Below are 72,089 nucleotides of genomic sequence, written 5' to 3' on the forward strand. Positions count from 1 at the left end.
GTTGCACTGTTAATGTTAGGTCGGGGTTGTGAGGACTGTAAGCTAGTGGGAGAAAGAGAGTGTAAACAAAGGGATGATGGGATATCAGAGGGGGTGTACTTCTGCGCCAAATGCCCTGCCAAAAACACAGATGCGAATTACTGATGAACTGCTATTCTGCAGAAGCTTTGTCTTAAAAAACGACAGGTTTTTTGATGTTGGCTAAAAACTGCATAATTATATCCAAAAGACCACTGGGAACATTTTTACAATAGATAAAAACATAGTTGGAGAGGGACTTTATCGCCTTTACTAGTTATGGGAGCACCTGTTGTTTCTATGTTACACTAATGCTGTTAATGGGGGTAAGATGACAGTTTTATTTATTTATTATCAAAAGATGTGTCTCACTATGAAAAACCTTTCTAATGAAAGATACTTTAAATTCATTTCAATGATGACTCAGGCCTGAGCTGGTGTTGATTCTCTGGATATGATCACTAATGGGATGGCCATGTATTCATCCAGCTGAGGACACCAGTTCACATTTTTATACAAATACTTATCATGATGTAATCACTCATAATAAAAAATGGCATTCACTTTGGTTAATGTAGGTTACACAATGATTTAGAGTCCAATATCAAAGTGTCAACCATTAATTAAAACTCTCAGAATGCTATAATTTAGAGAAAGACAGTCTGTCTGCCAGACAAAAAAAAAATAGAAATCTTCTTAAAAGGTACTTCATAATATTTGTTATTGCTAGTAAAATATCCATGGTTACATAGTTTTGGTAACCTGAAACTCTCCCAGTTACCAGAATAATGAATAAAGGGAAGGCTGTGTTTGGGTCAACCTGTAGATCCAGCTTTGTGCAATGTCCCCCTCAAGTCTTCCATCCAAAGAACCAGTATATTCAACTGAAATGTTTAGAAACACATCCTTAGGCTTTCTGAGGAAATGTAAAAACAGTTTTTACTGGCACTATTTTCACAAAACTTCATTTGAATCTTTGTACCTGATCACCCTCCAAGGATTGATGTTACATCTGTGTTTTTGCTTAATTATTTAGTTCCACCTATCCTCAATTTTTTTTTTTTTCAGGAGTCAAGACAAAACAGATGAACAACCAAAACACAAAAAATTAAATTCTTCTGCCATGACAGGTCAAACGGAATATAAGTGCTGAGAAGGACCTTTGGAGCTATTGCTGCAGACCACTTTAACGATTATGTGTATGCATGGCTCATTAGAAACAACGCATATTTAAGGTAAAAAAAAATATATATCTTTTGAAGAGTTTGTCGGTGAAATGGGGACCCTTTTTAATGGCTGATAACGTAAAAAATAGATTTAAATTATTTTGACACTTAATCCTTCACTCACTGCACTGCAAAGACTGAATCTTAAGAAAGTAAAACGACCATTAGCTGCGGTTACATGCGCAAAATATCTTTGATTGGATCAAAAATCAGATTACAATTGAACTGTGTGCATGGGCCCAGAAAAACTTTATCCGATTAAAACAAACGTTTACATACGCCACACTTTTGGTCGGAATAAATCCTTTTGACATGAGCAGAACTATATAAAATACTGGAATGTAGAAGAAGAAAAAGCGAGTTCTGTGGAAACAAACAAAGCTACAGCATAGAGCGAGAAGATCTTCTATGTGCTTTTATTATTGTTGTGGTTATTATTAGGTGCTTTTTCTCTCATAACTTTTTTAATCTGTGCGGCAAGTACTTTCTTCTTGGCGAAATGGAGCCGGAAGAAGGGTTAGGGTTAGACTAATACGTGCCAACAACAAAATTTAGCGTGGATGTAGTTAAAAAATCCGTGCGGGCAATGCCGCAATGTGCAACTTGGCCGAATGTAAATATGTTGCAATATCATCAGCCTTTATTTTGTCTGTACCTGATTGGAAACATAAATTCACATGATTGTTTACATGATTGTTTGTGGCATTTCTGCTTTGAAAAGCCGCCTCCGTTAGCTCACACACCGTCTTAAAGCCGCTCCTCTGCTCAGAGACAAGGTTCTCCTGAGTCTTGCAGCTCACTCGCGCAGAGCAGCCGGACAGACTGCGGTCTGAAGCCTCCTCCAAGCTCACACCATAACAAAGCACCCTCCCGTGCTCACAAACACGAAGCCACGAGTCCGGCTGCTCTGCTCAGAGACATGGTTTGCTTGCGTGGAGCAGCAGGCCGGACCTGTTTGCGCTCCAACACATGACCTAAACCAGCGATCGGAATAAACTGTTTCTATGCACCAAGATCGGATCAACAATCGGAATAACCCACCTATCTTGATTGGAAAGAAATTTTCATCCGAATGACTTTGATCGGGGCAGAGTATTTCCGAACTGCATGTTTACATGACGCATTTTTATTCTGATCAAGCGTTCATTCTGATCCCTTTTGACCATGTAAACGCAGCTGTTGTTTTGAAAAAGTTTTCTTATTTTCTGTTTTGCAAGTAAAATAATCTTGTTAAGATACTTTTTCAATAGAAAAACAATAATTTTAGTTTAACATATTATCTCTTAGTGACAACTAGAATTGTTTTCTGAAAATAGGAATTTTCAGTAAGACCATTTTGTTACCCCATTTCTCTATTTAAATATATATCTTTTAATTTTAAGAATGTTTTACTTATCTCCAGGGAGGCTGTTTTTGCAGTGTGAACACATCGCAGTTCTGAAATGTTTACAGATGTAATTTAACTATAATTGTCCCTCATGAGGTTACTGAGGCCAGAAAAGACCCAAAGCCGCTGTTTCATTTTGTATTTGTGTTACTTAATTACTGTTTTGGACCATTAGATATGAAGACGTTAGGCAAATCTGTTTTCAAAAATGGATGAGAAAACGTCTGATCTGTGAAAATGATTCTGGGTGAACCAGTAATAAGGTTGATAACAGTGTTCAGTACAACAGACCTTTTATTACTTCTGTAACCAGCATGTGGCAGACGGAGAGTCTGCACTGTCAGTTATTTGTGTCCCAATGCCCTCGTCCTGTCTTTATGACTTCTTTGTGTTTGATGTTTTACAACCCTCTGTTCATGTGGTACAAGCAGATAGTCTTGCAGTGAGGGTTCATTCTATTTTTGGACTCACTTCACGAGTTATCTGCTGAACTGTTAACTTGCTGTTTTGTTCATTACATTTTTTTTTACAAAAGTTTGGCACAGATGACAGCAGAAAAAAATGATAGTTTAATTTTAACACCTCTTTTGTACAAAACAACAATTAATTTGGGATAATACACTGTAAAACACTGTGATTTTTAGAAGTGCAAGGTGCTAAATTGATAAAAGTTACTTTCTTGGTAATGACGTAACTGCAGAATCCACCATAGTTTGTGCTTTTTTTTAGTTTTTAATCATTTTTATGGTGCATGTCATTGGCACCGATTGCATGCTGGGACACTGATGCCTGTCAAAAACGGATTTCATTGAAATGAGGAGGGAAGAATGCTGTGAGGTAAGTCACTGCTGCAGCAGCTGAAAATGTGGCAGGGCGCATCACCCTAGAAGTTTGTGATTTTCCAAATAACATAGTCAGGAATAATATCTAAAAGTCAGATGCAAAGATAGAGAAGCAATCAAAATTGCTTGAAAAACTGTTCAAAGTTAGGTATTACAACAACAACAACAAAAATGGATGATTTCCAATGTTGCTAATTGCATGATGGAACACTTAAAGGTTGTCCTGTTCGCTTTACATGGTTGTGGCAAACAGGTCACTCGTCTTCTAATATGCAGTTATCACCAAAAACAATTCTAAAAGGTATCAAATCCTTTGGAGAAACAATAGCTGACAGGATCCAGTGGTTTTTTGGATTTAAAGCACATTTTCCTGGAAGATCAAACCAAATACATGATCAAAACTCTTCTTTAAGTTTCTCAAAGCTGTTAAAACAGAGCTTGACACTTGAATTTCATTCCAGCTAAAAAAAAATCACCTATCTTTTTGCTATCTAGTAGATTCTAACTTAAGGTAATTTGGGAGCAGAAGTGGTTCAATGCATATTGTATCATCTGTGTTAAGGCATTAAATTTGAGGCTACTGAGAAAAACTTTGAAAGAAAACATTAACTATGAATTCTACATTATAAAAAAGCTATAACTTAAGAATTCTTGGTTGAAAAAGATAACTTTTTTAAAAGTTAACACCAGAAAAATCCTTAGTGACTGGTGTCCAAAACACTTTTTTCTTTTTTCTATGTTCTCTGAGCTCAATGACACATATTCTGAACCAGAGAACCATTTTTCTTCTTGTTTCAATTTGTAAGTTTTGAAACTCGAAAAACTTTGCCAGCTCAGACTGACTCAAAGCTGTTTGTTATATTTATATCTTTAGTTGTGTTTTGAACTTTAGTTTTCTGTATTTATCCGGCTTTGTGCTTTGTTTACTCCCACAGGTTTCTCTATGTGTAGCAGAACAAGGCGCATAAATGCTGGCAGCAATCTTTTGCTTTTCTCTGAGATTGCTCCTCAACTGAGCAGGTTTTCCCCGCAATTTTGATCATTATATAAGTTCGCTTCCTTCCACTCCCTTTCAAGTAATTTTTATTAATGTCTAATTATCCTAAGTATGATTAGTTACTGTATGAATGTATAACTGATGTTTATATTGCTGTTGTGTATTATTTCTACTTAATTGCTTGAAATAAACCATTTCCAAAAAAAAAAAAAAAAAAAAAATTTATTTTAATTATAAAACAAAGATAAGCAAAATAACAAAGAAAACGAATCAGTCTCATACACAGTGTATAAAACAGCTTGGCAGCCAAAAGTTTTTTTCAGGCCTCTGCTGAGAAACTGTCCACATCACTTACTGAGTCCTGGCTCGCCACTGAATGACTTTTCATTTGAGGCTGCAGGATCCACTGCTGTCACCTCCTGGATTTGTTATGGAGAGCCAGAAGGGTTTAGGGGTGAGACTGGAGAAAAACCAACAATGACATGACGCCACCCAGTATAATCTGTGCAAAGGATGACTCGCTGTGACAGCATGTCTGACAGCAGGAACCCAGGCAAAAATATTTTGACAACTTTAATTGCACTCTCTGGACAGAGGCTGTTGTTTGAGGGTTCTCTGGACCAACAGTCACCTCTGAAGTTGACATGAGGCATCTGGCTAATGTCCACTGTTTGCTGCATTTCCTGCAGCTATCTCAAATATCATTGCACTAACTCATGCCAGATCACATCAGGCTTAATACAACATCTCTCACAGAGCAGGAGCTTCCTTTGGGAACCATTTCCATCATCTTCTAACAAACCAGACATATTGCTATTTTTGTGGTCATGACACTGTGGGGGTCAGACGGTGATGCAGCCCGTAATGTCTCTAATATGATTTGGTGGCTACTCAGAATCCGCACAACCCAGATGATTTCAGGAGCTCAGTCCTGCTGACAGGTGCTTTTAAAACCAATTATTTTGTTCTCTTACCATAAATGACATAATGTACCAATGGGAGACACATCAAACAACAAGTAACCCTGTTTTTCTTTTTTGTTTTGTGCTGTCATATGACTACAAGCAGTAACAAAGAGTAATATCATGTGTTTTGGACATTAATAATAATCAGAGGTCATTTGAGGGAGACAAATAAATGAGAGGCTCATTTGATGTCTCTGTTTTTTATTATATTTTTGTTTTGTTGACAATTTTTCATCTACTTTTGGTGAAATTGTTGGTTTGGTGCTTGACTATTCTTAAAATGTCATCACATTTTGGATATTCTGCTGTTTTTTTTCCTTTTGTCAGATGACATATAGGATGTTGCTCCCATTTTTCCTTTGTTGCTCTGCTGCATCTTCCATTGATTACCTAAAGACCAGACCATGCAGATGTGGAAATTTGCCAGGAAATTCAATAAAGGAAACAATTTATGAGGAATTGGGACATTAGGCCAATTACTAAAGAAGTTATGAACCAAACAAATGGGTGTGCCTGATGTAAATGTATTTGTGTTTTGGTTTAATTTTTCAAGCGTTATCGCCCACAGCTCCTGTCCTGCAGTATTTTTTAACTAAATTTTCATCTTTTATAAACCATTGTTTTCCACTGTGCTTCATTCTAAATTATAATCATAACTTTGACCAATATTTTGTTATTGAAAGGTAAGGTAATGACTTATGATAAAGTAATTGCACTGTTTCTAAAGCAGCACTTTCTCACAGTGTGGGAGGGGAATCATTTTTACATGAAAGCTTCTGCCTATAGGTGGCGCCATTTACATAAGAATGAAAGACCATGATCTGCTCACCTGAAAAACAGCACAGGGATGCCAGAAAAGAAATAGTAAGTTTTTTAAATTTATTTTCATTTACGCTTTTACCCCAGTTAGCGAAGGCTTTTAATTAAAGAAGCAAGCTAAAATCAGTAGGTCATCCTAAGTACTGATATGGATGTTGGGTTTCCTTCACTCTCCAAGTGAGATCAAGCCCAAATCATCTAGAAAAGTTTCATCTTGTGTCCATAAATGCCTATTAAGATATGAGTGCCTAAACATTTTTGAATGCAGTCAACTCAACCTTGACTGACATTTAGATGGACAACTCGCAAGATTTCTGATAAATTTTGACATAAAATTCTTTTGTTTTGCTCCATAACTGCATTTTTAATGAACTTTAATCATTTTAGAATGAAACAGAACATTCGATGGTTTTTTAACCAGCTGATGCTGAAGGACACCCGATAAAGGGTTCTCTAATCCCATCTAGACAAGTCCAGATGGGATTTGAGAATTACTATATAACAAAAAAGACAAAATATGTGAAAAATAAAAATAAGTTTGGTTCTATATGGTGTTCAGATGAATAAACATAAGGTCAACGGTGAACCGACACATCAAAAATAACCATTACCTCACCAAAAATGTCCTGACTCACCCTCAGCTCACACAGTCAGTGAGCGTGAGCACAAATCCTGCTCTCGGCAGAGTGCAGTCGGCCAGAAGGAGTTGTTTCAGCTTGTACCTTGACATGGTGGCTCAGTAATTCACCACTGCGGTGTGCATGTATAATTTAAACTGTGAAAATTCTACTTTCATCTATTATTAAATCAAATCCCCAGTCATGCGGACTCGGATCTCTTTCGCAGTAACATTTTTTTTACACAGTGCCGAGTGCTCACAAGTTAGAGAACAGACAAATTGAAAACAGATATTTTTAGTCAGATACGATAAATTCTTGTAAAAATATCACTTCAAAAAATAATTTTTCTCTTGTTAGAAATAAAAAGTGCACAAATCCTGAACATTTCAAAAATATGATGCTATTTTCATGGCTGTCTTTACCCAAATTTGACATGTAGTTAGTTCACAGTCTACACTGAAAAATGTATTATTTGGTTTGAAAGCAGTTTTTTTGCAGTGTGTTTGGTTTTATGTAGAATTGCTCAGGACTGCCAAATAAAGCTGAAACTGAGAAAAAATCATCTTGAGCGATTTCAAAGTTGTTTTTATATCATTCAAATGTTGCAAAAAATGAGAAAAACTACAAAGTTTAACATTTATCCCAATTTAAATTGTTTGATTTTGGTAAATTTGTGTGTTTTTGTTTCCTCTGTTCTTTTTATCTTAACTGATAGATGGTTTATATGTTGCTGGATAAGATCTTTGTTATTGGCTTCTCCATTTTGGTTCCAAGACATCAGCATTTCAGAAACTGCTGCTTCTCTGTCATCTCTTGCCAATCTGGCCATTCTCCTCTGACCTCTGGTATCATCAAAGAATTCTCCGGATGTTTTCTCTCTCTCTCTGCTGAAAAATCCAGCTTTCTGAATCCAGCTTGTCTGATACCATCAAATGAACTCTCATTCCTTATTCTGCTGCTTGGTTTGAGCTGCAGGAGCTCATCTTGAACTTGTCTACATGCCCAAATGTTTTTGATCAGACACGCCTGAATATTCAGTGCAGGTGTAACTGAAACCTTAGTCACAACTGTGCTTGCAGGTACAATTGACCTGCATTCCGTACGGTCAGTAAGGGGCAGTACGTGGACTTTACTATTGACAGTGCAACAGCATCCCCCGTACGTCATAGTGCGTGTAACGTCCATTATCTTTGCAAATATTTCACAATACACTTACCGCATGGACAACAAATGGTCCATTTTCATTGGGTGGACACAAGAGTCACCTGCCTGCAAGACACACCTGCGCTTTTCTTGAGATGCAGCCCTTCCTTTCCACAACCCTCCATGGGCCCGGACAACCCAAAGGTCTGCAGCATCCATATGGGTCAACCCCTGCACAGGTGCATGTAACTAAAACTAGACAAGGAGGCCAGTGAGTATATTCTATTACAGTAATTACAATGGCACAGTTGAACAACAATCTAACGTCCTCATTCAGTTTGTTCTGAGAACTTCATTGGTTTTGTATGGCTCTTGTGAGACGGAAAATAAGCCTATAATTTCTACAGTGATCAGAATTTCTCTGACCAACACTTGGAACAAAAATCACCACACTACATATTTTCCAAAACCTCAACATAATTAAGCTGTTATTTACTTTTGTTTTGTTAACTTCACACACTAGTCGTTTCAAATACGCCCAGCAGTTGTCAGGTTTTAGCCTCTGTGCCAGGAGGTGACTCCTGGTGTTCATTGCTGTTACACCTCAGTGGAACCACACAGAAACAGCACAATGTTGAGCTTATAAAAGGCACACACCCCAACCCACCTACATACAGAAAAATCACAACACTAGACTCCACTCCCATTGATGGAGCACAAAAAAAAGCACTTCTAATTTTATGGGGAGTCATTCTTCCAGAAGAGCAAGCTCTGGGATCTATTTGAATATTTTCAAAGTGATTTATAGACTCAGTTGTGCAACATGTTGACTTGTTTTATGAGGGACAGGGAATGTGAAACAGCGTACCCTGCCCGTGAACATATACGAGACATGAACAGAGGCAGGAAGAGCGAGGTAGCACAGACCACTTCCTTCCTTCTTCCCTCTATATCTCCATCCAGCAGGCCGAGCTTCCTGCACAGCCTTATGGGGTATTTCTGCTGAACAATAATGTTCATTTGTTCCTATTTTCAAGAGGAGGTGCTTTAAAATAAGGGAAGCTATAAATATTGTAAATGATTAGAGTAACTAATGAGCCACTTAAATGAAAGAAAAACTATTTTTTGACAAATGAAGGTGTTTAATTGGCTCAAACACTGATATTAAACAACTCAGTAAAGTATTTGATGTTCTGATGGAACAATACCACAAGAGAGAGTTGAAAAGCTGAGAGATATGAAAGGGATGCCCTAAAATGTTCATGATTTAACTGGTAAAATACGTACTGCTTTACATTAAATCAGGATGCTGCTTTAGCTAAATGCTCAAAACTGGGTTCCAATAATGTGATGGACGCGTTCACAAGTGCATGGGAGCAGAGAGTGCACTCACTTATGCTAATCTTGAAGCCCATGAGTGCATCCATGAGTATTTGTTCATGATCCAGAAAGTGCGTTCACCCCTGCTTCCCTGGAGAAGAGCAGAGAATGTGAAGAGGCAGCGTGTGTGGGGAGCATGACTCAGCCTGGACGATGATGAGAAAAGACAGCTTTGCAGCAGCTGGGCAAGCTGCGGCATCAGACTTGAGCTGGAATTTAGATATTTGGAGGGGTAGAGAAGTCGTTTCTCCGTGGAGCTCCGGGCCAGTCCAGCTCCCCATTTGAGAAATGTCAGCTACTGTTTGCTGATTTTTTTTCCTGTATAAATGTGATGAAATGTTAGATGGTGCCCCTGAGAGAGGAGAGGAAATTAGATCTTTTTTTTTCTCAGTTTGTCTAAGTGGCGGCTGACCACAAGGTCAACACTGCACCACAAAGCCCAGTGTGTAAAGAGCAGCAGAGAGAGAGTTCTAACAGCTGTACTTTACGCTGCTTAAAATGGAAAAGAAAAGCAATACATTTTTGAGACCACATGTGAATTATTTTTGGAATAAATTGTATTTTTTACATGCATTACTGCAATAGTGTGACATTGATGGCTGTAGATAACGTTTTTAAAACATGCTGTTTTTTTTAAGTTGAGTCATAGCTTTGAACAATGCCCACTGGAAACCAGACGTGTTGGCTACCATCGAAGCAACACAATAGACAAACAGGACTCTGTCATGGGTGCTGCCCACTGAAGGATTCCAAATGAAGATGTCATCCGCTGCTCAAGAGCCACTCTGGAGAAAAAAAAAGAACTAACTGAAGAAAACGTTGCCCAAAAGCAGAGCAAACAAGCTTTTGACAGAAGTGCAGCCAGTTAAATTATCTTAAATAGAACAAGATTAACCTCTGCCATATAAGCAGCAATGAATAGATGCTTTTAAAATTACAGTTAACTTCCAATCTGTGTAAAAGTCATCAATTGTAACCACATGGCTTCAGTTCCTGCAGCAGGAACAGGAGCTTTTTTTTTGGTGACCAAAGAAGATGCACTTTCCTGAATAAACCATTGTCTCCTGCCTGTGGACCGTCACAACAAAAGCAAGTAAGGAACAAGCAACAGCTGCACTGATTTTGGAAGACAAGAAAACAAAAGCACAGATTATGGAACTTCTCTGCATCAACAATCATAAGACAGAGGAGAAACAAAGAGTCTTGTCTGGGGGACTGAAATCAGACTGGAGCTTTGAAGAGAACAAGGGGAGTGTGTGATGTGGTGTTTGTTGAAGCGCTTGTTCTTTGGTGGGTTGCATTGAGGGGGTTGCTGATGCTCTTTTTATGTGGAAACACAAATACAAACAATATGAACTTAATTAGAACCAGTAAAAATCTTGCAGGAATTTCTTGAGTTCATGACAACTTGGAACTTTCTTAGGTTATAATTTATTTGCGCAGACTAATTTGGGTTGGATTTTTAACCAGTGACAGTGAATGACGTGCAAGCACACTAAAAGCCCCACATAAACTAAATATTATATTTGCAATTTATTTGACGAAAAATAAAACTTAAATGAAAAAGTTTTGCTTCGAGCAGTGAAAAGCAGAGTTTAATATTTCAATAGAGAGTTTTAACTTTTTGACTCAACTATGACTTCTCTTATTTGGGTAAAGTTGTCTTTTCGGTTTTTAAATTCACAGTATCACAGTCTCACCGATGTCACACATCAATGCAGTAATACTGTACATGCAAAAGGAGGCATCAACTTGTAATAATTTTTTTTATTGCCTGACAAAAACTGTTAAAGTCCCAACTTATTCACATTTTTATGTGTTGTAAAAGCTTTCCCAGTGGTCTTTTAATTATGACAATGCAAAGTAAGCCTCCACTGATTTCCCATCAGCCCTTAGTTTTACATTCTTTTCCACTGGCTTATAGCCCCTTAAAACCCCAAGCTAACATTAGAGGTGCAACAAAAATAGGGAGCAAAATTGGAACTATCCAGCCATGCAGCTTAAAGCCAGATGCCAGCTCAAATAAGAAAAATGAAAACTGTAATGTATCTATTTGTCTGAGAGATGCATCAGGAGCGGACCAGGGAGGCTTTTTTTGGCCCGCCCATCGCAGTCACTGCGTCTTAAGAGATAACTTTTTCAAACTGCATTTTTTCATCTGCTCCGGATTCATCCTGATGTGACTGTAAAGCGTAGTAAACTCATGTATAAGTATACACAATTTACCATTTTAACCATTTCACGATATACTACTTTTTGTTTCTATCAGAAGGCTTGCAGGTCATCCAACAATTTACTTCTTGATGGACTGTCGGTCTGAGGAGCCTCATGGTTCAAAGCAGCATCAGAGTCATCAGCTCACGCATTGCATGGAGAAGAGTACACAGATGGATTCAGCCTTACACTAACACACTTAAACAGTTTATGCGGATGGATTCAACATGTAAAGCCATATTCACTTCCATATGTGATGAAAATCTCCAGGCACAGATGGAAGAGGTGCAAAAACACAAACCCTCTTCTCCTTATCTCCTCTCATTCCTCTGCCTCCTTTGCACTGGTGTTTTTCTTCTCCTAGATCTTTCCCGCTCTTGCTGACACAGCTGCAGAGCAGTCAGGATGGACTCCCCCTCAGACGGTCTTCATCTGTATGTGGCTGAGTATTTGGTCAAACGAAAAAAGCCGAAACCGGGTGTTTGCCACAGAGGTGTACACATTCCAGTCTAAAACACATTCTGATGTGGGATTTTCCAGTGTTAACAAAAAAGGATATTTCAAGGGAATATTTTGCACTGATTCACTGTTATTGGGAATTGTACGGCCATTGTTCAGATGGAGGGTCAAATGTAATCACAAAAAAGACAGAAAAGGAAGTGAAGTAATTCCAAATTGACCAAGTTTTCACAAAAAATATCTTTAAAATCAGTCAGAATGATTCATGGTAGCATTCCTTCAGTTCACGAGTTCTCGGACTTCTCAAGGCAAAATCTGCGCTCAGAAAGGTCACCGTGAAGCGTGCAGCAAATCTCTGCTGACTGTGTCGACAAGGGGGTGATTTATGTGTCGGCTGGGTAAATAAGGGCTGATACTAAGATGTTTAGGACTTTCGGAGCCTGTTTATGTGTGTGAGCTCTGGGTTGTGTCACTCAGTTTGTTTGGGGGACAAACCTGAGAGGGGGCTTTCCTTTCTGTTTATAGCTTGGCTGTTTGTTAATGCCTTGTCTTTAGAAACGCAACTAGCTGATAAAAGAAGCACTGGAGGGGTTAAGAATAACAAAAGAACAAGATTTTAAATTTAAGGTCTGGATTTTTGCCACATCTTATCTCCTATTATCAATATCAGAACAGTAATCTTGTTGAGGTATCAGCAAACATATATAGCTACTTGTAGCTATTTTAGGATCACCTGTCAATTCTGAGGAGTGTTTTAGTCCCTAAACTGCAAAAAGAGGTAGCCTAAAAATGGGAAAATTACACTAATCCTACGAAGGAAATCACTAAAAAGTAGTAAAACTATTTGTCCATGCAGCAAGCCATTTTTACTTAACAAATCTTATAAGAAGATATCAAAATCTTGAAAGAATGAGTTCCACAAGTATTCACAAAATAAGATATAAAGCTGTTATATAGAATTATTTAAACATTTAATGCTATAAAACCCAATAATAAGTATGGTTTTAAGCAAATATTTGTTTTTGAGTTTTTATGTAAATAATTGTTGGTCCTTTTCAAATCAAGTTTTTCTATTGTCAAAAGTATGAAGCAAAAGGATCTTTACTCAAAAATGTCCTTATTTCTAGATCCCAGCTCTTAATTAGACAAATAATTTTCAACTGTTAAAGCTTGGAAAGGTCTAGAGCAGGGGTGTCAAACTCATTTTCACCGAGGGCCACCACCAGAGTGGCTGTCCTCAAAGGGCCAGATATAATTTATACATGTAACTAAATGTAATGAAAAATAAATGTAACTCCTTAATATAAAATAACTTATTATTTATTTACAATAACTTTTTAAAGTGACAATTACAGGGCTGCACGGTGGCGCAGTGGTTAGCGCTCTTGCCTCACAGCAAGAAGGCCCCCGGTTCAGGTCCCGGCTGGGGGACATGAAAAACACAACATCAATGGGGGACCTTTCTGTGTGGAGTTTGCATGTTCTCCCCGTGCATGCGTGGGTTTTCTCCGGGATCTCCGGCTTCCTCCCACCATCCAAAAACATGCGACATAGGTTGATTGGTAACTCTAAATTGTCCATAGGTGTGAATGTGAGAGTGAATGGATGTGTGATTGAGGATAATCTACCCTGCGACAGACTGGCGACCAGTCCAGGGCATCCCTTGCCTACGCCCAAGTGGCCGGGATAGGCTCCGGCAACCCCGTGACCCCGAAAGGGAATAAACGGTTAAGAAAATGGATGGATGGATGGATGGATGGATGGAATTACAGTTGCATAGAAAACGTATATTTGCTTGTTACTCTAGCATACATCTTTTACATTTTATTCTGTCTGGTTATATTATATGGCCAGTGTTTAAGTCCTCATGTATAGTTACCCAATTCGATATTTCAAGTCTGATTCCCCTTAAATATGAATAAATACACACCGATTTTTTTTTATTCTAAAAAATTAAAAACTTTTATGCTCACGCGGACCACATAAAATGACATGGCGGGCCACATTTGGCCCACGGGCCTTGAGTTTGACACATGAGGTCTAGAGCCGGGGTCTCAAACATACGGCCCGCGGGCCATATCCGGCCCCCCAGGTGGTTAATTCCGGCCCACACATGAAGAGTAAAAATCAAAAGGATTTTAAAAAAGAAATCTAGGTTCTAGTCCATTCCTGTGGCGAATTATGATTTTTCAAAGAAATAACCGAAAAGTGCAATTCCGCCACCAGGGGGAGAAAAGGAAAAATATAACAGGTGAAACAGCATATCTCTGCATGTGCCAAAAGCGAAACCTAACAGCTCTGCGTCTGGGTAAGGTGCACTTTGGTTCCCTATGAGCCTCACCACTGTTATTTTGCTATAAGGATGATCAGTAGTGACCCCCTAATGACCAAAATGTTGTCAAAAAGTGAAGTGGAGCGAAGAGCTATCCAGGAAAATGGACAGAGCTTTTTTTTCACAATGCTGAAAGTTTATTATCGGGATTGCTTCAGTGTCAGATGTCAAATTTTCAGTCTGTATAAAATTGAATAGACCAACTTTTTTTGAGGCGAAATTAATTTTATTTAAGATCCATTGGCCGCAAGTGATTAGGCTACTATGTTGGTTGAGGCATTTTTTCCAACTGGGTAAAAAAACTAAAACATAGCTGTTATTTTGCTTTTACGTTACTGGTCCGGCCCACTTGAGATCAGATGGGCTGAATGTGGCCCCCGAACCAAAATGAGTTTGACACATGTGGTCTAGAGCGTTGGTTAGAATAGCTTAAAACCTGATAAAATATCTTTTGTCTTTAAAAATCTAAACATCTTTGAACGTCTTGTATAGTTTGAAGTTGGGTAAAAGTATGTCACTGTTCACACACTGCATAATGTTCATCTGACCAAAAAAAAAAAAGAAAAGCATCAGTTTTTGTCCAGTCAAAACATCTGACCTTTTAGTCTCCTGAAGTTTCTGGTAGTTCTGGATTCAAATGGTGATCCTTTCAAAAACAAACTAGAATGTGTAAGCCCACTAGACTTAGAATCCACCTGAATATTTTGAGACTGAGTTTTCTTTCCATGTGTGCTGATGCATTCAGAAACAATTCTGGATTGTTCAACCAGAGAAAAAGTCATGACCTCTGAAGGCAACCTATAGGTAGTCTGGCTCCCCTGACTGTTTTCAGGGCTTAAGGGTCTCTGGTCTCCAGCCAAGAATTACCCATTTATTCTCCAACAACACGAGAGGTCTTCTTGATTGATGATTGGACCTCACTGATGGGTTCCCCAGTAAGTTGGGCATCTCCGTCTTACAGCAGACCATCTCAGTGGGAACCAAGCTCTTTTCATCACAGATGGAATCTCTTTGATGATCCCTTTCAAAATGCAATCAAAATACTTGCAAAGATAAACGAAACACAGATTTGTTTTAGATGTACTGATGCAACCCACATGTCTATTCTTTCCCATGTTTAATCGTCAATGTTTGTTAATTGAGTTTTGTGATTGCTAAGTTGTTCTTAAAACCCTATTCCAAACACTAGCACGATGGATGGAATGCACATTTGTGAGAAAAAAAGGAATTTTTAAAAACTGTTTATTTTATCAAGGCGAGATCAAAACTTAACAAATTTATTCTTGACTTTCTTTTACATTTTTGCGTTTATGAATTTAATTAGAGATGGTAGTTTAAACCCTTTTCACACAACAGTCAAAATTTAGAAAAACAAAACAAAACAATGAACTGCTGCTGTTTCCTGTTGTCGATTCCCACAGATCGTAAAAGGAAGTCAGAGCTGTGTGTGTTTCTATACACACTGGATGTCTGGGTTGTGGAGTCAGCTGACTAACAGCTGTCCAGATGAACGCTGTTTTACGCTCCATCAACTCAGCTGTAGCTCCTAAACACTCCCAAAATCCTTTTTATTCTAGAAAGATTTTAGTTAGAAATGTTTTTTTTAGATTGGTGAGATTTCATGTTAACTCTTTCTGTGTCCCACTCTGATCATCTTTTGATCTATTTTAAAACCATTCCAGTGGTCTTTCAATCATGATTATGCCATTTTCAGCCAAAATCTAAAGAGCTGTGTCGTTTTGTAGGACACAGTAGTTCATTAGAAATTCCCCTCTGAGTTGTGGGTGGGACTGTTGGCGCAAAAGAACCCCAGCCCCTTCCCTTCCTCGTTGCTGAGAGATCTCTGTTAACATGCTCTCTCCCTAGCTTACAGGCCCTCTCACTCCCAACCTAACATTACCAATGCAACAAAAATGGTGAGCAATATTGAAGCCATCCAGCCAGATGCCAGCTCAGACGAGGAAAACAAAAACGATCAATGGATCCAGCTGTCAGTAAGGGGATGCATCAGAACGGAGCAGTCTTGTGATCTGCTCAGTGCAATTTTTATGTTTCAAATATGATCTTTTTCAAACAGCATTTTTTTGTCTGCTCTTGATTCACCACAATTTGAATAAAAAAACATTTGGAAATGCAATCTTAAGTTTAATTATCCTACATAATGAGAAAAACATCACAAGAACATACTAAAAACACCAAAAACATTGATTTTCATGAGAGTTTTTTTTTAAATGTGTTTTGTTCTATCTTTTATCCTTTTTTGTAGTTGTGATGCCTTGACAAGCAGTTTTTTTGAATGAAAAAATACAATAAAAAGACTTGGTTTGCTTGGTTATGACTGGTTTGGTACAGAGATCATTTTTTATGTGATGCAGAAAGGTGTGATGGAGATGGGTATTAGCCATTCTGCAGCGGGAATTCACATTATACAATAGAAAAGAACTAGTTACCAATATTTAACAAAAAAAAGCAAGACAAGGATATTCTAATTTACAATACACCTTCCAATACCAGTCAGGACCTTCAGGCCTGGAGTAGCAGAGACTTTTTGTGGCAGATTGCAAGGATTGTCAAACTTCTTCTTGTCAACAACTGCAAACTGGGCAATGATCCTTCTAATGGTCACATGAAGGGTGTGAATGTGTCAGATTCAATGCCGTTGTTTTAAATGTATTTAATGACTGTGTTAAATTAGGCACAGGAGTTCCCCTGAGGTCATCCGTGGCTGCAGCCAGACTTCAAGTCTGCCTCTCAGTCCTGCTGCCCTGCACCCCACGCGTCAGTCTAACTCCTTGATCCTCACGTTATGGGCCAGTTTTTTTCCGTGCACCCCTCAGGGAAACTTTGATTGGTCTTTAAGTTGCTGATTAAGTTTAGTAAAGTTTCCTGCCAATGTCCATCACGTAAACCTTAAAGTAAAAGGCTTTCAACTTTACCTCCATGCAGACACATTTTTATAGATAACATTTTCATTTGGGGTAAAGGTAATATAAATCTTTTTCTTCAGGAGTACCTAACAATCCTAACATGGCCACGAGAACTGTTCCACTCGGAGCTTTTGCTTCCAAATTCACAAGCTAACACAAAACACTTGTCAGGGTGGGGACATCTTTCAAATGGCTGTAAATTTGGTTTCCATGGGGACACAAACTCATTAGAGAAAAGAATTCTTTCAAAGGAATTAATACCACATAAACTGTAAATTAACATGCAGTGTTGAAGAAACGGTTGTCATTTCAAATCAAGCCTTTCCAAATAGAAGGACATGAAAGAGCCACATATCTGTGCGTTTTGGCTTTAACTTGTGGTTTTATTGTCACTTGGAGGCTGTTCAAGCTGTAACCATGACTGGTCACAGATGCCGCTTGCCTGTTTTGGTCATTGTCAAACAGGCGAAGACTTCTTTGGCACCTGGGTGCAAAAGCCTGGGGCCTGACAACAAACTGCTGCACTCCAGCCGTCATTAATTGCAGCACCGTGTGGTTAACACATGGTCGTTTCAAACAGTCACAAGCATATAAAACAGCCTTCCCTGACAGTACCACATGCTTTGAATAATATCGCAATGCTTACTCACTACTTTTCTTACAACAACAAAAAAACATTTGAAGCAGCAGATCTCTGCTTAAAATCCTGTGTTTAAGTCTAAACCAACCTTCTACGTGTGAGCCCCCCCATCAGACCCCCGCTCATGTTCCTACTCGGTACGGCCACTTAGTTTCATGTTTTGGGACAAGAAAGGTGTTGACGATGACTAGTTTACCCACATCCGACCACCGCTGTTCAAAAGAGCATCTGTTCTGCTTGAATAAGTGAAGAAAAAAAAACAACACATGTCTCTACAAGTTAACCCCCCATCCCAAATGCTAAAAGACTTGTGTTTCCTGTGGAGGGACAAAGACAGACCAGAGGCCCCTGAGGGAACAATGAGGGGGGTCTTTAAAGACAAATTATTTTCCTCAACACCTTTGCCACAGGACAGGTAAAGGGATCTGTGACTTCCTGCTGGATGAGGAAAACATGAACTGTTAGAGCAAAGAGACAACATCCTGTTAGCAGTTGACTTTAAACAGGAAGTGTTGTTAAGCGTGACTATTTCGCAACTTTCAGCTCAGCAAACTACCTCTTTCAGAAGAACCCTATGTAGGTTGTAGCTCATTAAGCGGCACACAGGAGTCACCTTTTAGAAATATGGCCGTTTCCGTGGTACAAGGAGTGCAGTTTAAAGGGGAAACAGCCTGTTCAGGATGTTTAATTCCTCCATAAGGTTACTAACTGTTGCTGATAAAAAATAAATTCTTCTCAGCTTTTTTTTGACAGAATCAAAGTTTTATGGTACTGTTTTGCTTCTGCTCTCAAACCCTTTTAGGTTTGGTGTCATCTTTGTACTGACTTATCAGGAAGAGTCTGCGCTACCAGTCCCAGGATAACACACCCCCTTTTTAGCGGCAAAAACGCTTTGACTTTATATGCACAATATGCACATCCATCTTTGCAAAAGTTCAGATGTTTGTCTTTGTGGTAAATGGCGTATACTCATGTAGCGCTTTTCTTCCTTCCTCGAAGGTCCAAAGCGCTTCACAGTAACAGTCCCATTGACACACACTCCGCTGCAAACCTTCCATAAGAGGCAAGGTGGGGTTCAGTGTCTTGCCCAAGGACACTTCGACACATGGGGCAGGGCGGGAATCAAACCTGCAATCTTCCGATCAGAGGTTGACCGTCCTTGCACTGCATCATGCCAATTGTGGGGTAATTGTTATCTCTAAATTGTCCTTAGGTGTGAATGTAAGTGTGTGGGCCTGCAACAGACCTGGTCAGGTTGTACTCCACCTCCACCCAGCAGTTGCTGGGTTGGCTCCAGCAACCCTTTGACCCTGAAAGGAATTCATTGGGTTCTGAAGATGGAGGGAAAAAAATCCAGAACAATTATGGACTAAAAGTTGGATAGCAGAAATGTGGCCATAGTTGCTTGTTTCGTTCTCACAGACTGACAAATTCTATGCATGTTTTTTAGTTTGATAGAGAATTTATCCTTGACCTTTTAAAGCTATATTGTATTTCTGTATTGGGATGACGTGGTTTTTAGAATGCAGAATATCCTTGGCAACTAACCTAAGGAGAAGATTTTGAATGATTAAGTATTAATCATATTTATACTGAGTATTTTTTTTACTTTACAGTGTACCGGTATGTTTATTTTCATTGTATCATCTGCTGTATTAAAAGTAAATCAGAAAAAGAAAAAGGGGTCTTGAGCTACTCAAATAACAATATCAGTGACCTGATCAAAAAGATTTTCAAATCTACACATTTAGCGAAAATATGATCTTCTTAAAAACTCTTTTACTAACAAAACAGTGTAGTTCCAGTGAAGTTCCTCAAACAGGTGGAAATGTTCCCACTCAGACCTTCTGCTGAATGACCCACACAGAAAAACCAATCACTCCTTTCCATTATTTGTTTTTGTTTCGGTAGTTTTCATGGAGATCACTCCTAAATCTTGCCGCAGAATTCTTTTCATGCCACCAGCTTTTCTTAAATAAAGTTCATCAAGTTGCAGTTTTCTTTTACCACCAAAGCCTCTGAATTCCAACCCGAACATACCCGCAGAATGTTTCCCTATGAGATGTGATTGCTGCTGTTCCACAAATATTGATCTTTCATATGAGGAAATATTGTTCATATTGCATTCCTGTCATTCTCCTTGCACATGTTTTGGCTGGGATTTTAGGGAAACAGAAAAAGATGGGAGCTGCCAGGGGACATGCCAGCAGATGTTTGTCTTCTTCTGTAGAGGGATTTGGACTTGGGAGGAATCTGGGAAGAATCAGTCAAAGAGGTGGCACATTGGGGCGTAAGCAACACAAGTTCCCGTCTGTGTCCTTAACAACTGGTCCGGCACCGGGTCAACTGTTCTGACACTCTGAAGACAATTGTGGTCATTAAAGGAAAACAATGAAACGCATGGATTTCTTCCAAAGGTGTAAAAAGCCAAATAAAAGGAGTTATAAGTGACAGGAGAGGGCTGAAGGTCAGCTCAGAGGGCAAAATAAACAGAGACTGAGGCTGGAGTGTGGGGATTCAGGTCAACAATAGCATCTGGGACTTAAGTCTCCACCAAAGAGAACAAATTGTAAGAATTTAACAAACAAGTCACATCACTGTTCCTTCAACTTTAGCTTTAACTCTTTCACTCTCTACAGTCATGAAACAGAAGTAAATGACTCTTTAAAATCCCCCTCCAGTCATCTTTTGATCTCTTTTAAAAGCATTCCCAGTGGTCTTTTAATTAGGATTGTGCTATTTTTAGCCATGATCTAAATAGTTGTTTTCTAGGACATGAGTTGTGAGTAACCCCGCCTCCCTTCCTGTTACGTATAACAGACAGCAATCTGTTTACATTCTCTGCCGCTAGCTTACAACCCCTCGAACCCCCAATGTAATATTGCAACAAAAACGGCAAGCAATATTGGAGCTCTCCAATCGAACAGTTTTGAGTTAGAGTTCACCTCAGACTAGGGAAACAAAGACTTGCATGGATCAAGTCATCTCTAAGCAGAAGCTTCAGAGTGGAGCAGAATGCAGCATATATTCTACGTCAAAAATACAGGATTTTCTGTCTGCTCCTTATTCATATAAATTTGAACAGAAAAATACTCAGAAATGAAGTTTTAAGCATAAATTTCTTTATATATATATATATATATATATCTCCATTATCAGAGAAATGCTACAAAAACATGTTAAAAACACCCAAAACCTCTTTTTCATCAGAGTAGGTCTTCGAACTGCTAAATGCTTTTGAGTATTAATTTTCACACACCATCTGTAATCATTTCAAAGGGAGTAAATGAAAACACAAATGTTTTTAAAGCGGGTGAGATATACAATGGGAGCAGAGCAGTTAATCTCTGAGAGGATTTCCTGCCGGTCTGGCTCCTGCTACCGTCTACCGTTTATTTGTCAGAGCATTTAGAGAGAACAGTTGCAGTTTCATACTTTTTTTCTTCTTAACTTCACCCTGAGAAGCCGACCTCTCTAGTTGGTGCCATGAATGTGTTTTATTACAACTGATTTACTGATCCAATGTTAATAAATAATACACTATGTTGCATTTTCAGAATAATGTCTGTCTTATGCCAGCTCTCCACTCATACATTCACTGCAACAGCTGTGAAGTTCACTTGTTAACAGTAACTATGAAAAAAGTTCCTCACCAAGCTGTCCACACCGCATCCCGAAAGCCACTTGATTCAGTTGCAAAGTTGGCTTTAAGTTATAAGGTACGTACATGCTGATTTTTCTGCTATGATAAAAAAAGCACATTTGTAATTTAAGGGGAAAAAAATAGTCAAAGGAATATTTTACATCAAATTTTAAGACCCATCCCAATGAAAATGGTGTTTTTAACATGTTCTTGCTGCATTTTTCTCATGATGGAATGCATTAAAAAAATCATGATTAAAACAGTGTTTCTGAGTATTTATTTTGTCAAATCGTTGTGAATCAGGAACAGATGAAAACATGCAGTTGGAAAAAGCCTTTAGCATATAGGTGTTAAAGCCGGTAGGCCACAATTATTTGCCATTTTTGTTGCACTGCTAATGTTATTTTGGGGTTGTGAGGGACTGTAAGTTAGAGGGAGAGCTTGTAAACAGATGGATGATGGGAAATAGAGGTGGGCTTGCTCTGCACCAAGAGTTCCCCCCCACAGAAAATTACACAGTTTTGATTGTATTGGCTAAAAACAGCATAATCATAATTATGGGAACTGTGAACACTTTTACAATAGCTCAAAACATGATTGGATAGGACTTTAAGTACTTCAGGAGTTAGTGTTACTGTTACTGTATGTTTTATCTCACTTTATACACACATTAAATGCACAGTTTTACATTGTGAACATTTCCAAATTTCGTTAAAAGAAATATTCAGCTCCTCGGTTAAATACTTACTCGTCCCGCTCTCGGTTTTGTAAATAAAACGATTTTTTTGAATGCCTTTTGTGGAAAGAGTAAGACGTTTTCGATAGCCTTCTAATCGGTAAAGGGGTAGCAGGACAGACGGCGTGAACATAAAAAGAAAAAAAAAGGACAAAACAGCTTTAAAAAGGCTAAAAAGGGAATCTTGCAAGCACAGGACAACAACAAACTATTATTTTGAATAATGTAAGAAAACCTGCTTTTCCTTATTATGTAACAGCGAGATCAGATGGCTTGCACAATGAAACATACCTCTGGAACTGCAAACCAACCTATGACCCTAACAAGGAAGTCTGATGCACTCAAAGGTGCTACAGTTACTGTAATCTAAGGAAGCAATGGCATAAAGATTAGAGATATAGAATAAACTGTAAATGTGTGTCATGAGGGGTGGTAATAAAAAAAAAGTTCAGAAAACTTAAGGTTGTTGCCATTGTACAGGGCTTCAATTCAACAACCAAAGTACAGAAGGGTTGTGCCCCCCAAAAGCAATGATGCATACTCCCCAAAAAAAACAGCCCTTTTATTGCAATCAGAGTACTTTTCATTCCTTAACAAATGGCCCTCGTTGAGTTTAAGCTGCGCCACAAAACTGCCTTAAGTCCCCCCCACCCCCCAAATAAAAAAAAAAGCTCACCTCAGAAGAAGACAAAGTGGAGCCACATCAATGGGTACCTTAGCGATTACCTCTGCGCCTGTAAATGGTCACCACATGGCCCACAAAACTCCCATCAGCCACTGGGTTGCCAGCAAATGGTTCAAGGTGGGCTTTGGCAGGAAGCTGACTTTGAAGTATCATTAACCCTCGTGCATGTGTGTGTTCATACTTGTGTTGGTGTGTTTGCAACTACCAAAGGCAGTAGAAAAAATAAAAAAACAAAAACATTGCTACTTCACTGACGTAATGTTGCATAAAGCTGTTTTTGTCTTATTTTATCAAACTCCCCCAAGGTAATCCCCCACATACACAAACAGTAACTCTTACTCATTCATTTTCCCTAAATAGCACCACTTCATTTTCTACTTTTATGTTTTGTATTTTCTTTTTTCCATTTTTACTATTTATTTATTTATTTAATTCCTTTCTTTTTTGGCACTAAACACCAAAGACAATTCCAATTATTGTATATTATCTTTTTATTGCAAATGAAATCCTCTGATTCTGATTTTAATAAGCTACAAAATCCTACTAAACACATCAAAGTGCCTTCATGTGTTCATTTTTGTCTTTTCCTTTGCAGAAATGTTTTCAGGATGGCGTGAAAAATGCATATTAAGAACAAAAAAACTTGACTTTCATCACTGGAAATGTGTGAACTAAGAGGCTTTGAAAAACTTGTGGAAAGCAGATCAGAACTGGCTCATGATAGGATGCTCAAGGTTTTTAAATAAAATGATGAGCGAAACGGCTTTTATGAGACGTGTCATGCATATATATTAGGATTTGACCAAATGTAATCTCCTCTCTGAAGAAGAGTTTTGCAGGAAAAGACTGGTTGTACACTTCTCACTGCTTCATCCTAATACGGCAGAATTATCATAAAGCTTTCAGGAACATTTTCAGGCTGCTGCAGGAATGACTTTACCTTCTTTATATTGTGGGGAGGACTCTGGCTTCAGTCCCCGGTCAAGAAACTGTTGGGCTGATTGATGGTTCTGCACAGACTGAGTGAGGAGCGGGTGCATTTCCAGGATTTTGCTCCGTGACAGCTGTGACAGGATCCAGCCTCCAGGTGACACTGAATAGGATGAAGCAAAAAAACTGATAGATGGATTTAAATTCTAGTGTTGTCCAATAAGATATTAAAGTTAGTTTTTACCACAAATTTTTTTTTAAATTTTGATGAGTTTCTACGAGGTTTTTCTCTGTCTCCCAAAAAACAAACAACTCCTACAAGAAAAAGTCAATTATTAAAATGTTTTTCCACATGCCTTCTCACAAACAAAATATGTCATTATCTCTATAATGTTTGTGTTTTGTATATTTAAAACAAAACACAATCACTGCTTGTAAGGATGGAGTAATGTACCAGCATGCTGGATAAAATCTGAATTTACAAACCAGATAGAATGAAAGACGTGTCCTGTGTTTATAAAAAAAAAGGAAAACAAAAAGATTTATTGCGGCAGTAACTTTCATAATTGTATAAAACTGGCAATTGTAAGAAAAAAGTTCCTGCTTTGGTGAAAAATCCTTTCAAAGTAAGACACTTGAACCTGTTTGGTGAGCTTCATATCAGGCAGCAGCTCCATCAGCACTTAGTACACAACCGACTTCAGATAAGACAAGTGGCTCCTCGGCTTATTTGTAGAATGAGTTAGTGAACTATTTAAACTAGCTGGTATCTTTTGGGAAACAGCTGTTATAGCGGTGAATAAAAACACACTAGCAGTCATTTCTATCTCACTATACTTGATTTGGTTTAATACAAAACAAGAATTCAATGGCAAATGTTTTTTATAACTTTTGCTTATTTGAGATTGATTGGGTCATCAAAGGATTCTGAATATAGTAGGTTGGTTTGAATTGTATAATTTATTTCCCTTATTGGGCACATTATGCCATGATGAAAAGAAGTGAATCCATTTTTGTTTGACAGTGAGAAAAAGTGAGAAAAAGACCTATCCATTTTTTTTCTGCATATCCAAAGCCAAGTAACAAGGTCAACAGTCTAAGCAAAGGTGCCCAGGCGTCCTTCTCTGCAGAAACCCAGTTATCCTGGGAGGACCCCAAATTTCTCCAAATTAGGCCAAGAAACAAGTTTCTTCACCGTATACTTAGTCTTCCCTGGGGTCTCCTTCCAGTGGAACAAGCCCAAACTAGACTAACTTGCAAGGCAGGCGTCCAGGAGACACCGAAAAAACACAATGTTTTAATCCATCTTTCCATTTTCTGCACTTGTTTTATCTTTTTTAGATGCTGACATCTGTCCTTGTGGAAGAGCAGCAGCTCCTCTAAAGGGACTGAAGTCCTCATCTCATCTCCAAGGGCCAACCGGAAGATAAAATGAATTTCAGCCGCTTGAATCTTATACGTTTGGTTATGATGACCCAAAGTTCATGATCATAGGTGAGTGGAGGAACACAGATTGACTAGTAACCATTGACCAGAACTTTGCCTTCTTACTCAGCTTCTTCCTCCTTCTTCACTACAACAGATCAATGTAGCACAACTCCTGGGATCACTCAAGTCTCAACCCCCCCATCTCCTCTTCCGGCACGATTCGCCTCTTCAGTTCATGAAGAGGTGAAAAAATACTTTTTGTGAGAAAATAAATTTTGTAAGATAAAAAAAAATGAATTCAAGCGTTTTGGTTGCTTCTTGGATGGTATTCAAAAGGTGGTGGTGAACAGGAACAGTAAATGCCAGGATGTGATCTGAAAAACCACAAAAAGATCATTTGTCCAATAGGCCACTGTTTGATGCAGGTCTGTAGAAATACCAGCACCCTGAAACGTTCAGTCAATGCCTGTGTGCCCACTTTATCCCATCCAGGGTCAGAGGTGTTTTTTGGAGCCAAACCCAGCCATCACGGTTGAACGGAAGCGTAAACTGGACAGGTCACCAATCCATCATGGGCCACACACTCTGACTCCCAAAGTCAGTTTGCAATCAGCAGAGAACGTAAACTCCACACTGAAAGGTCCCAGCTGGAGTTTCAGAAGAAAACAGTCCTGGCTTCTTCACACAAAATGTAAATTTCAGCCAATTTTACTAAAACAAACCTTGCAGGCTGCAGCTAAAGCGAGTTTACGAATCATCCAGATGATAAACACATTGGCAACTTATGCTTAAGTCAAACTGCCCTCACCGGTGGACACCGTCTGCCTGTCTACAGGTGAATAGGCTAACCTGCAAGGGTCACGCCGGGGGCCCACACAAGATCTAAAGATCGTAAATCGCTCAGTGAGCCTATAGAGTGAGGATGTTCATGTATATTTTTTCTGCGGCCATGCTATAGTATGCGTTAAACATGTTAAATACATAAGGGGAAAGACAAGGTGAAGTAGGTGAGACGCAGGCACGTTGTATAGATTTTTCTTTTTTGTCATGCACTCTCCACGAGTGCTGATCAAGTGATTGAGGCTCCTTACCCACAACTTGTTAGAAATTAGAAAATAAGACAATCAAGCGTAGTTTGGGTGGACATCCTATGGGGGTCCTACATATCATCTGTACACCACGTTCATGTGGCATTTGCACACAGTCAGTAAGGCGCCAGTACAAATGGGGCGTAAGGCCACCATATGACAGCATCACCCACATGTCATAAGCGCAAGCAGCTTGCAAAATTCCTACAAATACTTCACAAAAGACATACCACAAACACAACAATTGTACATTTTATTTTCATGACGTTCCTTAAAGACCCACTATGATGAAAATGTTTTTATTCAAGTTGTGGAGAACCAGGAGCAGACGAAAAAATGCAGTTTGCAGAGCTCTCAGATCTGTAGTTTATTCTCTCCATTTATTTTCTCACACAAGAGCAAAAACTGATTTATTGATGAAAAACACAACTTTTGTTCATATTTCCTGGTTTTATTTGTTTTGGTATGCAACATATTCCTATATTTAATTTGTGTAATTTTGACAGGATATATTGTTATGGAGAAAAAAATCTCTTGGTATATTTAAAATTTTTAGTTTAATTAGTATCTACAATGACATCAAAGTGAAGAAATGTCAATTTTAAAGTTATTTAAGGTTTAAGTTGCTTTTTTCCAGAATAACATTTTCATTTTCATTTTATTCTTATTTATGTAAAAAAAAAAGAAAAAAAGTTACGTTTTAAAAGTTGTGTTCAACAAAAGTTTATCCTGTTCAGCCCGTGACCTTCAGGGTGTTTTGGAATTTGGCCCCCCGAGCAATCGAGTTTGACATCCCTGGACTAAGACATAAATCAAGCGGAAGGCTGGTAATGCAGCTTGTTATGCAGGAAACAACAACTTAGTGGAAGAAAAGTCTCTAATAAAGAAGTGATTGTGATAAACTAAAAAAAAAGGACAACGATCAGACACAGTGAGATCAGGCCGTGTCTGATCTCACTGACGTTTTTTTTTTTAGTTACATTCAGTGGTTCCCTCTTACTTAAATATCACTATGCTTCTCAAAAATAAGGAAATTAAGGGACAGGAATCTTGTAAGAGACCACACGTGGAAGAAATGAACATTATTCATCCTCGGATTTGAAAATATGTGTATCTGTGCTTTGAGGGAATAAAATCACCTTCTACCAATTCAGATTAATAAGCTTTTGCAAGACTTTTGAACTTCCCCTGGGCTTTAACATGGGAAAAATGCATGATGCTCTGAAAGAAACAACATTAAAACATCAGATAGGGACTTTTTCTTTCAGTGAACAGTTGTTAGAGGTTGGACATTTTGTCACCTTTGTTTGGTTTCTCCAACAACAACCAGTGTGACCTTTCGCAGTTGTGACACGGCAGACCCATTTGGACCCTTGTTGTACCCCTGTTGTCTCTCATTACATGATGTTTTGTTGCTTTCACTGGATTATCACCCTAAGTTAACAGAGTCTTAAATAACTGACTGGCACCAGAAACCATGATTGGAATTAACCACCTGCTTCATAGGCGGGCTGCAGTCTTCTATAACGCAGAGAGGGGACGGATGGAGGAAGCGTCCTGCTGGGGGGCAGGCATGGCGTCAAACAAGGCAGCGGCCGCTTGCCACCTCGGAGACGGCACCCAGCAGGAAGTGCCGTTTTCCTGTGTTGATGCTGTGAGGGCAGAGGTCGGGGAATGGGATGAGCAGATCGTGTTACTACTGCCAGATGTGGCAGTGGACAGGCACGGCTCCAGTCAGGAGTCGTTCCAAATGAGGCGTGACAACTCCGACTTTTGACTACTACCCAGCCAGCAAAGCCAAGTGGGCCCCATATGGTTTAAAGATGGGCAGAAAATGTGGGCCCCAAATGGTTTTGTCCGCAGTTTCCATGGTGGCCCCAACTGTGTCTGCCCGCATAGGCTTGAAGTGGGTACTGAGTGGGTGTCAGTTAGGCCCCAAGTGGGTAAATAATATTAGAACCCATGTAGGGCCCATATATTTGCCCATGTGGGCTGGAAGTGGGATAAAAACAGGGCCCATGTGGGTCCCAACTGGGTAAACTACCCAAGACCCACTTTGGCCCCACTAATGTGTCTATCAGTATCCTATATGGGTTGTATGTGGGACCTAAATGGGCTTTAATGTGGGCTATAAGTGGGTTTGTCCGCAGTTTCCATGGTGGCCCCAACTGTGTATGCCCGCATAGGCTTGAAGTGGGTGCTGAGTGGGTGTCAGTTAGGCCCCAAGTGGGTAAATAATATTAGAACCCATGTAGGGCACATATATTTGCCCATGTGGGCTGGAAGTGGGATAAAAACAGGGCCCATGTGGGTCCCAACTGGGTAAACTACCCAAGACCCACTTTGGCCCCACTAATGTGTCTATCAGTATCACATATGGGTTGTATGTGGGACCTAAATGGGCTTTAATGTGGGCTATAAGTGGGTTTGTCCGCAGTTTCCGTGGTGGCCCCAACTGTGTATGCCCACGTAGGCTTGAAGTGGGTGCTGAGTGGGTGTCAGATAGGCCCCAAGTTGGTAAATAATATTAGAACCCATGTAGGGCCCATATTTTTGCCCATGTGGGCTGGAAGTGGGATTGAAACAGGGCCTATATGGGTCCCAACTGGGTAAACTACCCAAGACCCACTTTGGCCCCAATAATGTGTCTATCAGTATCTTATATAGGTTTTATGTGGGACCTAAATGGGCTATAATGTGGGCTATAAGTGGGTTTGTCCGCAGTTTCCGTGGTGGCCCCAACTGTGTATGCCCACATAGGCTTGAAGTGGGTGCTGAGTGTATTTCCTGTAGGTCACAAGTGGGTAAGTAGCATTAGAACTGACATTGGGCCCATATTTTTACCCCTGTGGGTTAGAAGTGGGATTAAAACAGGACCCATATGGGTCCCAACTGGGAAAAGTACACAAGACCCACGTTGGCCCCACTAATATGTCTATCAGTATTGCATATGGGTTTTATGTGGGACCTAAATGGGCTATAATGTGGGCTATGAGTGGGTTTGTCCGCAGTTTCCATGGTGGCCCCAACTGTGTGTGCCCACATGGGCTTGAAGTGGGTGGTCAGTGGGTTTCCTGTAGGCCCCTGTGGGCTGGAAGTATGATTGAAACAGGGCAAAGATGGGCCCCAATCAGGTAATCATCCATGACCCATTTTGGCCCCACTTAAGCATCAATTAGTATTGCATATTGGGTTAATGTGGGACCTAAATAAGCCACCATGTGGGCCATGAGTGGGTTTGTGCAGTGTTGCCATTGAGGTCCCACCTGTGTTTTCCTACAGTGCTATATACCAGTGAACCATTATAGGGTCTTCTTTTCCATCTAGCTTTCCTAAAACCCAAATGAGAAGATTCTGTAAAATCCCACTGTTTCACAACATAATTTTCCAAATGACGTCAACAAAAAGCTTTTAAAATGTTTCAATTTAATAAAAGAAAATAAATTATCCTGATCCTGCATTGTGAAAACGAGATACAAGACCATGGCAAGGTCACCCAAAGGTTTAACAGATAACACACAGGATCTAACATACAACAGTTACTTAATAAAATAAAGAACTACTTCACTTGGTACAGTACAATATGAACAACCTTAATGTGTGCCAATTATGTGACGAAAAAATAAATAAATCCAGTAAAACAAAATACTCATAGCATCCTTGACGGTTCCTGAGAACAAGCTCCATCGGCTTGATATTCAAGCTCTCTTTGAGTCCTTATAGCTCGGTTTCCTCCCCTGTCACGAGCTCCAACAAACCATTTGGAGAGGCCCTTCTCCACTTCCTTTAGTGGGACTGGTTGGGTGATGTCATTTTTTCTTCACTGCCCCTAAAAAGAAATCACAAAAAACAAAGTATTCATTTTAGCCTGGGATTAAACTTACTAAATCATTTGTCAGTGATGAATATAAATTAATAAATTCAACTCTAATTACCATAGAAGACATCAAAAAGACGCAGTTAGCAGAATTTATTCTCTCCATGACGTCCAAACAGGTTATATTGCAGAGCCAACTCATTGGACATGAGGAAGCCCATCATTCTTCTGGTTGCATCGTCCAAGAGTCCCCAATTACTCCAACCACAGCAACCTTTTTAAATAGAGAAAATATCACAAGATAGAAAGATGCAGTTAAACGTTAACAGCTTAATTACATATATAAATAATAAAATAAAACTTTAAGTATAAACTTACAACTGCTGACATGAAATCTATATCGGCGAGTCTGTCACGACAACTTGAGTGAAGCTGCAGGTGACCTGACCAACACAAGGGACAAAACAACTAAACTCTGAAATAACCATTCCCTGAAGCAAGTGTTCAAGTAACTCTAGGATGATAAATAAAATTACGTTTACTCTATATATATATATATATATATATATATATATATATATATATATATATATATATATATATATATATATATATATATATATATATATATATATATATATATATATATATATTAAGCATAATTAAAACTATTAAATACTTCCAGAAACTCAATACAGGGGCCTATACCCTGTTATTTCTAAGCCCTTAATAGTAAGCAACATCCATATATATGATAATATTACCTTTGGCACACACACAAAAGGATTTTTTTGATTAAATATTGGTTATTATCCTGCGTTTTTTTCCAAACTGGAAATAACAGGACTCATCCTCTGAGTCACCGGCTTTCGCTCTGTGTGTGTGACGTCAATCTCGGCAGATGGAGTCGGCCTCGGCAGCGTGTCTGCGTTTCTCCCAGGAAAACAAAAAAACATTCAAACTTCTGCAAAGATGGATGTGCATATTGTGCATATAAAAATAAAGCGCTTTTGACAAACATTTTTGCTCTGCGGAGAAAGTGGGTGTGTGTCTGTGGGCGGTGCCGGCAGCGCAGACTCTCATGAACGGGACCGTTCTCAATATGTGTTCTTCACGTCAGCTCATGAGAAGAACCCGCTCGATTTTAGAGGAATACTCGCGAATGGGTCGAAATACCGCTTAGGTGTCATTTTGTGAGGAATCAACATTATAATACACTAAAAAGCTAAAACAAAAAATATTTTGCATTTTATGGATCTAAACTCGCCGCTGGACTGATTAGTATTCATTCATTTTTACCGAGAAATTCCGGTCATTTTTCAAAATAAGATAATTCAGACTCATAATAAAACGAACTAAAAAAACATTTCACACAAAACCTGGCCAAATTATATATGGCCAAAACAAGTTATCCCCGCAAGATCCAAATAGAAACCACTAAATTGGACGGAAACCCGCCGAATCTGGCAACTCTGTTACTAGGATGCGCTTCCTTGTTTGACGCCTCGGTGAAACGCCGACACACACTGGCTGGATGATCGGTGACGCGACCCTATACTTGTCATCATGTCTGGAAATAAACCTTCTGCACGTGGAAACTAGTTGTCTGCCCGTTTGTGACACCGGCTTCTTTCAAATGCAAAAGCCGCTGTAACGTGGATGGATTCAACTGCAGGACAGAACAACACTCCCGAGCTGCGCATGCTTTTATGAACCACATTTATCATCGCCAGTTAGAGCTGTAAACAAAACACAAAACCAAAAAGGTATCTTACCTTGATATCAATAAATGGCCTGGATGAATGGTGCGACAGAAGTGCAGAATCTCCTTGCGTTGACGGACCAGGACGACTGACTGAATCCGTATCAGGAAATGAGCGGGAGATTCAAAACGCAGCAACCGTCCAATCAGCAACGCCTGCTTACCACTTTGAACTCCTTAAACCACCCTGCTTGCCCTTTGAGAAAAATTAAAACTTTAATTCTATTTTTTTTTTACTTTTCAACAGTCAAAATGGGTTTTTGTAATAAGGCAGGTTTCTACTCCAATAAAAAAGTCATTTTATTTACATATTAAAATTTTCTATAAAAACTAGACTAAACCAATCCAGCATATGAACACATTTTATTTCAGTAGTAGTGTCAGGTAAGTTTGCATGACAGATGTTAAACTATTTTTGTAAGCTAACACAAGTAAAAGAAAAAATAGCAAATTGCTCTTTATGCTCATTGTGATTAAATGGTAAATGGCGTATACTTATATAGCACTTTTTACCTTCTTTCGAAGGCCCAAAGCGCTTTACAGTCACAGGTCCATTCACCCATGCACACACACATGGCGGCTCCGCTGCCGAACACTGGCGCCAACCTCCCACCAGAGGCAAGGTGGGGTTCAGGGTCTTGCCCAAGGACACTTCGACACATGAGCGGAGCACAATGATTCCTCTTTTTCAAAACGTTACCTTGAGACCTTTGCACCCCTAAGCATTGACTGCATATGCATACATGGCCAATAAAAAAACCTTGAACCTTGAAGCCAGGCTTGTTCTGAATAGGCCAGCAACACAACAAATGTGTTATGTTCAAACAAAGTTACCACTTCATCTTAAACTGTGTCGTTAAAAACTTGAATCTGTGTTGGATACACTGAGCACCAATGAAAAAAGTAAATATTTTTAATAAATAGGAAAGCCAGACAGAAGACTAGATGGTTGTATGGTGCCAAAATTGGGACAAGTGGTCACCCTACTTGTATCTAATTGCTTACTGCTACATCCTCAAAATCTCAGCACTTCCTCTACAAACTACCAAAACTCTGGACAGGAAAAAATAAATGTCATAATTGTCCAATATTGCAAATGCAGGTTGGTCTGGGTAAAACATGGTAAAATATTAAAATGTATGTCTATTTGTGGTTCATCAATTTAGCCAGTGTTAACAGCTGGACTGATGAGAATTAGAAAAGCTGTGATTCATATTCAATTTGGAAAGAGTCTTCAGGGGTTCTGTCATTTTACTCATCTTCTTGGATTTTAAGCATATGTCTAGTAACAGAATACAAAACAACCTTTTAAAATACCTGCCTATATGGTTAACCCATTAGCACTCTTAATGTGGTACTCATTTGTAGCAAACCATGTGGGTCCTACATACAGTGGCCCACTTACAGACCAGGTCTTCTTCGCCCACCTAGATCCTTTATACAGCCTATATGGTTAGCCCATGAGGGCTCCTCATGTGGGACCCATGTAAGTTATACCACATGGACCCTACATACAGTGGCCCAGTTACAGACCAGGTCTTCTTTGCCCACCCGGGCTCTTTATCAGGCCTATATGGTTAGCCCATGAGGGCTCCTCATGTGGGACCCATGTAAGTTATACCACATGGGCCCTACATACAGTGGCCCAGTTACAGACCAGGTCTTCTTTGCCCACCTAGATCCTTTAGCGGGCCTATATGGTTAGCCCATGAGGGCTCCACACCTGGGACTCATGTGGGCCAAACCATATGGGTCCCACATACTGTGTCCCAGTTACAGACCAGGTCTTCTTTGCCCACCCGGGCTCTTTATCAGGCCTATATGGTTAGCCCATGAGGGCTCCTCATGTGGGACCCATGTAAGTTATACCACATTGGTCCTACATACAGTGGCCCAGTTACAGACCAGGTCTTCTTTGCCCACCTAGATCCTTTAGCGGGCCTATATGGTTAGCCCATGAGGGCTCCTCATGTGGGACCAATGTAACTTATTCCACATGGGTCCTACATACAGTGGCCCAGTTACAGGCCAAGGTCTTCTTCCCCCACCTAGATCCTTTAGCAGGCCTATATGGTTAGCCCATGAGGGCTCCTCATGTGGGACCCATGTAAGTTATACCACATGGGCCCTACATACAGTGGCCCAGCTACAGACCAGGTCTTCTTTGCCCACCCGGGCTCTTTATCAGGCCTATATGGTTAGCACATGAGGGCTCCTCATGTAGGACCCATGTAACTTATACCACATGGGCCCTACATACAGTGGCCCAGTTACAGAGTAGGTCTTCTTCGCCCACATAGACCCTTTATTGGGCCTATTTGGTTAGCCCATGAGGGCTCCTCATGTGGGACCCATGTAAGTTATACCACATGGGTCCTACATACAGTGGCCCAGTTACAGACCAGGTCTTCTTTACCACCTAGATCATTTAGCGGGCCTATATGGTTAGCCCATGAGGGCTCCACACCTGGGACTCATGTGGGCCAAACCATATGGGTCCCACATACAGTGTCCCAGTTACAGACCAGGTCTTCTTTGCCCACCCGGGCTCTTTATCAGGCATATATGGTTAGCCCATGAGGGCTCCTCATGTGGGACCCATGTAAGTTATTCCACATGGGTCTTACATGCAGTGGCCCAGTTACAGACCAGGTTTTCTTTGCCCACCTAGATCCTTTAGCGGGCCTATATGGTTAGCCCATGAGGGCTCCACACGTTGGACTCATGTAGGCCAAACCATATGGGTCCCACATACAGTGTCCCAGTTACAGCCCAAGTCTTTATGGCCCAGATGCAACCCATATGGGCCTTACTTGGCTGACCTACATGGGTTCTAGCCCACATGGTTCCTTTGTAGGGCCCTAACAGGTAACCCATGTGGGGGGCCAATGTGGGGCCAATGTAGGCAAAACCTAATGGGGCCTTCAAAGTTTACCCAAAATAAACCCATGCCCAGTCAGTACCCACATAGCCCACCTCTTTCCCAGTTGGGGCCCACGTGACATTGCTGGCTGGGTAAAAGGTGAATCAGTATATTGGGAAGTGCCATTCTCTTTTGTTTCTCCATCTCAAGATTGTTTAAACCATGTGCTCTAGTTAGATAGGAGAAAATGTTCACAATTTAGTACTTTTAATCTTTGGTTCATTCATTTTCTTCTCAAACCTATTTAGTGTTTGGGATTTATTTTCTGTTGGTTACATTCTGCAAAACTACACAATGCATGTCTACACATGATTTATAAACCATGCATGTCATATGCAGGCCTCTGTTTTTTGGAGTCTGTTTATACTGTGTGTAGCATGTTTCCATGTTTCCTCTGGAGCGCCGTGCTCCCTCCGTCTGAGTGATGAGCTTGGGAATGGGAAACAGGTGTGTGTGTAAAATGTGGGACACACTCCTTTATCTTACTCTATTTCCCTCTCTCCTCAGCGGGGGTGTCATGTTCAGCTGTGTTATGACAGATATAGTAAAAGTTTGGAAAACAGGATCACTGAGGCTAAAAAAAACAACTTGCAGATCTGTTTATCAATATTTATTCATTTATGTATTCAACTGGTTATGAATCTCTGTTTTTACTTTTATGTATTTGAATCCCTTCATATTTTTGTTTTAACTCCAGTGATTTCCACAGAGGAATCCTCCACATCAGTGATTAAATCTCGGTAAACAGGCTAGCTGCAGTGGCTCCTTGCTTTAATTGGGGGGATATATGAAAGGGTCCTATGTGAACGTGAGTAGGGGGGTAACTGATGTGGACAGGTCCCTAATATACATATATATATATATATATATGTATGTATATATATATATATATATATATATATATATATATATATATATATATATATATATATATATATATATATATACATATATACATACATATATATATATATATATATATATATATAAATATACAGTTTGCCCTTAGTACTTAGCCAGATTTCTATTTCACATCTCATCAGTGTTTCAGTTTCTGCTTTATTGTGTTTTTTATAATTTCCCTTTCTGTCTTGCTTTCTGGTTTTTAAATTTGAAAAATGTTTTTATGTGAAGATGACTTTATTCAGAAAAGTATTCAACAAATAAAGTTTACCCTGATCTGGTTAAAATTGATTTAATCAACAACAAATACAGCAGTAAAAAGAAGTCTGACAGTGAGTATCATGATGGCTCTGAGGCTCACGTTTAATGAATCTTTTATTGTGTTGTTTTAATCACTGACTGCATTAAGGGTCTTAAAGGTGCTCAGGTCATGTGTGATTAGCTGGGCTATAAAAGCTGAAGCCTTTGGGGTATGTGTTAAGTGGGCTATTTAAGATCCACCGTTCATGATTGATGCCTGAGTCAGTTACAAAAACCAATCAGCATGAATGAAAGTTTGCAAAGAAGGTGGCCAAAAAAACAAAACAATCAAGAAAGTTGTTTTATTTGGGTTCATCCTAAATAATTAAAGAGCACAAACTGAGATTTCTGGACAAATTGTTGGTTTGTCAAGGTTTCACAACTTTACTGTAAACCCACTGCTCATGTGCCCCGTCCCCGCCCACCCTCTCCACTGCGGGACTCCCTCTTAACAGCGCCGCCGCGCCGCGCGCCGTCAGTGTGCCAGCAGCAGCCAGAGCATAGCGCAGGGAGCAGAGCGCAGAGCGCAGACAGAGCGCAGCGCCACGCCGCACGTCTTCCTCACAGGGATCATACAGCTTCACCGGACCTGAAATACACCTCATGAGTAGACACCGTGAAGGATTAAGGTAAGCATGTCTGCGCTCTGCACGTGTCACGATCAGACGTGGATTTCAGCCAGACATGATAGTTTAGTCGGAAGTTTGGGTCAGAAATCGATTCAGTGACACGGTTGCGTTTATTTTATAATAAGGTAAGGAGTTGTTTAGATAAACGGCTGCGTCAGAATGACCACACTCTGAGTGATGTCTTCTCGTGGAAGCGCGTGAATGTGTGTGTTTATGGCACAGTCAGCTGATCGATCCCCTTGACCTCTGATCAGGGTTTTTTAAATCGGTCAAATTATAACAGTTGCACACTTTATGACAACATTTTGTCCCAGAATCTTGAGATCTTTATGGGATGTTTGGGCTCCATAAGGCAATTCCTCCTTGACATCGTGACTCTTATTGATGTCAGGCAGCTTCCAGTTAATAGTCCACATAAACTCAAGGATGAACTGATTTTCTGAGAACCTGGCCAGTGGATTGGTGTATTATGAATAGGATCTGTCCTGACCTGGTTTAAATCAGCTGTAAATCCTATTAGCTATCTGGAATGGAGAAAGTGGGACAAATAACAGAGAAGACACATTAAGGAACTTTGGTGATACACTGGAATATTTCTTTGTATCCACTCTCTTAAGCTTTTCTTGCAGAAAGTCTTTCTCGATGGTCAAGAGAGCGTTACTTGAGATCTTTCAAAAGAACAAAAGTTGGTTCGGGAGGGCCATCAAGCTTCCCATGCACCCCCTCCACTATGAAAAGAGCGTCTCTGCTTAGGAGACAATTGTGCCCCCGGGGTCAGTTCCACCTTTACGCACCTCTGCTGCCCCTTCTCCACCTCTTTGTGCAAGCATTAGAGATCTGTGGGGGTCAGAGGCATAAATGGCATAGTAGCCAGACTAAACAGACCACACATACCTCATAAACACACTCTCATAGGTGAGCCTGTGCCGGTCTGGTCTGTGAGTAGCAGCGGGAGGTTTAATTCATGCTATTTGATGCAGCTCATGAGTTGGCAGTGCGTCCCACTCGCCTTCTAACAGTAGGAATTAGCTTTTACTTTCCTGCAGGACTCACATCAAGAGGGCAAAGAAGCTGACAAAGCATCCTCTTCACAAAGTCCCTTCAGTTCACAGCTTCCTCCTTTTTAACCCACTATTCTGAAATCTTTGAAAGAAATCTGCATGTGTTTTTTCCGTATCATCACTTCTTTTAATGATCTGTTTGCAAGCAGATGGAACTGCAGTAACATTCACTTTGTTTTGATTGCTACAAATCTTAGCTGTCTGGAACCTGTACCTGAAATCCACGATGAGTCACAGGTCGTAAACACCTACAGCAAGCTAGCATCCTTCCTTTATATTACTCACATTTTAAAGGGAGAGTCATAAAAGTGTCTGATTGTAAACACACCTCTAAAATCACCTTGTGGACTTCTGCAAAATATGGAAAACTGCTGTGTCCTCCTGGGGCGCAGACAGGATGGCTGACATCATTATCATGACTTAACAACTTGCAGTTGAGCTCTTCTTCTTTGTTGCTTGGTTTCCAACACAAGCATGGCTGATTGTGGTGTCATTAGTGATGCAAAGGTTGAGTAAACCTGCAACCGCCTATTGACTTTACAACTTTTACCGTGGATTTTGCATGTCATACTCTTACTCATACACACTGCTGCACCCACCATAGTAATAACTATCTAGAGAAAAGCTAATAAAGCATCTTGAGAGACATTTTTATATTGGCTGATGTTATTTGCACGTATTTACAAGCACAAAAACTGATGGAAATGTATGTTGGCCTCATGTAATGCATGCGACCAAGATGTACATTGCCTGCATATATTTTACATGGCCCAAGGCTAAATGTTGTTGTTGGTCGCATTCAAAGCCCTAACCGTCACCCTAACTCTTCCTTTGGGTCCGTGTGGCAAAGAAAAAAGTTTGAGACTTTTCACACGTATTTAGAAAATTAAGCGCAGCCACTTTTTTCAAATTTGTTACGCCTTTTTTTTTTAAGAAAAGATTGCACAAACAGATAAGCAACAGTGAGCATCATTACCGCTCACTGCACAGACAGAGTGAAAGCTGCTGGGTATTTTAAAAGATTTAGTTTAAAAAGGGCTTGTGTTTGTTTCTCATTAACGCTCTAGGCTGGCTTTTGCTTTCCTGAAAAATGCATTTGTGAAAACACAGCCTTGCAGCAGAAACATCAAACATTGATTCTGTTAAACCCCCTTTTTTTTTGTAGCATGGCTACAAGCAAAGCCCCCCCAACTTATGGCGGGATGCTCAAGTTTCTAATTAGAGGGAACATGGATGCTGTTAATGACATCATCTTCCCTCTGGTGCTTGAAGTGTGAGTCTGCATGAGTTTTTGTTGCTGCACAGCAGCTGGTTTTAGACAGTGGAGTAAGACTTCAAACGCCAAACGTCTGGCGTATAATTTAAGTTTACTGCCTCTTGTCACCTAGTTTGTGGATCAGACTGTGGGAACTTCTTTACTTTTGAGGAAAGAAACAGTGAAAGATGGAGTTTCTTATTTACATCTGGTACCAAAATAAAACAAAAATGAAGAAACTATAACACAGAAATGGCTACTTCTAAAAAAAAATGCTGAATGAAAGAAGAACCTAAACCTATTATCTGGTGGCAGGCTGCTATTTTTACTGTTTTGTAAACATCAGAGCATGAAACCAGTTTTCTAAAGTAACAATTTTATGTGCAAAGATGTTTTTTTATTTAAGTCATTTACATTTGTGTCCACCTTCGTGGTTTATCTTTGAAGAACAGTTTTTCTTCCTTATTTTATTTTTAGTAACAGACTTAAATGCTTAACTGACTTAGGAAACGATTGATTCAATCACAATGAACTTGTTTTTGGTCTTTGAGAACTGAGCCGTCCTCTGTTGTTACATCACTTGGATCTCCCTGGGCTCAAGGCTCAATCCATAATTCATTGTGGCCAAGAAGATCATGAAACCTGATCTGACAGATCTCCATCTCCTGACTGTCCCCTGCGAGTGGGTGACAGCTGTGAGAGCGGCTCTTCTCGCCACTGCTCTCACATCCCTGTAATTGTTTGCAACCCGACTGGGCGCCTCTCTAGCTCTGACACATCCCATCACATCCAGCCGTGCCATGCTTTGACCGCTCAGCCGTAACCAAGATGACACAGGCCTGGACATTCCTTCCGACACAGGAAGAGAAGGTGGACGCATCCCCAGATTCTTCCGGATATGTTCAGGTCTTGACAGAAGCAAGGGAGAAGAGAAGCCGCCAGCAGAGAGGTCTCTTTCCCTTAACACGGGAGGCTGTTAGCTGGGAAATAGCTTGGTTGATTTGTAATGAGGGAAGACAGTGGGCTGGTTCACCGGAGGTTAACAGCTAAGCGTAAATGGCAGCAAGGAAAAACAGTGGAGCTTCGGCTCTAGCCTTTGTGCAGGGAGTGTGGAAGATGGCTTTGTTGCCTCTTTTAAGACAAGTTTGGGCGGTTGGAGCTAGGGATGGTCTACATTCTCTTTTTTTCCTTTTTGTAAAGTTTTGTGTCCAGTCCTCTAAAAATAGCACCAATTACTGGACTAATGCTGAGAGTCTCTGTCCTGCAAATGCACAGCTTTGTCCACACCCAAAACTTATATAAAGGGGGAAAACATTCTGTAATTCCTTTCAAAAATCATTTAGAAATCAAACATCCTGTGTTTAGTTTTTATTTAAAGACTTATGGCTGTATAATGCAAAACATTAGAAAGCACATCGTGTTTTCTCACTTTTTATTTCTGTTGCCAAATGGCCACTTATCTTACAAGCTACCAATCAACAGGGAAAGTCACAGGTACCTAAATAAAATTCTGCCTCAGGAAAGGTAACTCATAACACCTTAACAATGTTGTCTCCATTATTACAGTTCTGGTCCCAGCTCTTAGCTTACACAATTGACTGTACATGAGAACTGGAGCTAGTCGATATGATGTCCAAAATCGACTTGTTTCCAGCTCCAACCAAATGAAGTCAATTCAGTCACCATCTTTTTGCAACATGGACAGCCAAGTTGGAGCCAGACAACGTCGGTATGCAGTGATTGTTCTGAGTTGGTCTAAGTCAACATTTCTATGAAAACCACTCTCCCCAATCAGGACTGAGCTTGTTGGAAGTCCACACCCTTATCACTCAAAGTGGGTTCGGGAGAATCTGTCAAACATTTTGAATGTTGGACATGAGACTACATAGTTTTATTGAGACATCTGTTTAGAACTTGAATATACATTTTGGCTTCTTAGAGCCAGTGGGTACTTCCTATTTAGAACCCGAGGAGGGAGGGGTCAGACAATTTATTTTCTTATACAATCAATGGCTTACACCAACAATTAAAAGGTCAAAAGAGGGGGTGGGTAACTTCCCCTTTCTTTAGCCACCATCTGATCCAGGTACTTTGCAGCTTTTCTAGGCTTTGTTAAGTAATGCAGTAGCCCTTGGGGTCATAGGTTACCTACTCCTATAAAATAATATGGCTAAAAAAGGTTTAGGGCCAACCAGCATTGCAAAGAAAATAAACCCCCAAATCTGGAGGAAAAACATGTGGCAATGCAAACGTTGCAAAGCTGAATGACAAACCAATGTCATTATCAAAACCAAAGGAGGTCCTCACAATTAGTGTAGCTTTTATTATGTCAGGCAATGTAAATTTGCATCACAATGATACACTCTGTGAGAGGCTGTTAAAGCAAATTGCAGTAAACTATGCATGAAAACTGTGGTTGTTTGTTTAAAACAACAAAATTTGAAATTAAAAGTAACGGAAGATTATAAAATGTATTAACGAAGTCAAGGTCCGACTGTATCTTAACTTTTTCCTTTTAATGTCAAATGTCATGTAAACCTGAGCTATGCACAATTCAAATTGATCATTAGGGATGCAGCAACAACAGCAGGACTTTTCCAGGACTTTCTAATATTAAGGCAGTACATCTTCTTAGCCAAATCTGGTTATATCCTGATTTTTCCTTTACTTTCATTACCTGCTGTAACATTTGAATAATGATGGAAATTTCTCAGCTGCATGAGTCCAATTTAATGAAACCGCTCCCACACATTCCTGATGGTGGAGAAGAGCTGCTTTAGCTCCTTGACTGTGAAACATTTAATTGATGACTTTGCTGAAGCACTCGCCCTATTATTTTGTAATGATTATTTAAAAATGTTTCAGGGAAGTGTGAGACGTTTGGTTGCATCAGACAAAAGCAGGAACAACTGACTACCATGTTTGCTCCATCATAGCATATTTTTTTTAATTTAGCAAGGATTTAGTTCAGCATTTCAGCCAGAAAGGTTATAGTCTTTGCTGTGTGCCGATAATCGATCATTTAAAGCAGGAAAATCTGTTTATAGGCAGCGGGAGGGGCCGGTTCGGACTGCAATCACAGATGACCCACTTGTTTGGGGATGCACCACTGCAGGAGCATCTTTAAAGCCTCCTCCAAACAGCCCTGTCACAAACATTCACAACTCAGTGCTAACCTTTTACTGCTAACATCAGCAACATGTGTTTAGAATTACTCTGCAAATGTGGTGGTGTTGTGTTGGTAGCCTGCTGTGCTTGTGTGAGGTGATGGAGGGATTACTCAGATGTTACAAAAAGGTTCTCTCCTGTGAGTATGAGAAGTAAAATAACACAGGTGTACTTTGCCTTTTTTGCTCTTTGCAGAGCCCTCTCCCATTGAAGGATCTGTTGCCCCTCCCTGATCCAGACACAGGTCTAGCAGTGTGAAAAATGTGCCGACTTGGTGAAATAGAGCATCTGGCGGTGTGCCAGACAGAGCTGCCTCTACTGGCTAAGAGCTAAATGAGAGTTCACAGTGTGCAAACACAATTTACGACTTTGTGAAGATGTTTGCCTGAGCGCTACACTGGATAAAGTCAGGATAGGCCCGTATGCTTGATGTAGCAGAGGTCTTTTTGACCTGCACACTGCTTCCCCTGATTAGAAATAGACAAATGAGAGTCAGTCTGGCTGTTTCTTAGAGATGCATCAAAATATTGGGTCGCAGTGGGGGGGGGGGGGGGGGGGGGGGGGGGTCAATCTAATAGTTAAATTTGATTAAAAGATTACGTTCATAGAATTTAATCATGAGTAATCAATATTAATAAAGAAATTAATTAAATTATTATTTAAAACAATCATAAAATTGTATTAAATTAATAGAATTTATTTATTAGAATTGGTTGGTTCTTCCCATAGTTCGCCTTTGGGCAAATGTTTTGAACATTTGCCCATGATGAGTAGAGCTCCACAGAATGAAGAAAACTGCCGATGTGTGACAGTAGTCACAAATATTGCAATTACAATAGGACTTGTGATACATGAACAAATGGTTACGAGTTATCTCAACTTGTATGTTTAAAAAATAACCCAAGAAAAACGATGTGCCTCTCTGGTCTTACTGGCCAAAATTAAGACAACACATCAGAATAACATAGGCAGTGTGTGTTAACAATAATTTTTCTGTCATTGCTTGAGTGTAAATATTTAGACTAATCATTCATCTTGATTTATGCCACTTTTTACGATGTATGTATTGCACAGACTCATATCGCCATATTGATAAATTTTCGTTTTTTTTGCCCAAGCTTAGTAATGATAAGGGTGTTCACCTTCAAATGGCTGCTTCTTTTACGATGTTATGCACTGAAAGGTTACCTAGCCCCAACATTTATCATCAGGGTTTGTCAAATAATGCATAAGAAAATCTAGCTATCAATCAATCAACCATTCAATCTGCGACCGGCGACAGTAAAAAACACAGGCTCTTTGAACAACCATAACTCTATGACCATTTACACGATTGATGTAATTCCAACGGTTTCTTGGTTAGGGTTAGCTTCTTGTGTTGCTCCAAAGCCGCCCTTCTTTGCTTGAGAATCAGCCGATTCAATTGCGCAAACACTTCACTAGTGTGCAGTGTTGCATACCAGGGCAAAGCTGATATTCACCTGGGCTTCAGAAGAGTGATGTTTATTGCATCGAAGAGTAATAGTAGTTCAAAGAATCTCAACTAAAGCTCCTACGTTAAAATTTTAAAACTATGTGCCTACCTCACCATCAATTGATTCAGGTTAGAAAAAAAACTGTCAATATTTAGCACAAATTGATGTGAACCAATAGATGGTATGATGATATGACCTAGTTGAAATGTTAAACTCTATTCCAAAGGGTGAACATAGATTTCTGTTATTACCAGAATATACCCAAATCACAATAACGATAGTGACAAAACCACATTAATTTCACAACTAAGGGGGGATCTTTCATGTTTTTAATACATTAAGTGTTATTTATCAGATCAAGTCAGTCCAAATATCCGCACATTTTTCGCATTTTAAATGATTAAATAAAGCAAAGATAGAATTGTATAAAATAGAGAAATATCTATTCTAAAAAGCAAGTTTTTATTTTTTAGTTTTTGGCCTTGAGTTTGTCAATAGCTTTTACATAGAAATGCAAATATGTCTGTCTTATTACTCTTGTTCACGCATCAACAGTGAAGTCAGATTGGTTTTACATTCCTGTACAGAAGTGAAGGTCGTAATTTTTGGAAAAGGAATTTTCACATCATTGCTTATTCTGGAAGACAATTTTTTTCCGGTAAATAATACATTTTTACTCTATGTGTATTAGTTACGACAACTTTAACAAAGAATTGAATAACCTTTTGTCAATTGAAAATTAGCAGCTACTTTACCTTTAGGAGGTTTAGCAGAAAAAGTAAACAGAGCATCATAAAACGTTCTACATCACAGCTGTTCAGCACTCATGGAAATCAGCACCCTTCCTGAGCCTTACAGAAGACGGAACTTGCCCAGTTGATTGATAAAGACAACAATAAATCATGTGACCATATAACCTTATCTGTCCGAGCTCTGGGTTGGTGCTGGAGTGTTGATAAGGACCTGACATACAGTGTAATGTAATAGTGTAGATGTACAAGTCAGAGTAGTCGCTGTGTCTCACGTAGGTCCTTTTTATGATTTTAACCTTAGCTTGAAGGATTACTCCCGTCAATTTGTATCATTAATTTGGAATTTGATCATTTTCTAAAGTTTGCTGTTAAATTTATTTGTACAACTTGTTTAAGCCAGTATATATAAGTATTCATTTTTTTTGCTTATGAACTGAAAAGGTTTTTGATTACTGGAAGAAAAATAGTAAGAACAGTTTTAAAACATTAAACAAATGTGAAAATCCAGAAAAGACGACTCTTGAAACATAAGGGTGGGGGAAAAGGTAAACTGTGGTCATTTCATCATGATGATGCTGTTCTTAGGGAAAAATCCAATAACCTGTGTCATTTTCTAGGACATAGTTACTGCAGAGCGCCAGGAGTTCATTAGAAATTTGCTTCTGAATTGTGGGTGGGACTGTTGGCCTGCCCCCATTTCCCATCATCCCTTTGTTAACACTCTCTCCTGCTAGTTTACACCCCTTCTCACCCCCAACCCAACATTACTGGTGCAACAAAAATGGAGAGAATTTTGGAGCTATCTATCCATACAGTGTGGAGCCATAAATCAGCTTAGACAAGAAAAACAAAGCCATTAACTGATGTATTTGTCTGTAGCACCTAAATTTAATTTTAAATAAAGAAATACCCAGAAGTGCAATTTAATCTTAATTTTATTTATAGATGAAAAAAATGCTTCAACATTTAAAAACACCAAAAGCACAATTTACATTGGAGTGGAGCTTTAATAATTTCTGCTTCGGAGCTGTTGATTTGTTTTTTTTATTGAGAAGGGGTTTTGTAATAAATAAATAAATAAAAACTTGTTGAATTATCTCTAGTTTTCTGTGAAGGTTTTCACATAATTGCAAAATAAAAACGAATTTTAAGGGCAAAAAAAATCCTTTCCAAACTACAGAAATTATTTTTTCATTTCTCCGCATTGTTTTTTGTTAAAAAGGGATATACCCCCTTGATGCTCAGTTCGCTGGGTTGACATGAACCTGGTCATGCCTTCATGGGAAAAATAGGTCACATCCCAAATTGAGGTGGATCATGATCCACAATTGTGTTATCCCCCAGCTCTATGCGTGACTTCTTTCGCCTCCTCTTTGTGTAAACTAGCTGCACATATAGGCGGCACGTCACAGTCCTTGTCTTTGTTGTTGTGGTCCAGTGCTCAGCTGCGCCTGCAATGATTTGTTTGAATGACAAAAGAGCCTCAGTAGACAGTTAAGAGCCCCTGTTGTTTATTTTATGGTTTTGGGAGTGGGGGGCACGTTCAGGTCCGGGGCTCCTTAAGTCGTCCCAGGTGGCTCTGCTGCTGCTCGGCCTGTCTGGAGAAATCCCTGAGGTGGACCCGGCGGCTAATGAAGGCTTCACAGTGATGATAGGATTTCAAATTAGCTACCCCTCTTTGTTTCTGTGGGGGATTGTAACTTAAGTACATTTTATTGTCGCCACGTTGTCCCTTTCGCTCCCTGACTAATGAAGCAGAGCAATCAGGTCAACACTTTTCTCCTGACCTGGAGGAGGACAATTCTCGCGCACCATTAATAATGCAAAGACAGGCACATCCTTTTGTTTGCAGGACAGAAGAGCGCTCATCCTCGGCTCCACCCTACTTCATCGCAGACTTCTTTAAGGTCTCAAGTGTTGCTTAAAAGTGCACAAAGTCATGAATCATGGTTCGTTAGGGGCTTGTATTCACACAGCAGAGAATCAGTGCGTGCAGATGCAACACATAAAGGCATTAGTAAGTGAGGCTTTGCAGTTATTTCTGTGGTGTTCGTTACAATGCAACATTCTCAATCTATAATTTCTTTATATATGTCCTCCACCATGAGAAAAATGTTACAAGAATTGGTTGAAAAAATATGATTTTCAGTGGAATGGGGCTTTAATAGGTTGCCAGGTTGTCATCAGCAATGCCCCTCATCTTCCCAACATTTAATCGGACTAAAGAGCGTGCAAAATCCACTCCCAGATGATTCAAAGTAGAGCTCTGTGCATTTATTAATGTCTTATCTTGGTTTTGCCTCCCTGAATACATTTTTCACCAAGGAACTCAGCTTAACCTCATGTCTGAGGCCCCCTTTGGTCTTCCTAGTGAAGGGCCTCTGAGTTCCCATCAGGTTCTGCTATCATGAGGCAAACACTTCCTGGGTTTCCTTGTGTTTACTTTCTCTCTGGGGCACCACTTTCTCGTTACAAAAAGAAGAGGATTTGTCTGACTTCACCCATAACTGATAACACCTTCACCTGTGCTTTCATGCAGCTTGATGTGGCACAAATTTGGCAGCTGATTAAAAAGTCAGTGCTTCCGCAACGTGACAAGTCTGTGTCTGAACATTTTGATGTGGGATGACACCAAACATCTGGTTCCTCTTTAACTGAGGGGGGGCTAAGCCTCCCGCTGCAGGCAGGGCTATCATAGGGAGAATAAGCGGGAGGTTGGGGGGGAGAGGACACACAAACACACACACAGTTTTTATTAATAAACAAAGATTTAAAAAAAAAAAAGAGCCACACACATAAAACATGATTTCACAGAGCTGTACAAGTTCATTTACTTTAGCATGGCATGCATTTATTCATGTTTGATTGATTCAAAACCCTTATGAAGACCCACTCTCATGAAAATCAGAGTTTTTTACATGTTCTTGTAGTATTTTTCTCACACCGGAGGACAAAGATGAATAAAATTAATCTTAAAATGGTTTTTTTGAGTATTTATGTAAAATCAGGAGCAGACAAAAAATTGCCTTTGGAAAAAGCTTGTAAGTGTGACAAGGTACTACGACAAACCAAAAGCTCCGTGTTCTGCTCCATTCTGATGCCTGCACTTGTAGACAAATAGATCTACATGCTGGTAGAACTAGCATGATCTAGTGTTAGGGTTATGGTTAGCTGGTGTCTGGATTAAAATTATACGGCTGGATTGCTCCAATATTACTCGCCCTTTTTGTTGCAGCGGTAATCTTAGGTTGGGGATATCAGAGACTGTAAGCTAGTGGGAGAGCACAGATGGATTAGTCAACACAAGTTTTTTTTTTCATTTTGGCTAAAATGGCATAATGATTATTAAAAAAAACACTAAGAATGCTTTTAAAATTGTTTTTTTTTTTTTAAATCAGTTGTATCAAAATGTGATCAGAGGATGTTGCTCCAATCAAAAAATAAACTTTATTGTTCCTCCTGCGATGGACAAAAGCTTTTGAAGCGCTCACATACAGAGAGCGAGCGTAAACGGTGCTGGCAGGAGGAAGACATTCAGACAGAGGTCAAACGCGTGTGAACAAGCACGACTGCAAATGGAAGGGTGGCACCAATTGGTTGCATCAGGAAGGAGAGGGAGTGGTGTTTGCTGTGGAGATGGGAGAAAATGCCAGAGTTCAGAGGTTAATGACAACATTCTGTGAGAAACAAAGGAGGTCATGAAACAAAAGAGAAACTCTAAAGTCCTCTCACGCTTTTCACAAGCTTTACGATCACAGGCCAAGTCACTGGATACTAATTTGGCTCATTTTGCTCCATCGAGTTAATGAGGGCTTTTGTGTTTCAGTTGAACTAGTGTTCACATGTATGTTTTCTAAACATATGCACAGATTTATATAAAAGTTTTCTTCACAAAGACATTGTAAAGAGCCAGCATCAATAATTCTGGCGCAGACTTTGCTTTGTGCTCTTTAGGACGGGGCTGAAGGCAAGAGATAACCTTTGAAAGCGGCTGGTTTCCCTCAAGCTCCTAATGTCAGATTCAATGATTGCACACTGGCCCTACAAGCAGAATTCAGGAAAGGCACTCAAAGTAGGCCAAACATAACCTGTATTTTCGGTTTGTTAGGCTAAAACAGTGTTTTGTTCTTTTTTTGCTTTTTTATCGAACGTGAGTGGAATTTTTTTTTTTCATTTTAAAATCAGATGTGGAACAGATTGCTCCAGCAGGATCTACTAATAAATACACCACCGCAAACGGTTACCCCCAATCCCACATCCTCATCATTTTCTACCCTTTTTTCCTACCTCATGCCCATTTTTATCTTTCTTCTTTCCCACACCTGTTGTGAGACATTTTTCCCACAATTCCCCCTTAACAAAGCTTGACTTTGCCGAGTCCCAACATCTGGAAAAACTAAGCAGAATGCCAGGGCCCCCTGTTCTTCAGGTAATTTATGGTGGCATGCCTTTTGACGGGCTCTGTGAGGGGTGTGGAGGCAGACCCGACAAGGCCGGGGTGAAACATGAGCTCACCTTCTAAAGTGTCAGTGCCAGTTATGTTTAGTCAGGAACTGAACAATCAGACTGACAAACAAAATTGTACATTGGTCTACCGGCAGTTAATTATATTTTCTCAGAGTTCGTAATTAAGGTCCCATGAAACTCAGCTCTGTGTAATCTTCTCTGGATCTTGAGAAAGGCTTTTCCTCTGGACGGCTACCACAGGAAATTGGATTTCCAATTTTTATTAAAATGTATTTTGTAGGAGGACAGCTTTTATTACTCTGTATTTAAGCATGAACATTTTAACAGTATAGACAACAGATAGGTTTTTATCATAGCTTCATCCAAAGTGGGGACATTGATATGCAAATCTTTGTGGGATCTCCATGGAATAATATCTAGATTCCAATGTAATGCCTCTGTTTGTTAATATTGTTGCAATTAGTCAGATCAAGAGTTATCATATTAAAAAATAATTGTTGTTTTTATTACCTATTCATTCAGTTTAGTATCAAATTAAAGACCCACTCCAATGAAAATTGTGTTTTCTACATGTTTTTGTGGCATTTTTCTGATGAAGGGGGACATATATTTAAAAAAATTAAGCTCAAAATTCAATCTCTATCTGGGGAGTGCAGGAACAGAGTTCTCAGCAATGGTGAGGGGAACAGGGCACAGGGTTGCTCAGATGAATTTCTAATGAACTACTGCTGCTCTACATAAACTATGTCTAGAAAACCTTAGTTTTTTTATTTTTTATTTCACAATTAAAAGAACACTTGGAACGCTTTCAGAAGAGTTCAAAATAGGATCAGAGTGGGTCTTTAAATGTTAGTCTTCTCCAGCATCAGCAGGGATCTACAACCTTAATAATTTGCTAATTTATTACAAGATTTCAGACTAAGAAACCTTCAAAACCTCCGAGTTACAACCTCGAGTTAGACTACAATTTCTAAATAATTAATACAGAAAGGAAAACCTACACAACGCCTACTAGAATCTTTCTCCAGTCAAATTTCAAACCAGCTTTTGTGTTGCAGTAAGGCTCAGGTGCCAAGGCTCAAATTAATATTTCAAAGTGTGAATCTTGCAGGCATCCAATAATAGATTTGTAACAACCATTAGACTATGTAAATGTGATGATCTCTGTAAACCAGCTACGGTAGTTGTTTTATGCTTATATCTGTTAAATGAATTGTGAAAGAAAGTGGAGAAAAACATAAAAACATTAGGACGTGTGAAACAAACATGGCTCTCGTTGATGACAGTCATATGTTTAAATTTGTCTTGACATCCCTCCAGGCTCCTTTGGTTGGCTTTACTGCATTTTAACGACGGTTATTTTTCTTGTCGATGATGCAGGGATATTTGGTTTGTGCACAAAATCAGACAGCTGTGTCCTGAAGCAAGGATCCATATAAAATAGCTCCCTTGTTTTTTTACAATGGGATTTATCAGTGAGCGTGAATTTCTGCTGACATTTTTCTCTGATTTTATGAGTCATGATTATGTTGAGGAAGCTGTGCAGTTTATCAAAAGTGTTAAAAATATCTCCTTTCCGTGTTGTTCATTGTTCCATAAACCCTGTGAAGGAAATGCTAAAATAGCCTTTGATAAAATTTGATCCTGACCGCTGGGAACGATCCACACACAACTTCCTGTTGTCTACGCTGCACAATACACACCTGTGCCGCTACTTCAGCTTTTATTTTTTAAGGTACTACTTCCCTGCACTGTTTAGCAGCAGCCGACACAAAAGGAAGTGCTCAGAAAGGTTTGCCTTCCAGCGGCACATGCAACCCTCTGTCATTTACAGGGCTGTGCCTTTATGACTGGTGCTGACACGCTCGGCCAAAATTAGAGCAGAGACACAAATACCCATGATCGCGTTTGCACACAAGCACATGAACATAGATGCGCAACTGCTGCAGTTAAGCACTCTCATACGCCCGGCGAGCTTGTAACATATCGTTTTCTGGGTTATTGCCTTCTGCAGTTTCAAGTGTGCAGATTGACAGATTTGTTTCTCTCAACCTTATGTGCAGAAAACACGTTTTGCTGCAGATATGTAAAACAAATTAAAGCCGTTTCTTAATTTCTGAACCCCTTTTTTAATTAGGGAAGCAGGAGGCTGTGTTTGCTGCTGTAAACATAGCTGAACCAACATCTGGCCTGAGAGAATATGATAATGAGTCTGGCTGTGTTCCTGTGCAGAGAGAGGCTCCTGGTGTCAGGTTATTTTCACCACTTCTGGAGGATCGACAAAGACTAACAAACCATGTTTTTGTCATTTATGTATTTAAAATAGTTTGGTCAATTAAATCCTCCGTTGTGTGAGCTTTGTATTCACGGCTGCTCCAAACATGCAGCTCCCTCTGGCTTTAAGTGAGCACAGTCTGAGCCAAGCTGTAGGGAACACTTGCCTTTCCTGCCATCTGGTCTCCGCTGTCTGCCCCCAGAGAGAGCACTACATCAAACTAAAACATGTATTTCTCCTTCTGCCTCTTCCCAAGGGTCTGCACAGGTGAGGACGCCATCCACCTCTCTGCCATCTGTCCTTCAACGGATCAAGTGCCTTGGTGCCGGCCGCCCCCAGGTCAACTCATCCGCAACAGGAGCAAAACAATAAGTCTGGACCTGACGTACCTTGGAAGGCCAGCACAAAGCAAATATTTGAGGCCATTATATCTGATTTCCCCAGGCAGTCGCCACTGACGAGCAGGAAAAGTGGGGGAGGAAGAAGTTACCCTTTCAGAGTGCACCCTGCCCGCTATTTTAGCCACACTGTGGGCAGGGAGCATCTCATTTGGCTGCACTGTTGGCTTACCAAAAAAAAAAAAAAAACATTCCCTCCCTGCATGTCCAAAAATCCTGAATAAACACCAGATAGTGAAATCAGCTTTTCTTGACCTGCCCAACAAAGAGACTTTAGACAGACTCTGTGGTCTCCTTGAATTAGTGAGAACGATTTTAAAACTATGAGAGCATTGGTGAGGGCTGACTTCTCCATCTGATCTTGGAAGTTTCTCCAAAACCACCAAGTGGGAAATCGGACGTTTGTTTAAGAGCTGCCGTTTTGATGCCTTTCCCAACTTGCTGAAGTAACATGAAACCTCTCACGCCGATTGGATCCCCGTCTCCTCTGAGGCTTCTCAACAAGGGTCCAGACTACCTGCGCAGGCAGATTGACGGAGGAGGTCATGGGCGATCCATCAGCGCAGTGGAAAGGCTAGAAGCAGACAAAGCCAAATACGTCAAGAGCCAGCAGGTGATCAACACCAAGCAAGAGCCCGTTCTTGTGCCCTGCGCCACGCCACCGCCACATACCCGCCGAGCTTTCTCCACGCCTGGGAGCCTAACCCCTCGTCTCCCCCCACGGCGTTTATCCAACACTCCCTTCTCCATTTCATCTGGGTCTTTCCCCTCAAGAGATGAGAATGAAAATGATGATTCCAGAAAGGAGAACAGACGGACCTCAGTTGACATTGAGGTGCACAACAGGAGCAACGTGAATTATGTGACGCCTCCCAGCCCGCGAACACCTGGGACCAACAAGTTGGTGGCCCCCCACAGCGCCCCGGTGCTCAGAAAGAGCACAGGCAAGCGCATGTTGAGGCCAGACTCTCTGGTCATCTATCGGCAGAAAAAGGAGTGTAAAAGCCTCAGCGATGCTGCAGCAGGAGAAAACAACAACGTGGATGTGAAGGGACAGAGTTTTGTCCGACGCCTCTTCCAGGGCTCCATGAGGGAAAAGAACGGTGGAGGGGAGGGCAGAATCCAGAAGATGGTGATTGGTGAAGAAAAAGCCCCGTCGCGGGACGGTGACTCTCGCATGTCTTGGACCAACGACAAAGATGCTCCAGACGGCGCAGGAAGCCGTAAAACCGACCAAGAACGAAGTCCTCTCAGTTTACCCAGCCCTGGATCCAGATTCAGACTTGAAAACACAAGCAACGTATTTACAAACACCACCAGTGACGCAGTGAACGGTGCTGTCACCAATGGCAACGATGATGACAATGACCCATGGAGGCGCGTGTCCCCACCACCATCAAGAAGACTCTTTGGGGAGCTGCAGCGCTCCAAGTCAGACTTACTCCTTCACTGTTCTGTCGCATTTTCAGAGCAGGAGCATTTCTTTGACTTCTGTGGTCTGGACATGGACATGATAGAGCGTCTGGGTCGACAGAACTTTCTGTCCGGCGCCAGCTCCACGGACACCCTCTCTCTGGCTCTCCGCAGCGTGAGCGAAGACAGCGGCGGCGCCTCAGAGCCCAGCGAGTTCTCCCGCCATTCAGGAGACGGACTGTTTCAGGAGGAGCTGGCAGAGCAGCTTCCCACAGGGGTGTCGATCATCGAGAGGAACGCTCGAGTCATCAAGTGGCTTTACGGATGTAAAAATGCTGCTCAGGAAGGACCCAAAGAGTCTACCGTTTAATGTGTGGACACAGATCTGGAGTCTTGAGAGGCTTCTATTTTCACAAAAAAACCAGTGGATAAGCACATGTTTGTCAGAACACAGGAGGCTATTCAGACAATTCAGGGATGATAGAAGAACTGTTGCAGAATTTGACCGCAGACCCAAGATAAAGTGACCAAATCCTTGCAGAATTCACAGAGTTTTTATGAACATTTCAGGATTTTAAAGAGGGCATTGCTGTGTATTTATAAGTTCCTTTTTCACATATTTTGTCTGCCATAGGTCATAGCTAAAATTTATTTTACTGTAAGTTTAATTAAAAAAGAAATCTGATAGTAGTCTTAAAATGAGGAAGTCAATTAATACATAAAGCTAATTCAATTAATGAAATATTACATTTTAAATAGTCTTTTTAGATTTTCATTAATAAATAAAGCTTTTTAGTTACTTCCAAAACTTTATTTTCACACACATTAAAGGGAGCTGGATTCTTGACACTTTAGACCTGCTGTTATTGTGCTGCGGTTTATAGAAAATTCAGTAATATGTTCTTTGATGTGCAGAAATCTCACTGTAAAGCAACAATAAAGAACTGGGAGCAGCTTTTTTTTCCAGGAATTTTAAAAAGAAACTCTTAAAGTGAACTTTGTTCAGCCTGTTGAGGCTCTTTCTGAAAAGCTTCAACCTTGAGGGTCTTTTTGTTTTTTTAAGATTGCAAAGAAAAAACAGAGTATCAGTGCAGTCTGCATGTAGATTAGCGTTCAGTGGCATCCACTCTGACACTACTGCTTTTTCAATTTAATGAATAGCAACTGATAATAGTGAAACCCAGTCACATCCCTCTTGTATTTGTAGATTATATATATTTTTAAAAAAAGGCTGTGTAAGCATTACGTTTTCACATTTTTAGAATAAAGATCCTACTTTCTAACTTAAAAAATGTTTTTGTATCTGTGGATGTTGCAAAGGTTCATGCCACTTTTTTATTTTGCTTGAATTCATAGAGTTAAACAGAACTGGACTCCGAGCTGAGAGGATGAAATGCTTACAGACTGATACCAGCTTTGCCCTTGATGACTACGTTTTTGTTTTTTTTTTGTTTTTTTGTAAACTGGAAAAGTGATGTGTGTGAAGTGAACAATGAGTACCTCATTTGCATTTGTCCCAGTTTAGGTTGTATGTTGTTGGGTTTTTTTTGCTCCTGAAACGCGGGCGTTGGATCAGGCATGCGAGGCGGCGCCCCTGTGGGGTTGTTGGTGCACTGAACTGGACAGAGATTAAAGATTGAAATTTTACTTTCCAGAGCTTTTAAACTGAAGAGGATTCATATCAGTGTCCGCCTTCTGTTGAAGCTTCTCAGACAGTATTTATTTCACCTGTAAGGTCAGTGTTTAACACCCACAATGGTCACTCATGCAAGCTATAATAAAAAAAAACATTTATTACCACATTGTTGATGGTAAATCCTGTTTTAGCAGTAAGCTTATTTAATTAATTTCTCTCTAAAGTGGGGGAGACTCAAGCTGTTTGATGTTTGAAGATTCACTTTCACCATCTGGAAGTTTCCAGATGTTTACTCTCCCCAGTTTTCTCATCAAAACTGCAGGGGAGGCTGAGGTTGCCCTCTGCTCACTGATAACCACGGATCTTACCTCACTTCATCCATTCTCTGTTTTTCCACTAAAGGTCATTTCCATCTCTTGACTGAAGGATGCTGATAAAATGTGTGCAGGTCTGAGATATGTGGAGTATGGACTGAGAGGCCTACAGGCTAAAGGTTTCCAAATGAATTTTTTTTTTCTGAGAGGATCTGTTTAAATCCTTTATTTTCTGTACACAAAAAAAAAAAGTTTTTATTTTCTAAAATAAGTTTGTGTATGCTCAACACACTGCAAATAAACACATGTATGGAGGTAATATCAGTTCCTGGGTCTCTTTTTTTTCCAAAAAATCTGAGCAGGGTGGGGCGTCTGGACTCACACCAAATCGGTTTTCATATTATCTCAAACACATCACTCATTATAGCATTCCCTGCATAGCATGTTCCTGGGAGCTGCATCAGGTTGTGTAGGTAGACAAAGGAGGCCTCTATGTGTGGCCTGGTGTCTGCAGAGTCTGGAGGAGTTCCTCCACCTCGTCCTCACACTGTTTTCCGTGAGCCAGCTTTTTTTTTCACTTGTTCCACCCAACAGCGGATAGAAATGTTCAGAAGAAGGCCCTTTGCTGACTCCATCAAATAAAAAATAAAAAAAATGGATAGTGGAAAACTCCCCGGTGATGCGGAGCAACTAAATTGTTTAATTTCTGCGACAAGGGTGGAAACACAGTTAAGATGACATTTGAGCGATGGGACTCTTTGAACTGCATTAACTCTTTGCCTCCCTGTGTGCAGAAATGCACATTTATAGCAGGATTTCAAGGAGCTTATGCATCTAAGAAAACATTTTAGGCTCATCAGGCAAATATTGATTTTTCTAAATATGGAAGACTACGAATCAGAACGTGCACATTATGTCTTTTTTTCTTTTTTCCCCATTCTGTCCTTCTCATAGAATAACCCCCCCCCCCAAGTGTCTCAGTCAGTCACTTCGACCGGAGGGCCTGCTGTGATATCCTGTTTTGGGTTCATGGGACCAGGTTTAAACATATGGTCATGTTTTGGGTTTGGCTTTTCTTCCACAGTCTGCCTGGAAATAAACAGACAACAGCTGGCAGAGAACAATCCCGCTCTGTTTATGAGAGAACTGTCCGACTCTGACTGATGCTGAGCAAGCAACATTAGCAAGGTGGGAAATCTGAGCTGGCGTACCTGTTTGAAAGAACGTGTCAGGTAGTTTGAAACGAGGATGATGGACTAACAGGAAAACGCCCATCAGTGCTTTGGTGGAGCAGATGTGGGATCTCACCTGCACAGAAAACCCCACCGAAGGCGGAGAGATTGTTGCTTTTACAGCATTGTCCCTGAGCCAATCCTGCTGAACTAAGTTTGAACTTAATAATAGTTTGATAAAGCAGAGGTTTTACTAAAGAAAAGTTGCTTTTCAGGTCACTTGAAGATTGTTTGACAATTGTGGTTTTTCTTTGAATAACACATTTTACGTACAGAGGAAAAAAATACTTTCGTTGATTTTTCTAAATATTTTAGTGATTTGCAATTTATTAGATTTATTAATTGATGAGACTGATGAGGGGCTTCATTTCACACAATAACTTAAGTCAAATGTTCAACAACAGTCCAAATTGAACACAGCAGTTTTGTGTGGCCTCCAGCTGTGACGCTGTGAGCTCAGACTTTTTTTTTTTTACTTCTCTGAATGCTGAGAGGCAATCATATGAGACAGAGTTAGCCTGGGTTGTGAAGTGTGTCAAATCTGGCCTAGTTCTTCTGTGCCAGCAGCTTCAGCAGACTGTCTGTGCTGGAAAGAGGCTGGGCTCATGACAAACACACAGAGCTCGCAGACAGAGGAAAAGACGAAACTATTCCAGGCAATTAAGCACAGTTTCATTAAAAGATGGATATAAAACATCAAAAGGATGCACGTAAGGGAGACTTATGAGCTGCAGCTGAGGCGGTCCCACTGCAGGGAGAATTAAACTCTCAGTGTGATGTGGAAGGCCTTTGTCACGGATGTGAGTGATTCTCTGTAAAGGGAAAAAAAACAGCTTTTCTGCAACTTGTAGATTCCTAACCACACATCCATAAAATGTTTTAAAAGCTCACAGAAAATGCTTTTGCAGCTCAACCTTAATCAAAAAAGTATTTTGTGTTTTTCATCATTTATAGGTTTATGAATTTTTGATGCAAAGTTAAAAAAAAATGTAAAAAAAAAGTGAACTCCTTTATGCCTGACTTTATTGCAATTATGAAAAAAATAGTACTCAGTGTTTTTCCAGGGATTCCAAAGGTTACTCCACAATAAGAAAACTTCTGGATTTAATGGTACGTTGCAAATTAGTGACATACAGTAGGAAAAGTACCATAGGTTAGCTCCACACAGAATATTATGTTTTTGGAGTCAGTTTGTCAAAACCTTATCTAAGAATACACTGTTGCCATAGTGACAGAGTTGCTTAATTTGTTAACTTCTGTATGTATCATAATTAAAACCTGTTTGCATAGTTTGTGCAAAATGTGGCAGATTTTTACATAATATCAGTTTTTTTAAATCAGGTTTGATAACCTTAGCTAAAAGTGAGGCAGTGTACTAGAAGTTCACCTTTTTGTATACTATCTGTACATTGTAAATTTAAAATGAGCCTGAAGAAGGATTCCGTTAGTACACCTCCTACTCTAAACAGACAGAGTATACGTGCTATACTTATACTCAGGTTTACTTAATAAAATAAACTTCAAGTGTATTACTTTTTGCTGAGGGTGGACGAGAGCGTCCACAGCAGACTCATGCCTGGGTTGAGGTGTAAGTCACCAAATGTAGAACTGAGAACCTTAAGAGGGAAAAGAAAACAAACTTGAACCTAATAAACCCAAGATTCTTCATTTCTGACAAAAGACAGACTTAAAAACCAACGTGAGGAAGAGCAGAAAGTGTCCTAAGAATTATGTAGGAGAGCTGTACAAAAAAATAACAACTTGTGATTGGAATAAAAACAGAAAATCTTGAGTTTTCACTTTAATTTTGTAAACATTTAATGAACATTTGATGACTTTTGAAATACATTTTGCATGACTATGATTTTAGCTCTTTAAGTTTATAAATTAAAATAGTTTAATACTTGAAAAACTGACAGATCACCAAAATTATTGACTTATATTGAATAGACTTTTTGGGAAAAATATGAAGGAAAGAAAGAATTTTGGAATTTTATTGTCAAAGTCTGTAAAGCACAAAACATGTGAGAACAGCAGCAGAAGGCTTAGACGGTGACGGGCTACAGAATGTGACCCTATAGTCTAATGTGATACAGACACAGACAGACTCCTGACATCCACGCACAGATAAAATCATTTACAAAGGTCGGGGGATGACTGGGAGGCTCCAACACAGCAGCATTATGCTCTGTCATGTCAAATTGCTCCACATGCGACAGATTGCTCCCATTACAGAGTGTTACAGTGAGCTGTACCTGCTTTATGTCAAGACTTGGACTGAAAATGTCCAATTTCTCCCATAAATGTCTACTTAAAGAGCCATCTTTGGTTTGTCTGCACATTTGTAACAAGAAACAACTCTGAGCTGGAGGTATCCTGCAGCTACGTCAGGTCACAAATCAGAGGATCGGCCTCATTTTAGCCCCCCTCTGATGCCTGACCCCTGCTTCCCCGGGGTCAGGGAAAAACCCGAGCCTGGGTCCTGTGGGAAACCAAACCAGGAGCCTCTTCAAATAACAGGGCAGGCCCCGAGTGCAGAAGAACAAGGGCAGGACTGCCGGAGGGCTCCAGGTTCAACCTTCAATGAAACTTACATGAGGAGGAGCCAGAGTTCAATGTGTTTTCTTTTCAGCTGACCCTCACTGTCAAACACAAACAGAAAGGGCTGCTCTGTAACTCAATATTAAACACTGAGACATAGGACTTCTTTTTAGGATGAATGTACCGACTGGCTGCTTCCTAGTTCAGGTGCTACAGAGGGTAAAGGTTTTTTTTGTTTTTAGGGCCCGAGCACGGAGTGCAAGGACCCTATTGTAATTCGAATGTTTATTATTATTATTATTATTATTATTATTCTACCGGAAGAGTCGCCTTTTTGAGGCCTTTAACATACCCCAAAACTCACCAAATTTGGCACACACATCAGGAGTCGCGAAAAATTTCGTATTTTATAGGAGATTGGCATGGGCGCACAAAAACGGCTCGATAGCGCCACCTACAGTGACTTTTGTCCCGACGCCCCGCATACGCTTTAACGTACAAGCTTGATTTTTACAGGGCATGTTCTTCAGATGGAGACCTACAAAAAAGTCTGAAAGGACCCACCTGTCACTCGCACAGGAAGTCTGATATATTGAGGTCAATATGTCATTTTTGCTTCATTTTGGACATTTGCAGGCCTCGCTCTAGAACGAACTCCTCCTAGAGATTTTGGAGTAATGACTCCAAACTTTGGTTTTGTAAACTAGACACATGTCCGATGTTAAATTGCGAAGCTTTTAAGTTTTTACGGATGTTTGTGACCGTGGCGGCGCGTCGAAAATGGAGGTCATTTTGAAAACACGCCATGAAAAGAAAAATGGCCATTACTCAGCCATGCAAAATCCAATCTGATCCAAAATTGATATGCATGATTGTAGTCTGACCCTGACCACATCAGAAGTGGAAAAATCCAGAACAAGTGTAGCGCCACCTGCTGGCAAAAGGAAATGACATGTTTTACTTGGAGCATCACTGCTCCGAGTAGGATGAGCCGACACACCTCAAAATGATGTCCACCTGTTGAAAAGCCATTGAAGTTTACTCTGATAAAAAGCCATAACTTTCAATGCGGGGGTGTGGTCGTGACAGAGCGGTGAAGTTGGGCGTCTCGCCATGCACACAAAAGTTGCTCTCACGTGCACATTCCTTGTCCAATCTCACTGAAATTCAATAGAGGTGATGAGGCTTCCATTCTGAACCAATGGATATGACAATCTTGGACGAACTCCATAGCGCCACCTAGATATTGACAAATACATTTTATGTCACATTCTGACCTATCTTTTCTCTGTGCTTTGTCCGACATTCATAAAATTACAGCAGGAGATACTCATAAGGGTCTTCTCTCATCGTCTAAAGTTTCATGGGTGTACACCTGACGGTGCCTGCGCAAGCCACCACCAAACAGGAAGTGGTTGATTGCGTTGCAGTCAGATAATTAAAAATTCATAAAAAATCAGCCGTTTGTATCACGAGGCTGATATTTCAGAATGAGATGCCTCATAAATATCTCCAACTTAGATAGACAGCACTTGCATGGGTGAACAAAAACGGCTCAATAGCGCCACCTACCATGTTTGTTTTTGAGAGCCCCGCCATGTTCTTTAACATACAAGCTTGATTTTTACAGGACATGTTCATCAGATGAAAACTTACAAAAAAGTCTCTTGGTACCAAGCTGTCAGTTGCACAGGAAGTCTGCTATATTGGTGTCAATATGTCATTTTTGGTGTATTTTGGTCATTTGCAGGCCTCGTTCTAGAACGAACTCCTCCTAGAGATTTTTGAACAATGACTCCAAACTTTGGTTTTGTAAACTAAACACATGTCCAATATTAAATTGCGAAGCTTTTAAGTTTTTACGGTTGTTTGTGACCGTGGCGGCGCGTCAAAATTTGAGGTCGTTTCGAAATCACGCCATGAAAAGAAAAATGGCCATTACTCAGCCATAAATAATCTAATCTGATCCAAATTTGTTGTGCATGATTGTAGTCTGACTTTGAACACATCTGCAGTGGAAAAATCCGAAACAGGTGTAGCGCCACCTGTTGGCAACAGGAAATGACATGTTTTACTTGGAGCATCACTGCTCCAAGTAGGATGAGCCGACACACCTCAAAATGACGTCCACCTGTTGAAAAACCATTGAAGATTACTCTGATAAAAAGCCATAACTTTCAATGCGGGGGTGTGGTCTTGACAGAGCGGCAAAGTTGGGCGTCTCGCCATGCACACAAATGTTGCTCTCACGTGCACATTCCTTGTCCAATCTCACTGAATTTCAATGGATATGATGAAGCTTCCATTCTGAACCCATGGATATGACAACTTTGGACGAGCTCTATAGCGCCACCTAGTTATTGCATGGGGCACATTCTGCCCTGTATTTTCTATGTGCTTTTTCCAATGTGCATGAAATTAAAACTGGAGATACTCATACTAATCATTGCTTTTTTATTCATCCAAAATACAATTAACTTTATATCTTATCTTTTTTTTTTTTTTTTACAAACAAAACATATGAATGTGCTCCAAAACAAAACCCAGCCTCAGTACACTCCTACAGATGTAACATCAGACAGTAAATGTCTCTTTTATGTTTTTTTTAATCAATGCTGCAACTTCTTTTCATTTCCTTTCAATACATCCAATAAAATTAAACTACAATGACAACAAACACAACATATAGCAAATGTCTCTAAGAAGATTGTGTATATACAATATGTACCACCTTTAAACACCAAATAAATAACAAATCTTTCTAATAAAATCACAAAAAATGGAACACAAAATGTAAAACCCAAATTAGAAATTGCAATTTTAAAAAGATACATTTTTCAGCAGCTTTTCAAAATCAATCACATATTCTACTCTTCTGTGGATGAAACAAAGAAGTCCAGAATAATGTAGCCACTTCTCCAAAGTCTCTGTCACCTTCAGTTTTAAACAAAGTCTGTGAAAATCCACCATACATTGGTCACATGTATTCAGAGACCTGCTAAAAGTGCACAATTGTAAAAGCTCTTTTATATAGACAACTGTTTGTTTGCTTAGAGCTCTAAATATAAAAAAATGCTTTTCTATCACCTAGACACAGATGGAGAACCATATCAACTGGATTAATAACAGGGTGGCATGTTTAGGTTTAAACTTACATCAATAGACAACATGAAGCTGTTCATCACATTTTTGACCTAAACATGTAAACACATCCTTGGCTCTGCGGTTAGGAAATGGTAATTGGGAATCTCTTCATACCAGGAGCCAGCCTGAACATTGGAACATCACCACAGTGCCCATCCAGACTGGGACAGCAACGGGGTCCACTTCACAGCCGTGAGCTGCTGTGTTTAACTCCAGCTGTCCCAGCAAGGGAGACAACTGCAGCAACATCCACTGACCAAGCCGGAAAGCCCTGGCAGAAAAGATCCCCACAAGAAAAACACTGGCTCAGGCAGGCTGGTCAATAAAAAAATATAGTTTTGCCAATGTCTTGCAGCTCGCAGATCAAGTGGTTTAGTTTTCCAGTAATGTCAGTCAAGAATACAAGTTCAGATTCACAATGTTCAGCAGATATCTCCACCAATAGCACCTTAAAAATCCTGTTCTATTTTGCTTTGCAGCTGAGGTTTTTTTATGATTTTCACAATAGGAGTCATTATGTGTCCAGAGCCAATCACTTCTGCACATAAGGCCTACTGGTGAATGACGCAGCAGTAATGCAGACATTTTGGAAAGTCTGGGTCAGCTTTACAGCTTACAGTGAGTGATGAAACCTGTCTGCAGTCACTGCTACTGGCTTTTCTAATGGTACCTTTTTCTGCACAAAAACTCCTTCACCGTGTTATACATTTCAACTCCTCTTGTAGTTGTCTGTTAGGGCAGATGTGTCAGGAGTTCTTCTCTTGTGGAAACCAAAAGCTATGCTGTACTGTTGCCGTCCACAGACTCATCACACTGGACGTAAACCCTCTGCACTTTGCAAGATCCCGGTCCAGCTAATTGGCCAAGTTATCAGACATAGCTGACACTCATCTAGACATTGTAGTGGAAATTGAATGAGTTCTATTGTTCTCATTCTTAGGCACAGTGATAGCAATTATCATCATTGCTTGTTTCTTAATCTGATAAAAACCTTCTTGTACTTGATGAGAAAATGAGCAGGTCTAAACGAGGCTTAGATTTAAGATTTTTTTTCATGCTAAATGCATAAGTCTTTGTCCTTTAAGGAAACAGATTACAGTCCCCCCCCCCCCCCCCCCCCACAGGCTGCTGTCATATTAACATTATCTTGGAGCTCCAGAATGGACAAGAAAAAACAACGAGAATGGCTCGAGCAGGGCGTTGCTCACGGGGCGGTCGCTCGTGCCAGGCGGTGGCACGTGCTCGGGCCCGCTAAATGCTACTTGTAGCTTTAATTTTATTTGAGTCCTTTCAGAAAAAATTGCTTTGAATTAAGTCTTTGAAAGTAAATTAAAGTTTGCAACATTCCTGATTGAATAATCTATAACCTTGCAGGGATAAATTAACATGTCATTTTTATGCATAATCTTTTGAAAGTGAAAACTTATTGTTCTAAAACCCTTAAAATTTGCTAAAATATTTAGCCAATTTATATAGGCAGGTTAAACTGTTTGTGTGGTGTGATTAAATACGTTTTTGTTTCCTTAAAATATTTTTCTTTTTTTATATTTTGGACTGGAACTGATTATAAATCAAGTGCTGACATTTGCTAGTAAATGTTTTTGAAAACAGATCCATTTTAATTTTCCTTTAAAATTGTGCAACATCTTTCAATGTACTTTAAACCATGGAACATCTGGGACATCTTGTATCAGCCTAATAAAGGTCAACTCCAAGGAAAACTGTGTTTTTGGTGTTTTTTATGTGTCCTTATGGCACTTTTCTGATGATGGAAAACATACATTAAGAAAATTGGCCTTAAAACTGCATTTCAAATCGTTGTGAATCAGGAACAAATGAAAAAAATGTGGTTTGGAAAGAGCTTATGCTTGTGCCATGAAAATACACTAGGCGGGCCACAAGCTCCATGATGCGTTCACTTATAGACGACTAGATCCACGTACGTCTTTGTTTTCCTCATCTGAGCTGGAATCTGGATCAGATGTATAGATTGCTCACCGATTTTGTTGCACCGGCAATGTTAAGTCGGGGTTGTGAGGGGCCGTATGCTAGTGGGAGAGTGTGTAAGCAGAGAGCTGTCAATTATTGGTGATGGGAAGGGGGGTGGGCTTACTTCACAGCAAAAGTCCCTCACACAACTTGTGGGTAAAATTCTATTGAACTACTACAGAAACTATGCCCTAGAAAAACATTGATTTTGGCTAAAATGGGCATAATCATGATAAAAGACCATGGGGAACACCGATCAAAAATGATCAGAGTGGAACTTTGTTTCCAATCATTAGCTCCGATTCCAGTCAACAAGGTTAAAATGCCACCATTTATGAACTCAAAGTCTATTGTCAACCTAAAGATTCCAAATCTCACTGTATCTTTTTCCAAAAAAGTGAATGGATTCATAAGAAAACTTTTAAGATAAATCTGAGATAAACGGCCACTGGCTTGACATCTCTGACTGGAGACAGACGGCGTTGCTCAACAGGGTGGCAGAGCTGCGCACTGATCAAAGCTCCATTTATTCTAGTCTCAACCCCAAATTACAGTTGTGGAAATTTTCTAAATTTGTCTCGGTTCTAAGTGTCCTTTTTTTTTCTTTTAGAGAAAAGTTGCAGTTTAAGCATGCAGTCTCACTGACGGACCTTGAACAGCTGGTTGGAGTCTATGATTACCTCGTGGCACAATCTAAAAATAAAATTTGCATAAACTGTTCATCTTACATCGTTCACTGTGCTTTGATTTCCCAACAAGGAACAACAGGTTTAGATTGGAGCGTCATTTAAAAAAGGAGTTCTCATTAAGGCATTAATGAAAAACCCATGAGTGTGAAATTCAGCTGGCCTTGTTGACAGCTGGCTCCAGCTCTTAATGTGTAATGTGTCCAGATAGACATGCTTCATCCTCTTTCCATCCCCCTTTTAACTTTTAACAAAGTTTTAAAACCAAAAAAGGGTAAAAAAAAAAAAAAAAAGCATCTCCCAAAGCCATGTGTTGACAACATGGGGCCTCCTGTGTCCAATAACAGACTCTTTCCGTTTAGGTGGCAGCGTTTGATGTGTTCCACACACAGTTAAATTTGTCTGGGAAAATCTGAAGGGACAAATCACAGCCTCAATTAGTGTCCCGCAGCTTCTCCTCCCCCAGCGCAGCCTCGCCTTGCAGGCATGCAGCCCTCAGGCCTCGCAGTTTCACCTTCAAGTCCAACTAGATGGAATCATGCAGCTTGGGGGGGGGGGGCATGTTTTGTTCTTTCACATTTTTGTTTGAAATCTAATTCAAATCTAATATTGTGGAGTACATCATAATCTTTCCTTAAAAATGATTAAACTTAAAATTGCTTTCCATTACACTTTCATTTTTGGGTCAGAGTGTCAGAAAGTACATGAACAGAAGAAGAAAATGCCCAACCTCCCTAGCTGCACTTTATAGAGCAACACAAGGGTTTTCAGAGAAATAACAACAGGATAATAATTACAGGGAAAAATCCTTTATGTGTGTGTTCAGTGCAAACAGGAGCAGGTGTAAAAGTCATAAGAGCTACGCAAGATGGCAGCCGAATTTTTACGTGCATTTTCTGAGAAACACAACCTTATGCAAACAGCATGAACATATTTTTATGAACTTTGTGATGCATTTTTAACTATTTAAAGAAGAATGGTCCTGCAGATGCTTATTGTGACCAACAATTAATGGCTGTTGATGTGTTGATGCCTCATGGTTTGGGTACTTTTGGAGTCCTGCAGAAGCTTTCCGTCTCTCTTGTGTTTCTCTGCCCCGTGTGTTTTTACTTCTATTGGGATTTCCTTCATGAATGTTTTAGGGACTTTACAAACAAAGTTCCTCAGGTGAAGTGCTTTCGTGTGGTCCTGAAGAGGCTCTCCAAACTCGGAGCACATGGAAAAACAATAGATGGAAATTTGTCAAAACTCTGCAATGGCAGCCTGCTTCCACTCAAACAGGAAGGTGGATTGCTCTAATCACAGTAACTGCAGGTTTTTCCAGTTCCTGTGAAGAAATCCCCTTCATAGTGAGAAAGGAGCTTCACTTTTTAGCAAAGTTTTTCATCAAACTACAGTCCCCCATTGGATGCTACTACTGACTTCATTCAGTACATCGGGAGCAGCAGCAGTGGTGGTTCCCCTTCAGTCTCTCGGCTGCACTCTTCAACTTCCACCAGCATCAAAGCCCTGCAAGGCGCTTGACCTCGCCCCGGTCTTCACCACACTTCTGGGGTTAGCCTTCACTAATTTTACACCAGTCTTGTTGCCAAGGCGAGGGAAGGCCCTTCAGCGTGGCGCCGTGCTGGGCAGGACCTCCCCCGTGGATTCTACTTATGACAGCCCTGAAAAACCACAGAGGATCCCCACCTGATATGTTAGCAACTGATACCATCTAATTGCTGGATTTCATGAAGGAGAGTTCTTCAAAATTATGTTTAGAGAGGTATTTTAGGAAATATCTAAATGTCCAACCATTAAATCCCAGATTTAAAACAGGATGAGGATCACCAGTAGACATCTGTCCTTTTACAGGATCTGTTAAAGACAAGCTAAGAATGACTGGCTTTGCACTTTTTAAATTTCTAAATAAATTAAAATAATGTTTAACATGTTTTGTGTTTCTGCAATTCACATGACCTGTCTGTAAAGCTACAGTCCTTCAGGCTTCAGGTTTCAGCATTAGATTTTATGACCTCTGGTCAAGGTTTTACTGCATTTAGAGGAATACATGTCTGAATTACATAAAAGAAGCATAATTTAGTCAGGAAATCAAAGCAATAGTTGCAAGTTCTGCATGAATGAGGTTTTTGTGAAAGTAATTTGATGGATGGACCTAGAAGTTTAACAATTTGCAGAAATTAACAGAAATTCTTTGTTTATTGAAATCCAGCAGCCTCAGGAAAAACGAGGATAAATGATGCCTAAAGTATCCGTCCTTGTAATTTCTGCGCTTCTGAAACTTTTTTAAAAAAATGAGACATCAGTATGTCTGCTATAAGGAAAACACCCAGGAGCTCAGCTATATTTGTTTCATCCCTTCAAATTAAACTATTTCTTTCCACTTTGAAGGACTCCAAATGCATGTTCAAGTATAAACAATATGTAGATTAAAATAGAAAACCATTTTTGCACCAATACACACAATGAGTTGGGATTTACTCACAAGACAAAACTAGAGAAATATTGTGAATTTAAATAGAGTACAGTTTTAACTCAGGAGTGTTTTCCAGTCATGTTTTTGAACCCAAATACCCTGACACAAAAACAGATTTAAAAACGAACAGACTGACCTGAAAGTAAATGTTATAGTAGCGGACAATATGAGCTACTTATCAAGGAAAGTGATCAACTTTGACGATTCATTTAAAAAAAAATAAAACTACATAAGACGTGAAAAAGAACCACTGAAGGATCAGGTCTCTTTAGTCTTTATGATTTTAAATTATAAATATTTAGTCATTTATTTATCATCTGTTTGTTCAGCAACTGCAAAGAAAAACCATATGTTTTTACCAATACATATTGACTTTATGATATATGGCTGAAAGTGGTTGCAGAAAACAGATAATGCAAAATGACAAAAAACCAGAACAAGAGAACTTCAACAAGCCAACACTAAACTGTGGACAACTAATACCAGAAATAGTGTCACTGAGAAGAACAAGGCTCTTAAATCTATTGAGGGTTAACGAACCAAGACGAAACAGCTGAGCTGATTGATGATTAAAACCTGGTGTGACTTTAGCAGGTGGTGGTGGGGTCTGAGTCAAACAAAATACCAACATTACCCAGAAAACTCAACTAAAATGTGACCAATCCTCTAAATATTGGAATCTTTTAGCCAAAATATGAAATATGGGGTAATTTAAATGCTTGAATGATTCTACCCTACTTTGATTCTCTGCAACGATATTTGCATAACTAAACAAGCTGAGACACTTAAAAAACTAAATATATCCTTTTAATAAACTATTTAAAAAGAACACCCAATCTGAAAGTCATTTGGTGAGATTATTTTTGCTTTTTGGACCATGTTATCATACAAAAGCTGGCTTTTACTTATCTTTCTCCTTTAAACTGGATTGTTTCAAGTTGATTTAGTCAACCAAACAAATTGTTGCTAAATTGTAATGCTAAATTGTATTTAAACGGTCAATACCCAGCTTTTCTTAAGTCTTTCAGAGTAAATGATATCAAGATATATAATAATATTACCTTTGGCACAAAAAAATAATGCTTTTTTTGATGAAATATGAGTTACTTTCACAGCTCATTTTCCTACCTGCAAGTGAGACGACTCGATTTCTGAGGCCCTGACGTTCCCTCCATGTGGGTGCCGCCCATTTCATGATGTCATCCTAGAACCGGCCTCAGCAGCTTTTCTGTGTTTTGCCCAAAAAAAACCAAACAACATCCAGACTTCTACAAATATGGATGTGTATGATTTGCATATAAAAGGAAAGCGTTTTTGCCAAACACCGCCAGCGGTGAGTGTGTGTGTGTGTGTTATGGGCTGGGGGTGGAGCTGGCAGTGCAGACTCTTCCTGGAAGGGGCTGGTCCTCACTTATCTACATCACAATGTGGGAACCTGCTCTTTTTCACGAATTGGGAGGGGGTGGTGGTCAGAGCGCAGGTTTTTAGAGGAATTCTCAGAAATACATGAATGGGTGAACATACTGCTTAGGGGTTGTTTAACATTAAAAAAGCTCAAAATTGTGATTTTCCATGATATTGGCTGTTTATTTTATTTTTCCAGTCATGTCTTGTCATGATGAAGAAAATCCTTTAGTGAGTTCGCTCTGTTTGGTTAAACTATTAATTGGTTAATTAAATATCAATAAGAAGCTGTTCTGTTTTCATTATCACTGTACAGTAAAAATGCACAAAGCTCATTAGTTTCCTGAAAACAAACATACTGGGTCTGACTGACTTTTTTGGCCCCTTTTACTCAACAGCAGCACCGTCCCACAATAGCTCCTCTTCCTGACAGCCCCCATTAACAGCTCATTAGGCTCCTCCCTCCCCTCCTTCACATTCAGACAGGCAGCTGCACCTCCCATGTTTGAAATATAGATGGACAGAAGAAGGGCAACAACTTGGAGGCAAAGCAACAACTAAAAGGCAACAGGAATTTCTATTTGGGACGGAGGGGGTGGGGGGTCACCTAAGATTGACCAGTCAGAGAAGGGAGGGAGTCTCCTTTAATGACATCTTGATGACAGGCCTGATGGCTTGATTCACGACTCCTGCAGGAGCTGAGGAGGTTGTAAGATGAAACACATGGGCTTGTACAGCCTTGAACAAACGTCTGCTGTTTAGCGCCGACTCGCAGCACGTCTCCATACCTGCACAGCTCGAACAAAAGCAGAGAGATTTCCAGCTGTGCGTCAGTGTGTGACTTCCGCCTTGCTCCATTTGTCACGGGCCACCGCGTCCCCCAGGCTCAGTCTGCTGGGCACAGCCTGTGATGTTTGACGAATGTTCCTGATGTGGCGGAAAAACTGGATTTTTTTTATTTTTTTTTAGTTTCTGAGACCTACAGCTGCTGTTGATTAGAAATGACACCAAGTCTTAAACAAGGAAATAAGTTTGTAATGGATGTCTCTATGTCTGGTGGGATGATTGTAAAGCACTGGTGCTGACTGGACCTTATAGGCAGCACAGAAACCATGTGGAGCTTTTTTCATGGAGACATGCTCAGTGTCTTCCTTCTGCTTCCTACCCACAAGTGTTCTTTACTGATGTGTTTTAAGTAGATTAATGTCGAACCATATCTTGAACCCAAAGGGGTAAGCAAGACTTTATTTATGAATACAAATTCACTTACTTATATTTTGTTATTTAAAAAACATTAAATACCATGAAACAGAAACACCAATAGAGTCTCTAAGTCTGTAAATTTCTCAGGCATGAAAGAAAAAATTATCTGCAGCCAGATCCTCTTGGACTATTACCAAAATGCAACTACAATCTCAAAGTTGAATGGTAAACAGGGTTGATTTTCTATCTTCTTCAAAGTCCAAAATGCTTCAAAGTCACAACCCAATTTGCCCATTCATTCACTCACATTCACATTAATGGCAGCAGAGCCACCACGCAGGGCTCTAGTCAGGCCACAGGGAGCGATGCAGGCTTCTTGTCTTACTTCAGCCCACGTGAATGTGCAGAGCGGAGAACATTTTCACATTTTTCAGAAGCTGGCAGTCAAAAATTGCAAGTCGTCAGATAAAAATAATTAGATGTTCTAACTTCTCTAACATTCTGATCAGTTGATTAGAAGATAAACATTTAATTAATTGTTTTATAATTTATGAGAAACTGAAATGTCCAGCTCTTGACAAGAAAATGGATTAAAAGACAAAATCAAAAAGGAAAAATGGTTTGTCTTCATCTAGAACAGAAGTGTCAAACTCATTTTCACTGAGGGGCCACATCAGCAGAGTGGCTGTCCTCAAAGGGCCAGATATAACTTATACATGTAACTAAATGTAATGAAAAATAAATGTAACTACTCCTTAATGTTAAATAACTTATTACGTATGTATTGTAACTTTTTAAAGTGACAATTACAGTTGCATAGAAAGGATATGTTTGCTTGTTACTCTAGCATAAATCATTTTACATTTGATTCTGTCAGCTTAGGTTACATGGACAGTCTTTAAGTCCTAATGTATAGTTCCCCAATCTGATATTTCAAGTCCAATTCCCCCTAGATATGAATAAATACACCAGTTTTTATTTTTTATTTAAGAAATTAAAACCTTTTATGCTCTCGCCGGCCACATAAAATGACATGGCGGGCCACATTTGGCCCACAGGCCTCGAATTTGACGCATGTCATCTAGAATCGTAAAACCAATTTACACATTAAGAAATAAAACTCTTATTTAATGCAACAAATGCAAAATATTTTATATCAGAAGTTTATATATTCTAATGCACGTATTTTTTTGTTTCAGTTTTAATATAGTGTTTTTTTTAGGCACAATTTTGAAAAATGGGGTTGTGCTGGATTGTGTTGGTTCTCACAGTGCGCTCCTTGTGCATGTGTGTGTTTGTGTGTGTTTAGGCTTACAGGTTGAGGCTGCAGGTTGGGAGCTCAGCAAAGGACAACAACTCCAAACAGCTGTAGAAACAGTAACCTGAGCCAGACTGAGACCCAGGGACAAGCCGGTATTGATTTGCATCCCAGTTGTGACACAATGTGAACATATCGCAGACGGCCGCTCTTAAACTGTGTCAGCAACTCTGAGGACGACCAGTGCATGCCAACCATGTGACATTTTAAAGGCAGAATGACTGATGTCGGCCGCTCTGTTTAAAAGAAAAAAATGTCACAAACTAGGATTTCAGGCTCTGAAACATCTCAGCTGCTCCTGCATTTTCTGTTTGTCATGTCAGAAGGTTCAGCTCTTGTGTTGGTGGACGGCCAATATTTAAACAGTCAAAAGCAGGCACGGAGTGGAGTAAATAACAAACAACTATTGATTGGAAATGTGCATTGATCTGTTGTCATGGGACAATCCTTTAAGCCCTGAACTCTTGTTACAGACAAGGGAAGAAAAATCTATGCATTTCACACGCAGATGCAGAGCAACATGTGGAAGTGGGTCATTTTTAAACAGAGAGATGAAATGAAATAAAATGTAGTTGTATGCTTTTGAAAACTTGTTTGTTTGGTGAGTCTCAGCAGAGAATCACCTCCCTAAAGTAAAGTAAAGGGGAAAAGTGGGACTTTTGTTCAAAGGTGGGGGCTAAATCTTTTTCCAAAATTACAAATTCCCTAACCCAGAACAAATTTTGAATACACCCAAGCAGTTCGCTCTCTGTCCCATCCCATTTGAGGTGATCTCTGTTCGTGACTAATCAGACTAAGCTCTGCTTCGCTCTGAGTTTCCTCAGTCTGATTATGCTCCATGCTGGGAGCAAAACTACTGGACCAAACGGCCACCTTAGCTGGGCGTTATGATGTAAACACAGAAGGAATGTAGCAACCGTGAAGACGAGACACAGCAACTCATTAAGATGAATGCAGGCTCTTTAAAACAACTTTTAACCTGATACACATTGCTTCCCACACGGTTTTCCCGACAATCTATATGTCATAAGCACTTATCAGCGTACCTTCTTAGCCGTCTCCTCAGTAA

General features: G+C 39.9%; 1 protein-coding gene and 1 long non-coding RNA gene across 2 annotated transcripts; one reads left to right on the forward strand and one right to left on the reverse strand.

Moving 5' to 3' along the window:
• Positions 1–29,888: 29,888 nt before the first annotated feature.
• LOC111948993 (uncharacterized) lies at positions 29,889–32,205 on the reverse strand. Its single transcript, XR_002874995.2, has 4 exons — positions 32,072–32,205; positions 30,675–30,739; positions 30,415–30,570; positions 29,889–30,308 (listed from the first exon to the last, which is right to left on the reverse strand). It is a non-coding gene; the product is annotated as an uncharacterized LOC111948993 (long non-coding RNA).
• A 3,917-nt stretch (positions 32,206–36,122) lies between these two features.
• On the forward strand, positions 36,123–55,346 carry fam110d (family with sequence similarity 110 member D). Its single transcript, XM_023964338.2, has 2 exons — positions 36,123–36,813; positions 51,523–55,346. Exon 2 carries the CDS (start codon positions 52,116–52,118, stop codon positions 53,445–53,447), a length of 1,332 nt encoding a protein of 443 aa, XP_023820106.1. The 5' UTR covers positions 36,123–36,813; positions 51,523–52,115; the 3' UTR covers positions 53,448–55,346.
• The last annotated feature ends 16,743 nt before the right edge of the window (positions 55,347–72,089 follow it).

This window comes from Oryzias latipes, chromosome 16, assembly GCF_053564925.1.
Source record: "Oryzias latipes strain Hd-rR chromosome 16, Olatipes_Hd-rR_3.1".
Lineage (NCBI taxonomy): Eukaryota > Metazoa > Chordata > Actinopteri > Beloniformes > Adrianichthyidae > Oryzias > Oryzias latipes.

Coding starts and splice junctions, on each gene's coding strand:
- fam110d (XM_023964338.2), top strand. CDS start 52,116: ATGAAACCTCTCACGCCGATTGGATCCCCGTCTCCTCTGAGGCTTCTC.